Source organism: Mustelus asterias, chromosome 1 (assembly GCF_964213995.1).
Source record: "Mustelus asterias chromosome 1, sMusAst1.hap1.1, whole genome shotgun sequence".
Classification (NCBI taxonomy): domain Eukaryota; kingdom Metazoa; phylum Chordata; class Chondrichthyes; order Carcharhiniformes; family Triakidae; genus Mustelus; species Mustelus asterias.
In genome coordinates this window covers 38,757,836-38,829,924 of record NC_135801.1, presented here as the reverse complement: position 1 = coordinate 38,829,924, position 72,089 = coordinate 38,757,836, and the positions used below count along the sequence as shown (strand labels likewise).

Genomic DNA, 72,089 nt, shown 5'->3' with positions numbered 1-72,089 from the left:
TAGGGCTCCAACTCAGCAACTGACCCGCCGAATCGCCCCCGACCACCCTTCGCGGACCGCCCCCGCAAACCACCCCGGCAGCCTACACCCCCCCGCCCCCCCCCGATTGGACCACCCTGGGACGCAGGCCCCACCAGCAGCCCCAAACCCCCCTCCCCCCCCGCACCACAGGATCAGACCCCCCGGGCCCCTGACCTACCTTGATCGCTGGTGTCCGTCGAAAGCATCTTGCGATCCTGGATCCTGGCCTTGCTCCGGGGGTCCTGATGGGTAGGATGATGTCTCTTCACTGGCAGGGGGGCGGGGGGGGATGTGACATCTCTTCCCTGAGGGTTGGGGTTTGGGGGGGGGAATGTGATGTCTCTTCCCTGAGGGAGGGTAGGGGGGGGGATGTGACATCTCTTCCCTGAGGGTTGGGGTTTGGGGGGGGGAATGTGATGTCTCTTCCCTGAGGGGGGGTAGGGGGGGGGGATGTGACATCTCTTCCCTGAGGGTTGGGGTTTGGGGGGGGGAATGTGATGTCTCTTCCCTGACGGGGGGGTAGGGGGGGGGATGTGACATCTCTTCCCTGAGGGGGGGGGGAGGGAGGGGGATGTGACATCTCTTCCCTGAGGAGGGGGTGGGTATGGGTAGAGGGGGGGATGTGACGTCTCTGCCACTGGGGGGGCGGAGACATCACATCCCCCCCCTACCCCCCCCCCCCCTCAGGGAAGAGACGTCAGATCCCCCCCCGCCCCACCCCAGGGAAGAGACGTCACATCCCACCGCCCCCCCCCCATCCCCCCCTCCCCCCCAGCCAGGGAAAGCCAAAGGCAGCGCAGACAGCAGTGTTGTCAGCGCTGCCTTTGACTTCCACGCTCGGGCGTGCTGAGTGCTGTCGGCTTCGAACTGCGCATGCGCAGGTCGGTGCTCCGACAGATGCAAATATGCTAGGCCCCGCCCACTAGACCCGCGCCAAAAAAAGGTGAATGGGGGTGCTGGGGCACGGCTGCCGGGCGCGGGTCTGATTTACGACCGCACCCGGCACTTAGAGCCGATTTGGTAAAATCGGCCCCTTTGTAGTTTCTTGCGGTCTTGGTCAGGGGAGGAGCCATACCAAGCTGTGTTACAACCAGAAAGGATGCTTTCTATGGTGCATTTGTAAAAATTGGTGAGAGTCGTAGCTGACCTGCCAAATTTCCTTAACCTCTTTCGCTGGTAAGAATGAGAGTTTCCTGGTCAGCCATAGTGCAGAAGACAGCAGCAAATCACTGAAGTACTTTGCTAAGCATCATCACAGACCATCCAGTGGAAGTCCATGGTTGTCAACATCATTGTCGAGCAGGCTTGTCCATATTTCCATATTATCCTCACTCAAAGGCCAATGAGAACATTTCAGAAAGAGTTTGACAGAAAAATAAACTGATCTTCAAACTAAAATGTCTGAGTTTAAAGAAAGAAATGATTTCTGAACGAAAGTGATGTAATACAAGTGCAAATTGTTTAAAAAAAGAGTAAATCATTTTAAAATGTCCATTGTCTGAGAGGCTCTGTGTATGTGGGTGGGGACAGTAAGAAGTCTCACAACACCAGGTTAAATCTAACAGGTTTATTTGGTATCACGAGCTTTCGGAGCGTTGCTCCTTCATCAGGTGAGTAGAGAGTTGGGTTCACAAACGCGGCATATATAGACAAAGACTCAATTGCAAGATAATGGTTGGAATGCGAGTCTTAACAGGGAATCAAGTCTTTATACGTACAGACAATGTGAGTGGAGAGAGGGATAATCACAGGTTAAAGAGGTGTGAATTGTCTCAAGCCAGGACAGTTAGTAGGACTTTGCAAGCCCAGGCCAAATGGTGGGGGTTACACGTAGTGTGACAGATCCCGGTTGAGGCTGTCCTCATGTGTGCGGAACTTGGCTTTCAGTTTCTGCTTGGTGATTCTGCGTTGTCGTGTGTCTTGAAGGTCGCCTTGGATGGGGGGAGGGGGGGGGGGGGTGGGTGGGGGAGTGTGAGTGGGTGTATGTTGCTGTGCAGGGGTGAGACTGAGTGAGAAATCTGAGATAGGGCATAAAGCAGCCTTACACTCACCACCACACACTCACTCAGACATGCACTCTCACTCTCCCACTCACTCGTACACTCTCTCCCTCTCTCTCATACTCACTGTCACTTTCTCTCCTCACACACACACACACAATCTCCCACACACAGCAGTAAGCATTTCCACCGACAACTTCTCCCAGTGTGGGGCTACACAATGGGCCTGATTTTACCAACAATTTGCGCCCGTTTTCGGGCGCGTAATCGCGGTAAAATCGGGTGTGAGGCCTTTATCGCGATCTGCACCCGTGTCCGAGCAAATCGCGACTTTACCGACACCCCGATTGGGTAGCGGAACGGATCCGCGCCCCAATCGGGCGGCCCGGCGATTTAAATGCATTAACATGCATTTAAATTGATTTAATGAACCGCCCGCCCAACTCTATCATCAATTCCCATTTTACATTCTTCTGTTCTGTTCCGGATCCGCGCTTTTAGCGACCTGAAAAATAAAAATGCGAAGCCGATTTCTATTTTGCAGGGGAACCTCCGAAGCGGGTTCAGAGTCTGCAACGGCTCTCTGACCCAGATCATCCTCTGGGAGGGGGGCGGGGGAGGAGGGAGGCGGGTCAGAGTATCCTCTGGGGGGGGGGGGGGGGAGGAGGGAGGCGGGTCAGAGCATCCTCTGGGGGGGGGGGGGAGGAGGGAGGCGGGTCAGAGCATCCTCTGGCGGGGGGGGGGGCGGGGGGGGGAGGTCAGATCATCCTCTGGGAGGGGGGTGAGGAGGGAGGAAGGTCAGAGCATCCTCTGGGAGGGGGGGGAGGAGGGAGGCGGGTCAGATGTATCACTAGAGAGGGTGAGAGGGCTGATCGTTGTCTGGTGGTGGGCGGAGGCTCGATCGCTCACTGGTGGGGGGGGCGGATGGATCTCTGGTGGGGGAGGCATGGGGGTCTGCTGCCACTCTGCGGGTGATTGGTGGGGAGGGAGGGGGGCAGGTGTGCCCGCTGCCACTCTGCGGGTGATCCCTCCTCCCCACCAGAGGAACAAATCCCTCCTCTTGGAGTGGACGTGGCGGCCACTCCGGCAGCATGGATTCGTTCCTCCGGTGGGGAAGAGGGCTCGCCTGCAGACTGGCAGCGGACACCCCTGCCCCCCCACCAGCGATCCATCCACTCCCCCCCCCGCCCCCCCACCAGTGAGCGATCAGGCCTCCCCCCCACCACCAGACAACGATCAGCCCTCTCGCCCCCCCCACCCCCCAGGTATACATCTGACCCGCCTCCTCCTCCTTCCCCCCCGCCCCCCGCCCCTCCCAGAGATACATTTGACTGCAAGACCCCAGACTGATTAGAGCTCCGGGTTCAGTGAATTGCACTCGACAGGACAGCAATCAGATTATTAACTCTGCTTGAAAATACTCTCCACTGCCCAGGATTAGCATGATTTTTTTGATATAGATCGATAAGCAATCTCCTCTCTATGAGAAATGCCTGCAAGATTCTTTTGTCTGATCAAAGGTTTATATCAGTGACCTGAGACAGCTACCTATTGTTTTCCGCCTTCTTTACAGCAGAACCTCTCTAAAACTCCCAGGCTCTCTTTCACCTAATTGTGGAAGTCATCACAGGGTTACAAGATTCCATCTTCCTGTGACGACCAGAATAAAATTAGCACAGGAGCGACTTCCAGTGCAAGGCACATCAATGATCCGCATCACTGACCCGCCACCTCCTTCTCCCCCCGCCGCCAGAGATTCATCTGACCTGCTTCCCCACCCCCCCCCCCCCCGAGATTCATCTGACCTGCTTCCTCCCCGCAGAGATACATCTGACCTGCCTCCCTCCACCCCCCCCTCCGCCCCCCCCCCCTCCCCCAGAGGATGATCCGTGTCAGAGAGCCACTCTCTCCGCTTTCTGCTTTTTTTTTCCCGACCCGGGCGCGCTTTTTCAAATTTGTTTTGAACTGCGCATGCGCAGTTCAGAGCTCCGATCGTTCCGGCAGCGCTAAGCCCCGCCCACAGTGCGGATCGGACTGGAGCCGGCTGAAAGCGTATGGGCGCATCTGAAAGCGGATTTCAAGGTCGGATCTGGACTACGCCCAGATTCGTCACTTCGAATCAAAATGGTAAAATCGGGCCCAATGTCTCACACATGGGCCTCAGAGCCAGTGCCTCATCAAAGAGTTACACTGACACCCGCCGGGCTCTGGGTTCCTGCTCTCCCCCAAGCTCCATTCTCTGGATTCCTGCTCCCCTGGAGCCCTGCTCTCCGACTCCCTGTCTGTCCTCTCCGCCCTTGTACTCCTAAACTGCTTTCACGATGATCAACAGAAGTTCGACAAACGGCTCCTCATCATTCTGTCAAGCACTTTACATACCTTCTGAGTTCACCAATTTTAGATCAATCCCTGTTTCAGTTTGCAGAATAGCAGCTGTCCCATTATCACCACTTTCACTTTGCACCATCATCCCCGTTTGCTACTTGTTTGGCATATTAACCAGGCACTCAAGTTTGAAACACAGACACATTGGATACCAGGAAGTAGCTGTACAGATAGATTGTATTTACAGTGTGGGGACATAACTGAGATTATTTTACAATTCTTTACAGAGCAACTCTTAAAGTCGGGACAAAGATTTGTTTGAATCCTGAAGCCCAATGGGTGAAGAAATTGCTTGAAAGGATTTTGGAGCAAAATTGAGAGAACTTTCTGAGTAAGTTTGTATTTTTGTGTGTCAGTGAAGAGCAGGGATAAGGATCTTGTTTCACGAGTACACACATGGCACAGAGACAGGGATAGTGTAGAGGAATAGAGGACTAAATTCTCCCACAGACCCAGGATCCCAACACTTGGATCAAATGGGGATCCCAGGTCTGAATTTGCCAGAAACGAGACTTGCGCAGGGACATTCCTGCAGGCAGCTTCCTACTTGTCCATCTCTGAGACTGTTGTCTAATTAAGGACTGCGGGAGACCCCAATGCTGCAATTGTCCACCCCCCCCCCCCTCAATATCTTCTGGTAACTTTACCCAGGGCGGAATTCTCCCAAAAATATTCTAATTGTTGAATTTGTGAGAAAACTGGAGTAATTCACGTTGGTTTTTTCAGTGGAAGCCAGAAGGACGGGATGGTGAGGATTTGTCGGTAATGGCAGAAGCGGTGGTAAAGGGGGTTGGTGGGGACACGGAGGCAGTCACGGACCCTGGGGATGGGAGGGAGGAGGTCAGGGAGGTCAATGAGTTGTTTAGGGAGGTAGGGAACTTGTATGTTCACCTGGAAATCATTAAAGGAGGATGATTTGGGCTGAAGAGCAACGGAGGGAAAGTGGTAAGAGATGCCTGGGTTGGGGTTATGGTGATGAGAAAGGACATGGTAATGGGGGGAATTGAGGGGAAGCTGAGGGTTCGCACTCCAAAAACAAAGGAAATTGCAGCTATGTGTTGGCTGGACCAGGTGCTGCAAGGGGCACTGGTCAGCACAGTGGACAACTCCAAGAGTTGTTCAGTAAGCAGCATTGGAAAAGCTTGGACCCCAAAGATGCCTCTTCGAAGAGCTGTACTCAGAGAGCCGGGGAGCTTGGCTGATCCTGCCCTTCCTGCTGTGGATATGTGTCTGTGCGGTGACCACTCAAATGTGCAACCCAATCTGAATTACCACTCATACCCAGGGGGTAGCTCGGAGGCAGAGTTGGCTCCAGAGCCCTGGGTTCAATTCCCGGCTTGGGTCACAGTCTGTGCGGAGTCTGCACATTCTCCCCATGGTGAGAACATGCAGCAGGGGCTGGGGCTGGGGCTGGGGCTGGAGCTGGAGCTGGGGCTGGTGCTGGGGATGGGACTGGGGCTGGAGCTGGGGCTGGGGCTGGAGCTGGAGCTGGAGCTGGGGCTGGAGCTGGTGCTGGGGCTGGAGCTGGGGCTGGGGATGGAGCTGGGGCTGGGGATGGGACTGGGGCTGGAGCTGGGGCTGGGGCTGGAGCTGGGGCTGGGGATGGAGCTGGAGCTGGGGCTGGTGCTGGGGATGGGACTGGGGCTGGAGCTGGGGCTGGGGCTGGAGCTGGAGCTGGAGCTGGGGCTGGAGCTGGTGCTGGGGCTGGAGCTGGGGCTGGGGATGGAGCTGGGGCTGCGGCTGGGGACGGGGACGGGGCTGCGGCTGGGATTGGGGACGGGGCTGAGGCTGGGGCTGGGGGTGCAGCTGGGGCTAGATGGGGATTCCTCCTCCTCCTCATTGGGCCTTGGTTGCTTCCTGGAGGCACCTGTCAGTGAGAAAGAAGAATGCAAGTGACAGCAGCAACTGCCTCCAACACAGAGGCTCACTCGACCCTCAGGTCTACATCGAATGGATGAGTCCTTACTCGCTGGGCTGCCAAGGCCGAGCTCCTCATCGCCAATGGCTCTTTCCCACTCAATTCCTGCGAGCACTGAAGCCCTCTCCTCGAACCTGGTTAGAGCCCTGAGATGTGGCCGACCCTCTCCTGTCTCCTCCTCTCGGTCGTGCTAAAGCGTCTCCTGCTCCAAGCAGAGGGCAGATGACAGGGGCTGCCTCTTACATCAGGTGCAGCATTGAATTTGCTTTCTTCACTGGAAAACAGAGCTCACCTGTGTGTGGCAAGTCAATACTGGTGTGATTTGGGTAGAGGTTGCGGAACAGCTCCCTCCAGGACCTAGAGCACATCCACACAGAAGGGGAAAGCTCAGATCTACATGTGAAGGCTGCTAGTTCCCTCTGCACCAAGCCTGGGTCCCCCATCTTCCCCACTACCTCCAGCCCCTGCAGTGTCTCATGTCTGCTGAAGGGTGCAGGAGCATAGTGGTTACACCACCGGAGTGTGAAATGGGGCTGTGGGGTGGGACATGCTGCTCGCTGCCAGTGGTCGCTGGACCCGGACACATTGCAATCTTTGTGGATTGTGCAACTGTGGATAAGAGTGGCCCAGATGGAGCGAATCAGGATGTCCATCCTCTTGCGACACTGGGTTGTTGTCCTCCTGTGTAGCCCCTGTGCACTTGCTGCATCAGCCACCTGCACCCATGCAACATTAGTTACCCGGCGCCTACCATCAGCCGGGTACAGGACATGCCTCCTGACCTCAACATGGTTGAGGAAGATGCACAGGGAGGCATCACTAAAAGCCAGGTGCTGAACCATCACCTCCCCACCCTCACATCTCTTCTCAGTAGGTAAGGATTCCGAGCACCTTTAAAATTTGGCGCCCAGATACAATGGCGGGATAGATACCATTAGACTCCGCCCAGCGCGGAAGACAGCGCAAAATACCCAGATACATAATTAATGAGGTTGGAGCTGGAGGATATGGTGTGGTTTCCCATCAGCCTCTGCAATGTGGAACATTCTCTGTCTCCACCCTGGGACATATAGTCCCAGACCGGAGAACTCCACCCACAATGATCGATGTCTTGGCATTAAATTCCTTTGTAGAATATGTTAAGACAATCTTAAAGACACTTTTAAAAAACATGGGTAAGATGTGAACCAGTACTCCAGCAGAAAATAATTCTCCACTTGTTTATTCTGAAATATTTCTGAACTGACGCACTTAAAATGTATTCTTTATGACTTTATTAATTCATATATTTTTCTGCAATTCAAAGTGAGGATGGCTACGGGAAAGTCCAACATCACAACTGGCAAGAATCAGAAAAGCAGCCTCCTGCATCCCCTCTGGAAGTTCACCTCAGTGTTTTACTGATCACTGCTCGTCACTGCCATCAGCAAGAGTAAAACACGGTCTGATAGATTTTCAGCTAAAGTCCATTAAACAGTGAAACCTCGCTCAAATTAGGGGGTCTCAGCATTTAAATTAACTCAACTATCTATACCCAGTACAACAGTAACCTGATCAAGAACAAGGAGGAATTGGGTGGGAAATACCCAATCAGAAAGCTGGACTGGACTATTGAATTTGATATTAGAATTGGAAGTCTGAAATCACTCACACACTCACTGCCAGGGTTCCTTAACACATGATCCACAAAGAGGACAAATTACTTAACAGAAAAAGTGATTATTGCATTATCCATTCTTATTCTAACCATTATTATTTTGAACAATACTGTAATTCATCACATGTTTCTACAAGGTCTGTGTGTGCTGCATTTTAATTTCTAAATTCTGATATCTTGACTGCAATCCTTGAAATGCCCACTCTGAATGATTTATACTCTCTGTAAGACTTGTAAACAGGAGGTCTCACACCCAGGACACTTCATGTGGAAAACCATTATTAACTCACTACACAATAGCAAAAACAGTGGAGCCTCGATTTAACGCGCCCCGATTTAGCGCAAATTCGGACACAATGGTGTCATTGGACCCATTTTTTTCCGCTAATATTTGGCAAATTTTGCGTGACCCCGATTTAGCGCGACCCTGCTTTTTTCACAACCCCGCTTTTATGGACCCCAACCATCGTGTTATAACGGGGCTCCACTGTACTCATAACACCAGTGCAGGAGCTCAGTGCCAGGTGGTCAGTCTGTTGAACAAATTTTGTAAGAAGTCTCACAACACCAGGTTAAAGTCCAACAGGTTTATTTGGTAGCAAAAGCCACTAGCTTTCGGAGCACTGCTCCTTCGTCAGGTAAGTGGGAGTTCTGTTCACACTGTGAACTGTGAACAGAACTCCCACTTACCAGACGAAGGAGCAGTGCTCCGAAAGCTAGTGGCTTTTGCTACCAAATAAACCTGTTGGACTTAACCTGGTGTTGTGAGACTTCTTACTGTGTTTACCCCAGTCCAATGCCGGCATCTCCACATCAGAACAAATTTTTCCCATGATTTGTTCCCTGGCTGCAGCCATGATATCCTTGTGGGCTGTGTCTTATCCCCATTTCTGCCCCTGGTCCCATGACATATAGGGTAATCCCTTGAATCAGATCACCTGGGTTTCAATGTCTTAGCAATCCTGCCAATCTTGCCTTCTTCCAAATCGTTTAAATACATTAACGATTTGGAAGAAGGAACTGAAGGCACTGTTGCTAAGTTTGCAGATGATACAAAGTTATATAGAGGGATATTGTGGAAGCAGGGGGGCTGCAGAAGGACTTGGACAGGTTAGGAGAGTGGGTAAAGAAGTGGCAGATAGAATACAATGTGGAAAAGTGTGAGGTTTTGCACTTTGGAAGGAGGAATGGAGGCATAGGCTACTTTCTAAATGGGGAAATGCTTAGGAAATCAGAAATACAAAGGGACTTGGGTGTCCTTGTTCAAGATTCGCTTAAGGTTAATGTGCAGGTTCAGTCAGCAGTTAAGAAGGCAAATGCAATGTTAGCATTCATGTCGCGAGGGCTAGAATACAAAAGCAGGGATATACTTCTGAGGCTGTATAAGGCTCTGGTTAAACCCCATTTGGAGTATTGTGAGCAGTTTTGGACCCCATATCTAAGGAAGGATGCGCTGGCCTTGGAAAGGGTCCAGAGGAGGTTCACAAAAATGATCCCTGGAATGCAGAACTTGTCGTATGAGAAACAGTTGAGGACTCTGGGTCTGTACTCGTTGGAGTTTAGAAGGATGAGAGGGGATCTTATTGAAACTGACGGGATACTGTGAGGCCTGGATAGAGTGGACGTGGAGAGGGTGTTTCCACTAGTAGGAAAAACTAGAACTAGAGGGCACAACTTCAGGCTAAAGGGACGATCCTTTAAAACAGAGGTAAGGAGGAATTTCTTCAGCCAGAGAATGGTGAATCTGAGGAACTCTTTGCTGCAGCAGGCTGTGGAGGCCAAGTCATTGAGTGTCTTTAAGACAGAGATAGGTAGGTTCTTGATTAATAAGGGGATCAGGCATTATGGGGAAAAGGCAGGAGAATGGGGATGAGAAAAATATCAGCCATGATTGAATGGCGGAGCAAACTCAATGGCCACAGAGTGGCCTAAATTCTGCTCCTATGTCTAATGGTCTTATGGTCTGCCATGTACAAATATACCTGTATATTTCATTTCCTGCATTTCACAGGGGTCTGCCTCCAGATACATACCAACAATCTACATCTTGATAAGGCATTGAGTTAGCCATTTACACATAATCAGCAGGCCCTTGCCTCTGAGAGTTGTTGTCGACATGGGTGTCTGCGTGCAATTGATAAGATGGCTGCCACGAGTGTGCGTGTCGATGTGTGTGTGTGAGTGTGCCTGTGTCTGAGTGTGTGTGTGCACGTGTGTGTGTGCCTGTGTTTGAGTGTATGTATGTTTGTGCGTGTGCATCCGTGTGTGCATGTGTGTGAGCCCGAGTGTGTGTGTGTGTGTGTGGGGCTGCCTCTGTTCAGTTCAATTGTCTTTATTTTTAAAAAGTCCAATGTGATCGCCAGTGATGACGTCTTCATTCAGAATTCTTCTCCCTTTGTCCTGATTTCCCGCTCACTCCATCTTCCTCCCAGTGTTGAGCTCCACACACTGGCCCAGTTCATTAATTCAATTTAAATGCATGCAAATACATTTAAATCGCCGTTGCGCCCGTTTTGGGCGCGAATTGAATCGCCGCCATTCCCGGGTTTCAGTAAAGTGGCAATCTGCGCGGACGCGAGTGCAGATCGCGTTAATGGCCTCACACCCGACTTTACAGAAGCTTCCTGTCTGCACTGGGGATCTTGTCATCAAGTATATATCGAAGGGAGTGGAGATCATGTATCAATTCCAACTTCCTCATCCAAATCTCCCAGATATTGATGCACACACAGAATGATGAAGAGACTCTGCGCCAGTTCTTATCTCTACCTGTTATCATAGAACATAGAACATAGAACAGTACAGCACAGAACAGGCCCTTCGGCCCACGATGTTGTGCCGACCTTCATCTGAAACCAAGATCAAGCTATCCCACTCCCTACCATCCTGGTGTGCTCCATGTGCCTATCCAATAACCGCTTAAATGTTCCTAAAGTGTCTGACTCCACTATCACTGCAGGCAGTCCATTCCACACCCCAACCACTCTCTGCGTGAAGAACCTACCTCTGATATCCTTCCTATATCTCCCACCATGAACCCTATAGTTATGCCCCCTTGTAATAGCTCCATCCACCCGAGGAAATAGTCTTTGAACGTTCACTCGATCTATCCCCTTCATCATTTTATAAACCTCTATTAAGTCTCCCCTCAATCTCCTCCGCTCCAGAGAGAACAGCCCCAGCTCCCTCAACCTTTCCTCATAAGACCGACCCTCCAAACCAGGCAGCATCCTGGTAAATCTCCTCTGCACTCTTTCCAGCGCTTCCACATCCTTCTTATAGTGAGGTGACCAGAACTGCACGCAATATTCCAAATGCGGTCTCACCAAGGTCCTGTACAGTTGCAAATCATTGTGAATCATGTGTTAAACAACTTGTGATTGTTGACAAATCATTGTGAATCATGTGTTAAACAACTTGTGATTGTTGACAAAGCCGTGTAATTGCATTGTAGACCAGCAGTAAAACCAATAACTTCCAATATTGGAAACGTTTGCTTCAATTATTTAGAAATTGATCCTTCTTTAACAATGTGAATGAATAATGTTGTTGTGTGGACAGCTTGTAAAATTATGTAAAGTCATCAGTTGTATTTATCACACAATCTATTCCATGCTAATGTGACTGAATTCACAAGACAATATTTTATTAAATATACTGAAGACATGTTAAGAATTGTACCAGAAAACTACTTTGCAATCTGACCCATAATAATGTTAAATTATTTATCACAGTAAAGTTAACACAGTACAATGATCAAATACAGTAATAAGTCTCGCAACACCAGGTTAAAGTCCAACAGGTTTATTTGGTAGCATGAGCTTTCGGAGTACTGCTCCTTCATCAGGTGAGTGGAGGATTTGGTTCACAAACAGGGCATATAGAGACACAAACTCAATTACAAGATAATGATTGGAATGCGAGTCTCAACAGATAATCAAGTCTTTACAGTCCAGACAATGCGAGTGGAGAGGGGAGATTCCAAATACATTTGGAATCCATCACTGCATTGCGGTTAGTCTCCGAGAATAAACAAATGAAGAAGTCCTTGGAACGATTAATGTTTATCTGATTGTTTGTTTAAAATGAGATTAATGTTTTTCAGGGGCAAACATTATTGAAGTCCAATAACAAATTGTGTGGCTGAAATTCTGAATCCCCACACCCCTCAACTGGCTGGCAGGGGCATAGAATCAGGTCACATGGCGAGGGCACCATGCCCATCAAGAACCAACTCTGCTAGGATTTTACTACACCGTGTGGTGAGGCTGCAGGCTTGTGGGCTGTCCAGCCATGCCCCTGTGCCCAATGGAGCTCCTCCACTAGCAGGAAGTACCAATACCCTTGTTAGCCTCCCATAGTCTACAGCCCACATGGCCACCTCACACCAGTGCCTGCCTAACTTACCTTCCAGTCTGAGCTTGTCCATAGCTCCTTGTCAGCGACTGATTGCAATTCCAACAGTGGCCAACACTTCTGATGGTGCTGCTGGAACTGGAGAGCTGCTGGCTTTCTGATTGGCCAGCAGGTTTTGGAAGCAGGGCATGGTGCACAGAAACCACAACTTCAGGCAATTCATTGCCCGGTGACCAGAAAATTCAGTCTTAGCTTCCTGGGCCGGTGGAGACGGACACATCCATCTTTTCAGCTGGTGACAGAGTCACCTCCACCATGAACAATTCTGGTCTATATGTGCATCAGTAAAACAGAGTAAAGGTGCATTTAAAGCAATTATTTTCCAGAAACCCTGTTATCACCATATAAATAAAGACAAATGTAAAGTGTGATTGGCGGAACTATGGGACTATTTGTGTATATTGATAGAATATACATTTGTTTCTGGAATCTAAATGCAACCAAGCTCCAGGAAACATGACTTGTCACAATCAAACTGTTTTTGGGTTAAGATGGATATGGACAGCAAGTTCTTCAATATAGAACTTAATCGAGGTACAATAAATAACCCACAGACAGTACCCACTGACCCAAATGTAAAGAAGTTTGAATAAAGTAAAGATTGAAGAATTGGATAAAATAAAGATTAAATAATCTTGGATAAAATAATGTTAAAGAATTGGATAAAAGGCTATTGATAAACAAGCAACTGCCTGGAGGGTTTGGATATAGCAACAAGGTAAACAGATATTTATTTCAGTAAAGTGGAGAACAACAGTGTAGAATTGTAAGTGCTAAAACTACAGAAGATATAAGTTCAAAGTGGAGGTATAAGAATGCACGTCAGATTTCCACACTAAAAGCATGGTCTCTAAGGCACGTTGTTCATTTAGAATGAGATTAAAAGGGAAATACGGTATATCAAAAGCAGGGTTAGCGCTGTACTAGAATTATGGAATCATGGAATCATAGAATCCCTTCAGTACAGAAGGAGGCCATTCAGCCCATTGAGACTGCATTAACTCTCTGACAGAACATCTTGCCCAGACCCAGCCCCCTGTCCTATCCCTGTAATCCCACACATCCCACACTTGCTAATTCCCTGAACCTACACATCTTGGGACACTAAGGGGCAATTTAACATGGTCAATCCACCTAACCTGCACATCTTTGGACTGTGGGAGGAAATCAGAGCATCTGGAGGAAACCAACGCAGGCACGGGGAGAATGTGCAAATTCCACACAGTAAGAAGTTTAACAACACCAGGTTAAAGTCCAACAGGTTTATTTGGTAGCAAAAGCCACACAAGCTTTCGGAGCTGCAAGCCCCTTCTTCAGGTGAGTGGGAATTCTGTTCACAAACAGGGCATATAAAGACACAGACTCAATTTACATGAATAATGGTTGGAATGCAAATACTTACAGCTAATCAAGTCTTTAAGATACAAACAACGTGAGTGGAGATAGCATCACGACAGGCTAAAAAGATGTGTATTGGCTCCAGACAGGACAGCTAGTGAAACTCTGCAGGTCGACACACATGGAGCAGTTGAAACAGGAGCACTCCTCGTCACAATGGATGTCTCGGCACTCTACACCAGCATCCCCCACGACGATGGCATTGCTGCAACTGCCTCAGTACTCAACGCCAACAACTGCCAGTTTCCAGATGCAATTTTACATCTCATCCGCTTCATCCTGGACCACAATGTCTTCACCTTCAACAACCAGTTCTTCATCCAGACACACGGAACAGCCATGGGGACCAAATTTGCACCTCAATATGCCAACATCTTCATGCACAGGTTCGAACAAGACTTCTTCACCGCACGGGACCTTCAACCAATGCTATACACTAGATACATCGATGACATTTTCTTCCTTTGGACTCATGGTGAACAATCACTGAAACAACTATATGATGACATCAACAAGTTCCATCCCACCATCAGACTCACCATAGACTACTCTCCGGAATCGGTTGCATTCTTGGACACACGCATCTCCATTAAGGACGGTCACCTCAGCACCTCACTGTACCGCAAGCCCACGGATAACCTCACGATGCTCCACTTCTCCAGCTTCCATCCTAAACACGTTAAAGAAGCCATCCCCTACGGACAAGCCCTCCGAATACACAGGATCTGCTCGGATGAGGAGGATCGCAACAGACACCTCCAGACGCTGAAAGATGCCCTCATAAGAACAGGATATAGCGCTCGACTCATCGATCAACAGTTCCGACGTGCCACAGCGAAAAACCGCACCGACCTCCTCAGAAGACAAACACGGGACACGGTGGACAGAGTACCCTTCATCGTCCAGTACTTCCCCGGAGTGGAGAAGCTACAGCATCTCCTCCGGAGACTTCAACATGTCATTGATGAAGACGAACATCTCGCCAAGGCCATCCCCACACCCCAACTTCTTGCCTTCAAACAACCACACAACCTCAAACAGACCATTGTCAGCAGCAAACTACCCAGCCTTCAGGAGAACAGTGACCACGACACCACACAATCCTGCCACAGCAACCTCTGCAAGACGTGCCGGATCATCGACACAGATGCCATCATCTCACGTGAGAACACCATCCACCAGGTACACAGTACATACTCTTGCAACTCGGCCAACGTTGTCTACCTGATACGCTGCAGGAAAGGATGTCCCGAGGCATGGTACATTGGGGAAACTATGCAGACGCTGCGACAATGGATGAATGAACACCGCTCGACAATCACCAGACAAGACTGTTCTCTTCCTGTTGGGGAGCACTTCAGCGGTCACGGGCATTCGGCCTCTGATATTCGGGTAAGCGTTCTCCAAGGCGGCCTTCGCGACACACGACGGCGCAGAGTCGCTGAGCAGAAACTGATAGCCAAGTTCCGCACACATGAGGACGGCCTCAACTGGGATCTTGGGTTCATGTCACACTATTTGTAATCCCCACAGCCTGCCTGGACCTGCAGAGTTCCACTGGCTGTCTTGTCTGGAGACAATACACATCTTTTTAGCCTGTCTTGATGCTATCTCCACTCACGTTGTTTGTATCTTAAAGACTTGATTAGCTGTAAGTATTCGCATTCCAACCATTATTCATGTAAATTGAGTCTGTGTCGTTATATGCCCTGTTTGTGAACAGAATTCCCACTCACCTGAAGAAGGAGCTTGGAGCTCCGAAAGCTTGTGTGGCTTTTGCTAACAAATAAGCCTGTTGGACTTTAACCTGGTGTTGTTAAACTTCTTACTATGTTTACCCCAGTCCAACGCCGGCATCTCTACATCACAAATTCCACACAGACAGTGACTCAAGCTGGAAATCAAACCCGGGACAGTGCTAACCACTGTGCCACCGTGCCGTCGGAGAAACACCGAGTGAGCAGTAACGATGATAGCTACGCCCAGCTGGAAAAGGAAGTTCTCCCAGAAAGCAGGATTTTATGCATGAAGCTGCTGTTTGAAAACCACCGAAAATCTATGCTGAATCAGTCAGTGTTGAACCAGGTTAGATAGCGTACAATTTAAAATAAGGTGACTAATGATAGCAAAGACTCATTTGGGATTAGAACATATAGCTTTGGAGAGTTTGAAAAGTGTAACTAAAGTGAAATTGATGGAATTGGCAGATGTGTTACAATTTGGATTACTTGCCGGGACTAAGAAAGCTGACGTAATTGCAAGCATAGCAAAGCATTCAAATATACAAATGTTGTCTGAGAGACCAAGTCCTTCAAAAGGTGAGGCAATTGAATTTGCAGAAACTGAATTACAAATGAAAACATTTGACTTGGAGGCAGAGGAAAAAGAAAAGGAGAGAGCATTCCAAATGGAGTCAGCAGAGAGGCAAGAGAGAGAAAGACAGGACAGGGAAATGGAACTGAGAAAGGTTGAATTGGAAACGGAGAAGTTAAAAAAGAAAGAACAAGAAAGGTGAGAGAGAGAGAGAGACAGAGAATTTCCCCTTAAAAAATCTGATGGTTAAAACAGAGACACTAGAGCAGGTTGACGAAGGATGTAGTTCTAGACAAGAGCCTAGTGGAAAGGTATTTAGATTTGTACAGGCACTTCCAAAATTTGATGAAAAGGATGTGGAGCCATTTTTCAATTCATTTGAAAAAATAGCTGAACAACTGAAATGGTTGCAAGAGATTTGAACGTTGCTCTTACAGAGTAAACCCATGGGTAGGGCTAGTGAAGTCTATATGTCTCTGTCAGAAGAAACACCTGGAGAGCATGATACAATGAAGAAAGCTATATTGAGAGCTTGTGGGTTAGTACCAGAGGCTGATAGACACAAGATTCGAAATGTAAGAAAACAGTCTGGACAGACTTATATTGAATGCAAAAGGGTTAAACAGAATAACTTTGATGGGCGGGTAAGAGCATTAAAGATAGATGGAACCTATGAGACTCTTAGACAAGTAATTCTTTTGGACAAATTCATTATCTGCAGTGATAAGGACTCATGTGAAGGAACAAAGGGTTAAATCTGTCAGCAGGCCACTGAACTTGCTGATGCCTATGAATTAGTTCATAGATGAACATCCTTTCAACAACCTATTAGATCTGAGAGGAATAGAAAATGGGACAATGAGAAAAAAGGTTAATTGGCTAAAAGGAGGAGTAGTGGAAAGCTCCAAGGAGATTTCACCTCAGAATAAAAAGGAAGGTGCTGGAGGTACAGGGGATATTATGGAAGTTAATGCTTTCATTGTAATAAACTGGGCCATTCAAAGTCAGTATGCTGGGGTTTAGCAGGCAGACTGGTTGGAATTATGGGACTTATGAAAGGAAATCTTAAGTCAGAGATTGAGGAACAAAAAAAGTTGTTAGGACTTTTACGTAAGGAAGAAGAAATAAGACTGAATGAAGGTGTGAGAATTGGTGCACAACTTGCTCTGGGGAAGCCTGTCATCTGTGATGCCTTTCCATTTTGCAGCAGGTAAGTCTGCACTATCTGACTCCTGTCTGTCAGCCCCTGAACCTAAACAGAATCCTTGACATCGTTCTCATTTCCAAAGAAGACCATAGACAGCAGTAACCTTCACAAATCACTCCAGCCCTGACCTACCTAGTGTTACGTAAATCATCCCCAATGTGCCCCACCCCATAATCTGCAGTCAATGTACATCCTCTTCCAATAATACACGCCCTTCCTTAGACCCACTAGTATGTGAGCTTTTCGTGCAGCCTTGCCTGGATCTAGCTTCCCTCCCCTCAATATTCCCTCTGCTGCCCATTGTTCATCCTCTTCATTCACTTCCTTGTCGCTCTGTGTGCCATCGTGAACCCTCACCCTCCTCCCTGCTCCATGCGCAGGCCTCCTTCCATATTGCCCCCTCTAGTCTTTGCTCATCTTCGTCATGCCAAACTGCACATCCCACTGGTCTCACCTCGCACTCCATTCCCAGTCAAACTTCAAACATTTGTTGTGGAGGCTGCAAGGGCCCTCCAGCTGTCCAGAAGTACTGGTGTATTGCACTAAGGGAAAGGAGACCCTTGTACTCCCCAACCTCAGGCACTGTACTGATCTGACTCAGTGACACAGGAGGGTCCTTGAGTCCAGCAGCACGGTGCTGTCCATGAAGACCAGCTCGGCATGGAGATGGAGGCAGGAATCAGTCTGTCGGAGCAGAGTGATGTACAGCATATCAGGAGCAGCACAGCACTGTGGCAGAAAGGCTTTCTTGCACTCCAGAGTCTCTGGTGAACTGAGGACCATCTTGTGCACGCCACTCTTTATGAACCGGTGTTGATGGTGATGTGATTTCCCTTTGGCATGACACAAGATTGAAAGGCCTGATGGGATGTTTGAATGAACATTCATGAGATGCAAATGAATGCAAATGGCGGCCACGCTACAGCCAGCGGGAGGATTGTAACATAATTTTATGCTGGTGGGTTTCCTGCCAGATTCTCCGTTCCCTCCTGACACAAAACCCATCCCGGACAGGTTGGGAGAATTCTGCCCTTTGTGTCCAATTGTGGACACCACTCTTTTAGTAAGGATATAAAGACTTGAGAGATGGTGCAAAATTTATGAGAATGGTTCCGGTGATGAGGAACCTCAGTTCTGTGGATAGATTGGAGAAGCCAAGGTTGTGAGGAGATTTGATGGACATGTTCAAAATGGTATGGAGTCCAAAGTAAACGGGGAGAAACTGTTCCCCATTGGTGGAAGCATTGAAAAACGTAGGAGACTGAGTTCACACGTTTGTGAAAAGAACCAACAGCAACATCAAAATTCCTGTTACACAGCAAATATTTAGGGTGTGAAAGACACTGCCTGGAAATGTGGTGGTTTCAAATACAATTGGAAGTTTGAAAAATAAATTGGATAAATAACAGAAAATAAAAGATTTGCAGAGCTGCAGAAAAAGGTTCAGGGGGATTAGCTGAGTTGCTCTGATGTGGATACAACAGGCCAAATGGCTGTAGTCACTCTGTAAGTTCATGTTTCAGCAGCAAAATACAGCAGATTGTATTATTTACTTTGAGAAAGCATCTAATAGCGACATAGTTGTGGTCATGTTTTGTTTGAGTTTTATCATGATTGGCTGAGCACCAAGATGAATTGTTAATTATGGCAATTTTCGCAATTAGCTAATTGTAATGACGTGAGGTAAAATGTGACAAAGATTGACTCAATTTGCAGCACAGATGTCTCGAAGAAATATTTTTAACATGCCATTAAAATGAAAGATATATTCATGAAAGATATCAGCACAAGTCAGGCACAAATAATGCAACAAAGTAGATTACCAATGCATATCTAAGCTGGGGAAAGTAAGTCCAATAGATAAAGGTGCCTTCAATAGAACTGGTTTAAATTGGTGAGACAAAATGCTTAATCATAAGAAGCCATTTTTTGGGAGAGCTTCCGCAAAACAGACTGACGAATAACAGAGTTATATTTGAAGGTGTCAGAGAATTATTGATTGAAAGACATGTTATCAGTAGATTGACAGATCAGTGAATGAATAAAATAGTTGTTAATTAAGTGCTGGGAAGATTAATCTGATTTTAAAAAGTATAACTATTCTACTTTTTTGGCATGAAGTGGGAGATCTTTTGTGAAAGCTGCTAGCGCATTAGCTGTGTAGGTGGAACCATTGATCTCCCATTTTGGCCAAAATGAGATTTGTCTTGTCCTAATTGTATGTTTGTTTGCATATTGTTAATGTGTAATGTTTTTGATTCTAACATTTCAATGTTTTAATAAAACTAGTTTAACTGAAGAATTTCATTAAACTGAATAAACTTTTTTTGCCTTTGTGTATGAAATATTTAATGAAAAGATTCAGTCTTTAAATTAATCAGGCCATCTAAAAGAATTTCCTACAACACCCAGGAGCCATCCTGTGATTTTCCACCACCGTTAGAATAGAGCTAGAACACTCAAGTACTGCGGGAGGGATGTCCGCCACCCTTTGTGGGAGCTCCAAATGACCAAGAGACAATGTTGACGATTGTATATTAATGCAGTTTTGCAATTGTAATTCCTCCCCATTAATGCCATTGGCATATGAGGCATAGATTGCCACATGTACGTAACCAGGGCAAAATCCTGCAGCTTCACAAAGGCTTATCCATCATTCATCTGTTTAGTTCTAGGCAAAGCTCTGGGCAAAGACCCACAGACAAGATCACCAATCCCACATGAGAGGTGGTGGCAGTGGCACTCAGTGCCAATGTCCTGCAGAGGAAGATGGGCATCGGTTCAGGAAGAGGATGAGTGATTTCCTCCAATCTGCCAGAGTAACTCACTCTTCTCATCACTTCCAACTCTCACACTCACAAACCCATCAGATATCCACGAGGAGGTCACTCACTCACTGCCCGCTCAAGGAAAACTACCACTCACCTTCCAACACATATCCTCATCTTCCCAGTGCGTCATCTCCTCATCACCTCCCCTGCTCCTATTCACCATCCACACATATCAGGCATCATTACCATCAGGCCTGTCGGGCAGTGTGCTTCACTCTCTCCATCTGTCTTCATGCAGGGAAAAGCTGGCATGTACCGAAAGGGGAAGTCGCAGACTGGTGAAGAAATGGCCAAACTCACGGTCCTGGCAGACACTGAAAACAGAGCGATCCAGCTGGCCAGCGAGGATGTGGACATTTCTGTGCTGATGGAGAGGTCGCGACACTCAACTAAGTGAGGATCCTGCAGTTTAACATCCATCACAACCATGCTGTGAGTGATGCTTCCTGTTTCTCAGGCCTTAGACTCATGTCTCTCATTTCTTTCACAAGTACATCTGGGAAGAAGGCACGAAGGTCCACGAGCCAGAGCCTCGACTCCAGCCACAACACCAATACAGAGGAGAAATTCACAGACCCCTGCCATTGAAGAGCCGTCACAGCATTCACCCTGTACCATCAGACAGACACACAGCTCGGTGTTTCAGGGTCACAATTTGATGAGCACAGCACACTATCTGACCCCCAGCAGGTGGAGGCAGGGACATCACAGAGTGTCGCCACTCGGAGTAATGCTGGAGGCCAGCTAAGTCCCAGTCAGATGAGGAGCCTCGGGACTCGGTCATACCTCAGTTGCTGGAGCTACAAGGACAAGGTCAGGGAAATCAGGATGAGATGTCTGGTGCATTCCTCAGATTGCAAGGCTCCATGGAGGACCACTCTGAGGTGATAGTATGGGCATGCCACCACACCGAGGTCATCACTGATAGGGTGGCAGCCACAGTAGAAACCTTGGTCCAGGGCATTGGTGCTGCACTGCTGCAGGAGATGCACTCCATGCTGAGGCACTTGCTGGTATCATCGGTGTCAATGCTGGAGGGGAGCCGGGCTTCTCAAGCCCACTCCAGCTACCCGTTCCTCTCAAGGAGGCATCAGGAGGCACCCACAGGGAGGAGGATCAGTTGGTGCACACCCTGGACCCATCCACCCAGGTGATTCTGGGAGTGTCCCGTCTATCCGACACCCTTCTTCCTGTGGCTGCCTTAGCTCCAGCTCCACAGGCCGAGGAGAATGGCACTGCCACACAGCAGCATTCCGAGAGCAGGCTGGGACTCCTTCAGGTCCTTGATCCTCCAGAGGGTAACTGCCAAGGTAATCACAGACAACAGAGCATGGCAGTAAGCATGCTGCCTCCACCTCCACTGTGGATGTCGGGGACACACCAAGACATGGTGGCAGGGTGAGAAAGGTTAAGAAGTTCTAGTTGCACAGTGTGGGTACGGGTGTTAATAACTTGGACATAACATTTACCTCTGTAAATACACTCCCACTAATTTTCCCATTTCTGTGGCTCCTTGTTCTGATAATCATCATAGAAATCATAGAAACCCTACAGTACAGAAAGAGGCCATTCGGCCCATCGAGTCTACACCGACCACAATCCCACCCAGGCCCTACCCCCATATCCCTACATATTTACCCACTAATCCCTCTAACCTACGCATCTCAGGACACTAAGGGGCAATTTTTACCCTGGCCAATCAACCTCACCCGCACATCTTTGGACTGTTGGAGGAAACCGGAGCACCCGGAGGAAACCCACGCAGACACGATGAGAATGTGCAAACTCCACACAGACAGTGACCCAAGCCGGGAATCGAACCCAGGTCCCTGGAGCTGTGAAGCAGCAGTGCTAACCACTTGTGCTACCGTGCCGTGTTCCTATTAAGCTGTGTTCCTATGAGTCTACAGTAAAAACCTGATTCTTACACAAGATAAAGGCAGTACAGGGCTTCCTCTGTGCTGTGTGCAACCTTCCCAGCACATTGATAGCATTCCTTTACAGTGACTGAACACATCCGTCACATCTGTATCTCGATGGGAATTAGAATGTCTGCCAGAATGTACTGGGCTGTGTTCACACATTCCAGTTAATCTCCGCATGTGCTTTCTGAACCGTTAAGCTGCGGCTGCCCCCCCCCCCACCCCCCGCACCCCCAGCCGCACCCCCCCCCCCCCCCCCCCATCCATCCCATCTGCCTCAGCCGACACTGAACCTCAAGGCTGCAGTTTATGAGGAATGCCATAGGACCAGGAGAAGTGAATCTTTCCCATTGCATCGCCATGATATAACCCTAGTGAGCTGCCATCGGCCAGACAGGAGTCAGCCATTCATAGAAGCTCTGACGATCGACACACTGTCCCCATTGCAAATCGTCTTCATCCTCTTGGAATGTGAGGACTATGGGCACCCCCATGGCAGGAGCCTTATCACAGAGAGAGTGCGCGCTGCCATCAGTCAGACATGGCAGCAATGCCCACAGAGCCATGTGAAGATAATACAATGTCCTCATCACCCTGTAGTTGCAATGAGTGAGTCCCGAGCTTAGTTGCCTCATCTGGATATTGCCATTGCCTCATGGCTGACATTCCCTTCGAAGGTTCCCTCAGCCTCGTCCCCTTTGACGTCCTCCTCATTGGAGGAAACATGCCACTTCCCCCATCCTCCTCAGGCAGTTCCCTCCCACGTTGCAATGCCAGGTTGTTCAGGGCACAGTAAGTGACCACAATGTGTGACACACTTTGTGGATTGTACTGCAGGGCTCCACCACAACGTTTCAGGCATCGGAAACTCATCTTCAGCATCCCTATGGTCCGCTCCTCCAAAGTGTGAGTGGCAGCATGAGCTTCATTGTACCTTATCACTGTGACCTCCGCACAGGCATCATCAGCAACGTCCTCAGCAGGTAGCCTTTGTCCCCGAGGAGACAACCCTGTGGCCTCGGTGGACTCTGAAACACAGCGGGGATCTGAAAGGGCTCAGAGTGTAGGAGTCAAGCACACTCCCTGGAAGTTGAGCAGAAACCCGCGGGATGTGTTTGATGTGGTCACAATCCAGCTGAACGTCAGCGTGTGGAAGCCCTTGTGATTCACAAAGTTCCGAGCTTGATGCCCTGGAGATCTGAGCGCCACGTGAGTGCAGTCAAAGAACAAAGAACAAAGAACAAAGAACAATACAGCACAGGAACAGGCCCTTCGGCCCTCCAAGCCCGCGCCGCTCCCCGGTCCAGGATTGAATCCTGAATCCAGGATCCCCGCCCAATTTTCCAGCCTATCTACATCCTAATATCCTATTCACCGAGCTGTCCCTCACAGCTACGATGCTTTGTTCATCACAACCTATTAACTCACCCCCACCCCCCCATTCCAGACCATGTGATCTCCAGGGAGAGGCGAAAACCCAGAGTGAAAACCCCAGGGCCAATATGGGGAAAAAAAATCTGGGAAATTCCTCTCCGACCCCCTGAGGCGATCGAAACGAGTCCAGGAGATCACACACCCTGCACCTGTGGAAAGCCGGAGATCTGTGCAAATCCCAGCGCTCCTGCTTATTGGCTTGGCTGATCCCATCAAAATGGACAAAGTTGTGTGCCCTCACGAAGATTGCATCCATAACCTCCTGGACACACTTGTGTGCGGACACCTGCAAAATCCCACGAGGCCACCTGTGGAGCCCTAGATGGATCCACTAGTGTACAAATTGAGCGTCGCAGTCATTTTCACTGAAAGTGGATGCCCTCCAAGTCCCTGTGGTACCAAATCCTCCAGCAGGTGGCAGATGTGTCTAACCAGTTCCCTGGATGTGCGTAGTTTTTGGTGACACTGGTTCTCGGACATCTGCAGCTTTATCAGGTGCTGCCTATAGGCCCTGGGTCCAGCGAGGTGCCTTTGAGCAATGGCTCTATGTGATTAATCCTCTGCATGCAGAGTGGGCCCTGTCACCCTTTCCTCTTCACAGTTCTGCTCCTGCCTTTGCGAGCCCAGCGTTTCTATCAAGGTCTTCTTCTTCTCTGCTGCCTATGAGTGCAGAGAATGACAGTGAGATCACCAGGCTCCATGTTCCTGATGCTCTCCCCACTGCAGTACCAAAGAGAGGGACTTGATGGTCAGCATTTGTCTCCTAAGGACTCGCTTTCTCCATTCATCATCTGCAACTGCCCCTCAAAGCCCATTGACTCATGTCCTGGCTACAACATTGATGCTCAGTCCTTAGCTCGTATGCTGGTTGGGCAAGACCCCACACTGCCCCAACCCACATCACATGACTGAGTGGCAACAGCTTTTGGCCACTCTACATCCTGAGATTTCATCCCAGGTGCGGGCATTGTCCAAAGCTTCATTCCAAAGGCAACTTGGCCCTGGGTGATACTTCACAATAGACACATCAACACAGCGCCGAGGATTAGGATTAGAAGCACTATCCTCAAGCAGTGTTCAATGGCTTCCTTTCTAAGGGGATATATTTGCTTCCCCAGTAAGGCAATGGTACAACAACACCATGGCAGTCATTGATTTTGGGAGTCCATGTGCGAAGGGTTAAATACTAAGCAGCAATTATTGACACTCTCACTCATAAGTGATGCTTTAGTGGAATAACTACGTGACTAGCCTGACTCCAAGCATGGCAATTGAGCTCAAGCTGAATTGTCTCAGTTGCAATGGGGTACGACTGATCATTGACATGTTTTCTCATTAGCCTTCCCCTTGTTTGCCTCCATAACCTCCATAAGCCCCCATTCCCCCAATGATAGTGTGGAATCTTCAGTCCGTGCTGTCTCCCTGCCTCCCCTTCCAACTGCACACAAGCCTGGGCCCCAGGCTTCCTCCCCCTTCAGTCTGCACAGCCCTTCCAAGAAGCCAGTGTCCAGGCACCTGAATGCAGCCTCAAAAAAATGTTGCTGTTGAGGTTTACCTGTGAAGTCTCACACCCCTTCACTCAACCCATCCCCTCCTGCTCCCTCCAACTCACCCCATCGTCCCCCGCACACAACCCCCATCCTCCCAACTTAGCTCCTGTCACTCCTACTGGACCCCTGCTCCCCCCTCACTCACCTCCCGTTCCCCTGCACTCATTCCCATTCCCCTCCACCCCTCCCCGTGAAGACATGGAGCTGCTCCGTGAGTAATGGGCCAGATAGAGTGCATGTATCTCTGAGCTCCCCTCAGAATTCTGCTCGCCAGGTGCACTCCTTTTGAAACCAGTCATACACAGCGCCATTCTGACATCACACCACCCTGGAGTCTTTATTTTATATGTGGCTATGATTCCAGTGTATGGGCCCAATAATGAGGTGCTAATGAGATTCTCAATGTTGAACGGAGGAAAGTCCAACCCGCCATGATGGGGGGAGCGGATAATTGTGTCCTACATTTCTCTCAACAGGAAACATGTCTAAGGCCTTCTCACAATGTTTTTCACTCTCACCACCAAACCAGCCCAACGCAAATGGTAGCACAAATGCCGGCCTCTATTGCAATCATTTCACCTCTTACTCTTCTAAGCTCCAGCGACTACAAGCCTGAACTACCCAACCTTTCCTCATAAGACAACCCACCCATTCCAAGTATTAGTCTGGTAAACCTTCTCTGAACTGCTTCCAATGCATTTACATCCTTCCTTAAATAAGGTGACCTATACTGCGCCCTGGACAACTGAAGCATGTCCTCCTTACTTTTGTATTCAATTCCATGTGCAGTAAACAATAACATTCTGTTAGCTTTCCTGCATACTAGCCTTTTGTGATTCAAGCACTAAGACACCCAAATCCCTCTGTACCTCCGAGCTTTGCAATCTCTCACCATTTAGATAATATGTTTCTTTTTTATTCTTCCTGCCAAAATGGACAATTTCACATTTTCCCACATTATACTCCATTTGCCAGTTTTGCCTATTCACTTAACCGTTCGATGCTCCCTTGTAGTGTCCTTATGTCCTCTTCACAACTTATTTTCCTACCTACCTTTGTGTCATTGGCAAATTTGACAACCAGACCATCAGTCCTTTCATCCAAATCATTTATATAAACTGATCCCTGTGGCACACCACTCATTACATCTCGCCAACCAGAAAAAGACCCATGTGTGCCTATTCTCTGCTTCCTGTTAGTCAGCCAATTTTCTATTCATGCCAATATGTTACCCACTACCCCATGAGCTTTTATCTTCTGCAATAACCTTTGATGTGGCACTTTATCAAATGCCTTTTGGAAATCTCAGTACATCCACCAGTTCCCCTTTATCCACAACACATGTTACTTCCTCAAAAACTCCAAAAATGTGAGGGATGGGGTGGCACGGTGGCACAGTGGTTAGCACTGCTGCCTCACAGCGCCAGGTACCTGGGTTCAATTCCCAGCTTGGGTCACTGTCTGCGTGGAGTCTGCACGTTTTCCCCGTGTCTGCGTAGAATTCCTCCGGGTGCTTTGGTTTCCTTCCACAGCCTGAAAGACATTGGCCATGCTAAATTCTCCCTCAGTGCAGGTGCCAGAGTGTGGCAACTAGGGGATTTTCACAGTAACTTCATTGCAATGTTAATGTAAGCCTACTTGTGATGCTAATAAATAAATAGGAATCCATTTCGGTAGAAGGAACAGCTGTGCAGAGTACCTCCTAAATAGTTTTTAAAAATCATAAAGTGTAGATGTACGAAGGGTATCCTTGGCCATAAGTCACTAAAGGCTAGCATCCAGGTGCAGCAAGTTATTAGGAAGGCTAATGGAACGTTAGCTTTTATTGCTAGAAGATTAGAGAACAATAGTGAAATCATGCTTCAGTTGTGTAAAAGCTTTGTTAGACCACACCTGGAGTAGTGTGTGCACTTCTGGTACCCTCACCTCAAAAAGGATATTATTGTCATAGTGAGAGTATAATGAAGATTCACCAGACTTGTTTCAGGAATGATGGGACTGTCTTATGAAGAGAGATTGGGGTCTGCGTTTCAAAGAATGAGAGGTGATCTCACTGAAATCTACAAAGGCTTACAGGAATCGACAGGGTAGATGCTGGTAAGATGTTTCCCTTGGTTGGGGAGTCTAGAACCAGGGGGCACAATTTCAAAAAAAGAGGATGTCACTTAGGACCGAGATGAGGAGAAATTTCTTTATACAGAGGCTGATGACTCTTTGGAGTTCTCTACCCTAGAGGTCTGCGGAAGCTCAGTGATTGTCTATGATTAAAGCAGAAATTAATAGATTTCTAATTAACAATAACATAAAAGGTTATGGGGAATAAAGGGTGTAAAAGGCATTGAAGTGTCTGATCAGCCATGATCATATTAAATGGTGGAGCAGGCTTGTAGCAGCGGATGCTGAAATCCCTGCTTATTAACGGGCTTTTAAAACAAAGTGGACTAGTCTAAAATAGGGACTATAATGTGCTTTATATATACCAAAGGTATCACGATGTGCCTCCTACATATATTATACGAAGATATTGCCTTAACCACATAAATAACCCATAGTATTGAATTTTTAACAAGTATTGTAACTTTGAAATGTAATTTTAAAGGTGTGAAGTCGGGAATGGGTTAATAAACCTCAAAACTCAAAGTGTCAAAGTGACCTCTGTGATATTTAGAGCTTGTATGAGAAGTGCTGTAGAATTCATTGTTTTGGTTAGAATTCATTGTTTCTTACATTCGGACCAGATAAGGGAAAACCGTTGTCTCCTGAATGTATATCAGATTAACTTGTTTGTGCAAAACCTGTAATATTGTTTCAAGGCAATGACGAACGATCGCGGCCTTGGAGATTGCTCATACAGCGGGAATCTGTATACCGAGAGGTATAAAACTCTGTTCTTAACTTATATTCGATGAGAAGGCTGGGGGTCCACTGTTAGGAACCTCACTTCTCCCACAATTGTGAAAATAAACCTGCGCTTTGATCCACTAATAGTGTCAGAGGTTTTCTTACCTACAACAATTGGGGGCTCGTCCGGGATAATCTGTTTATGGTCCGGTTGGATGGCCACCGCCGGGACACCGGAATAGATTACCGAACTTTAAATGGAGTGGATCAAAATGCAGTGGGTAATCATCTGTGATAAGTGTGTGTGATGTTCAGACGTGAGTGAGATAGAGACTGTGAGTGATCGCCGGAATTTGAAGGAAAAGCCTTCATGTGTAAGAGTTAGAAGGAAAAGCCTTCTGAGGAGAAGCCGGCTTAAACAAATATATAGTATATGCGGTGGTACGGAGGGATCTGATCAACCCTTTTACAGGTATCACCAGACTCCGATAAGAGCGACCTAGGAGGGGGAGAGCGAGAAAGAAGAATAAATCACTCCAGGTGGTGAGTATAAACTTATCAGTGTTATGGCGGGACAAAGACAGTGGGGACCCCCTGGGTCCCTAATAAATGAATTTATGATTAAGAGGGACAAACTCATAAAACAGATGATAAAAGGGGGATGGGATTTAGACCACCCACTAGACCAACAACGAAAATGGTTGGAAAAGAAAAACAAAACGAAGAAAATTGGAGTTCTCTTAGTTCATCAATTGGCCGGATTAATTGAACAGGTTTCAGTCTCGGGTAAGAAATGGGCTGATGTCAAAGAAAAAATTAAAATGTTGGAAGCACGCAATAAAGAATTGGAAAAGAGAAAACAACGTTTAGAGGACCCCGGCTGGGGATCCTTGCCTCCCTATGGGCCGGCCGTACAATCCACGGCACCAGTGGGAGACCCCGATGAGGAAGAGGTCCATGATCTCGCTCCCATAACTCAGGGTGGGACATTACAGAGTCCCACCCGATATAAACCCTTTACCCCAGAAGAAAGACAACAGGTTTTGGCATCCCTGGGAAGGCTTCAGTTGGTATGGGCCACTTGCCCACAGGATACGTGGAGACTAATGAGTGACAGAGCGGGGCCAATCAATTGGTCCAGAATTACCAATGTTAAACAGCAAAGGGGTGAAAGAGCCTCCGAATTTGGGGAGCAACTCTTTAGAGTATACCAAGAATGTTGGGGAATACGCGAAACTGCCCGAACAGATAGAGCCTTTTTACAAGCATTTAAAGATGGGCTGTCACCAGCTCACCAAAAAATCCCTAAAATGGGAGTTCTCAATACCCAGACTTATGATGAATTAGTGGAATGGGCATCTGGAATTAGAGATGGACCAGATGAGAAACCATACCTACAAATAAAACAGGAAAATGCTAGTGCAAACGGCGGAGGAGCTAAACCAAAGGGTGCGTGCCATAATTGTGGGAAACTGGGTCACTTCATCAAAAACTGTAGAGCTCCAAAGAGGGGTAGTGGGAAGGCCCCTACCTGTCTGTTTTGCAATAGGGTTGGCCACACTGAGGCCACCTGTTGGAGCAAACATGGCAGACCGAGCTAACTTCCCCTTCCCCCTCCCCCCGTGGAGGAAGGGAACTGACGGGAGGCAGCCCCCGCAAGCCTGGGTAGAAAGGAGGGTAGAATCTACGTGTCTGCACTAGGAGGGGGCAGATCATGCGAAATGCTGGTGGACACGGGAGCCTCCATATCTATCACTGATCTACCCTTGCCCACCACGAATAAAATGATTTATATAAGGTGTGTTAACGGACAGAAGACCCCTGCCTACTTAAGTGAAACCACCCTAGTAGAAATTAATAACTTGTATATACCTATGCAACTGCCCGAGTCCATCATTACCGGAGGGGCAGATGTAGGCCCATTACGGGACAGGATTAGACGATATGTATTAGAGTTAAGCTCCCAATTAAAAGATATGCGGAAAACAGTACGGGACAAACAAATAGTGATAGATGAGCACAATGAACTAGAACAGACCCCGCAGGTACCCCCGGCGGGCAGCAAGGTTATGGTAAAAACACTACCAGGAAAACCTGGATTTGCCCCCAAATGGAAAGGCCCCCTATGAGGTCATTATCAGTGGAGACACCTGTGCCTGCATAGATATGCAAGGTAGGGGTGTCTGGAAGCATTGGACTCAGTTAAAGGAATACACCAATTACCGCAACAAAACAGTTAAAAGGGGAGTAAAGGGTTAAAAGAAAACAAGCAGGCTCATGTGGTAGAATGGGGTATAGCAGATCAATGCGAGTTTAATAAATTACGTTCCCCAGTAAATTTTACGATAGGGGCATCGGACAGAGATTTGGGGAATGTGGGAATAATAGCATTAGATTACATCTGGAGAGTCGTAAGGAGAGTTAACCATTTAAGCACACAGTAGATTCGATCTTGCATCTGCCTGTGTAAAAATAATTAATTAATTTAGTAGGGATATTTAAAAGTGATAAAATAAATGGATTATTTGGATCAGGCTTTTGTTAAATTTGAAAATGTATTTTTGATAGAACGACAATGAAAAGATAAATAGAAAGAATTATTCCTGCGTATTTGAAATGATGATTATTCACTTGTTTATATTCCTCTGAGTTATAAGACTTGCGGTAATTTTAAGATATAGTCAAAATTTAACAGAGAAGGGAGTTACATAAGGTAGAATGGGAGTGCGTGTGTCATACTGGGAATTATTATACTGCCAGGATGCATTCTAATTAAAATGTGTTACATGGATCAACCATGAAACTGTATTAAATGACAGACGGGCTGAAAGGGAGTGCCCGCCTATAATACCAAATTGACAAATCAATATAATTAGAGATGACGGAAATAATTCAGTGGAATAAGTGAGATAAGAAAATGCTGGGGAAGTATTTGTTACAAACGGTTAAAGATTAAAGTGATAAGATTTCTTGAATTTACTTCTGTTTTGAGTTGAATTACAGCTTGGAAGGCAGCAGCATAAAAGTGACTGTTAATCAACGGTCTGTGTTCTTAAATGTTTTACTTCCATCCCAGTTTAAGATGTTAAGTCTGAATAAATGTTGGAAGCTTCCATGTGTATCTGTGTGTTTAACAACGTGATTGCGTGAATGTTTTGTTGTTGTTCGTTTTAATGTTGAGAAAGGAGTTAAACCTTGGAAGGACCATGTGCTCTTTCCTTGTCTTGAAGTTGAAATTATAAGAGTGTAGTTGAGAAGTTAAAAAATAAGTAATTTTGTGAAAAATAGAAAAGCAGGAACAAATGAATAAGGTGAATATACTGTCTCTGAGTCAGTTTAAAGTCTTTAAATCGTAGTTCTGATTATCCCAAGTTACAGCAGGAGATTAATCAATTAAAACCTCGGTTGTTAATACAAATAAAGATGTTATCCTTGAGTATTTTTAATTTGCATTTGATGCCAACCATTGAACATCATGAATTATTAGAACTTGTGTTGCCAGTTAGTTACCAATATGAAATTCAAGACTTGTGTGATGTTCTGATAACATGTAACAAATTACATCATTTAAATCATCTAATATTGATGATAGTTCTGATAGTGTAACTAGTTAAAATTATATACTGCCATTGGAATTGTGCCATCTATTGTTCAAGGTTTTCCAAATCTAAGAACACTGCAAAGCTTAAAACCGAGTCAGCTAGGAAGCGAACCAAAACATTTCTAATCAAGTAACTCTTGTTATTGTTATATGTATTGTGCTTGTTATCGTTCTGAAAATGAAGGAATTCTGATCTGGAGCTCAGTCTAAAAATGAAAATGGCTTAAATTAAGGGGGTTTGGATATACCCGAAAAAATCAAATCCTGAAGAGCCTTAACCAATTTTATAAAATATATTGTGTATTGTTAAAAACATAATTCTGTGGGGAAAAATGGCTAGTTATTCCAAACAGGTAACCATTCTTTGCCATAATTTGTAATAACTTGCACAATTAATATTAACATGACAGGAAGTGAAACCGGATTACTTAAGAGAGAGAGAGAGAGAAAGAGTTGCAGCCAGACTCAGAAATCTTGCATCATTTCGGTTATCTGTGTTTTTAAAGAGCTGTGTCTGGCAGCATAAACTATTGGCATCTGTGAGACCTCATGAGACAATCTGTCTAGAGAAGGATCATTTCTACTTAAACATTGCACTTTCAAATGTGGACAAACAAATGATCAAATTAGATATAATGTAAGAATACATCATATGAAGATCGGAGCTGTGTGGTATGTGACTTAAATGAGAAAAGCGATGTCTTTTGATAGAATTAGCCAGCTGCAGCCAGTGCAAAGTGTTGTTTGATTCGCACTAAGCCAACTGAAGGGTCTGTTTATTTCTTCAGAATAAACTCGACTGATAGAACCATAGAAAATTACAGCTCAGAAACAGGCCTTTTGGCCCTTCTTGTCTGTGTCAAACCATTTTTTGCCTAGTCCCACTGACCTGCACTTGGACCATATCCCTCCACACCCCTCTCATCCATGAACCCGTCCAAGTTTTCCTTAAATGTTAAAAGTGACCCCGCATTTACCACTTTATCCGGCAGCTCATTCCACACTCCCACCACTCTCTGCGTGAAGAAGCCCCCCCTAATATTCCCTTTAAACTTTTCTCCTTTCACCCTTAACCCATGCCCTCTGGTTTTTTTCTCCCCCAGCCTCAGCGGAAAAAGCCTGCTTGCATTCACTCTATCTATACCCATCAAAATCTTATACACCTCTATCAAATCTCCCTTCAATCTTCTACGCTCCAGAGAATAAAGTCCCAACCTATTCAATCTCTCTCTCTAACTCAGCTTCTCAAGTCCCGGCAACATCCTTGTGAACCTTCTCTGCACTCTTTCAACCTTATTTACATCCTTCCTGTAACTAGGTGACCAAAACTGTACACAATACTCCAAATTCGGCCTCACCAATGCCTTATATAACCTTACCATAACACTCCAACTTTTATACTCGATACTCCGATTTATAAAGGCCAATGTACCAAAGGCACTCTTTACGACCCTATCCACCTGTGACGTCACTTTTAGGGAATTCTGTACCTGTATTCCCAGATCCCCCTGTTCAACTGCACTCTTCAGAGTCCTACCATTTACCCTGTACGTTCTACTTTGATTTCTCCTTCCAATGTGCAATAGCTCACACTTGTCTGCGTTAAATTCCCGTTAAATGATCTGAAGTAAATATTCCTTTCTTTAAGCATTGTTTTCGAAATAACGGTTATTTTAGAGAAAGGAGAGAGAGAGAGAGCAGCCAAAAACCAGCGCTGAGATTGAACAAAACAAAACATCTGTTTCTAAAGCATAACTAAATTAGATATTATTATTACATACAAGCAGTCTCCAGCTACATCAACAACTTGGCCATGAGAAAGTTTGTTTACCTTACATTGTACTATCAGAGAATGCAGCTAAGTTTCTAAGTTGGACTCAGAATTCCAAGCTGATGAGGCCAAATTAGCTTAAATTAACTTAAAGCATAGCACAATTAATTACATTGGGCAAAAATACTTTGCACTGGCGAAAGCCATACAGACATCGGGAAAAAAAAACGTGGATAAACGTATTGCCCACCATACTAAATGAGATTAAGTGTTGCTACAAACCGAACAACCGGATTAACCCCTTATGAGCTAATGACAGGACGGACGATGCAATTACCAGAAAGCATCATAACAGGTGGGATCGATGTAGGTCCACTAAAAGATAAAATCAGGAGATATGTTTTGGAACTAAGCACCCAACTAAAAGGGATGCATAAATCGGTAAAAGACAATCAAGAAATAAGAGATGCAGAGAGAGCTTGAAATGCTCCCTGACAGTCCCAACAGTGGGATGTCCCAGTAAAAATATTACCTAACAAATCAGAGCTTGTACAAAAATGAAATGAGCTGTATGAAGTTATAATTAGTGGAGATATCTGTGCCTGTATAGACTCAGTTGAATATGCTGAAATTAATTGGAAAATATGTGTCAAAGACTACTTTCCTGGAGTCTATTTTCACTTCTTTATTTCCTAGTTTATAAGCAGTAACCAGTTTCTCATCCTCCAATGCCATGCCAAAGTAATCCTTGGAAGTATCTTTGTTACCCAGGTACAAAACAAACAGATCCAATTGCAAACATTGACCTACAAGCAAGCTGAATGGGTTCGCGGGTTCACAGTGTCGCGCGCGGGAGATATAGCCTTTGGACCATTGTATAACGGTCGCGCGGGTTATTAGTAAATGATAAGATGCTTTTCATTCTGCTTCTCACGACCCTGGCCCTGTTAGCCATAGCGGGAAAGGATAACTGGAATTATGAGGAGTTAGGGATGAAGCACAATGATCATCTCTGTAACGATGACTCTGTCTATTGTATGAACACCTTTGTGTATATGTCTTATCTGTATGCATCACAATCGAATTTGAGCAAGTGTTGGGTCTGTTCACACATTCCCATGCACGGAGGAAAGGGAGGAATTCCCTTATTTCCTATCCCTTTATCAGCTCCAGAAGTAATTGAATGGGTTTTAAATCAGAATGGAACCCAGAAAGGGTCAAGGAAACTGACATTTAAAACCCCATCGGGTACCAATATGCAGGGTATCAGCAACAGTGATGTTGTTTCAAGGCTAGGGGGCGGAGGGTGCACTTTATCGTCCTTTAAGAAGAATTACCAGCCCAGCTACGACAGATCAGATTCCCCACCCTACTTCATTGTGAAAAATCAACAAAGGGGAGTTATCAGCCTGACAAGAAATGGAACCATACCTGTTGGCTGTAGCTACTGTATACAGCAGATTGATATCACTGATGACACTGAGGCCATGATACAGGTCACAATCCAGTGCCCCATAGCCACCGTCCCGGTTAGCCTCTCCTCTGCTTATGTGAGCGAGGTGACTGCATATAATAGTACCTATTTTGTCTGTGGAAACAATGCCTATCCGTGGCTTCCCTGGAATTGGACAGGATTGTGTTATGTGGCATATGTGGTGCCTTATATTCACTTACTGACTTACGGGACCACCCCGAGATACACCTGCTTAGGGCTAAGCGAGCCATTAGTGAGACAGAACGATTCTTCATGATAGCCTACCCATTTTTTGGGACAGCAAAGGCAGCACAGGAACTTATATGGATGGCCTCAATCCTGGACAAAATTGCAAATGAGGCTAAAAATGGGTTCGAAGAAGTGAGCACAGCCGTCTCTGAAATATCAGCAGAGGTCGTAGCTATTCGGACTGTGGCGTTACAGAACTGATTGGCACTCAATTATGTGCTAGCCTCCCAAGGTGGAACATGTGCCATAGTTGGCTCGAAATGCTGTACGTATATTCCCGATGCTTCGGAGAATATAACTCGCTTAGCAGATCATATTAAACAAGTAGCAAAGGCAATACAGGAAGAAGGGAACCAATATCACGATTATAACCCTCCAGGCTGGCTGGAGCAATGGTTTGGGTCGTGGGGTTCATACCTGATGCATGGATTGATTGTATTAATTGTAATTGCAATTACTTGCTGTGTTTGTATGGCATTATTGAACGCCTGTTGCAAAACAGTAACAGCGCGAATTATGATGGTCGCAAGTATACAGGCGGAGGGGGCAGACTTCCCGACTAAGGAGCTAGGCCCATTCCCCGATAACATGTGGTTCTGAGTTGGTCATAGGGGCCATGTGTAGACCACCTGGCACCCGACCAAAAAGGGGGGAGTGAAGTCGGGAATGGGTTAATAAACTTCAAAACTCAAAGTGTCAAAGTGACCTCTGTGATATTTAGAGCTTGTGTGAGAAGTGCTGTAGAATTCATTGTTTTGGTTAGAATTCATTGTTTTGGTTAGAATTCATTGTTTTGGTTAGAATTCATTGTTTCTTACATTCGGACCAGATAAGGGAAAACCGTTGTCTCCTGAATGTATATCAGATTAACTTGTTTGTGCAAAACCTGTGATATTGTTTCAAGGCAATGACGAACGATCGCGGCCTTGGAGGTTGCTCATACAGCGGGAATCTGTATACCGAGAGGTATAAAACTCTGTTCTTAACTCATATTCGATGAGAAGGCTGGGGGTCCACTGTTAGGAACCTCACTTCTCCCACAATTGTGAAAATAAACCTGCGCTTTGATCCACTAATAGTGTCAGAGGTTTTTTTTTACCTACAACAGGTGTTTGTGAACTTTGGCCAAAAGCAACTGCCCAACATCATAATGGGAAAAAGTAGAACTAGACAGGCCACATTCAAATGGAACAATGAAGTATAGAACTTAACTAGTGAAAGGCTTTGGCAGACCTTGAAGCTGTGAGGCACTGGACAATGGAATGAATGGAAGGATTCAATGGCTAATTAAAATGAATAGGAGCATTCCAGTCCTCACTTGGTCTGATAAGGTATAGCCAGTTAGATAGGATAACTCCCTTAGTTCACACAGTATGCAGGTGGCGAGAGTGAACCTTGAACCTGTCAGACGTGCTGTAAGCAGGTTCCTAAGCAATGGAGGAAAGACTTTTGGGCCCAAGTAGTCAATGAATTCCTAATTATGCCAGGGGGTAGAATGTTGTTGGCCAAGGTAGATAATGTGTATTAATATAATTGAACCATCCAGACAGATTGGGCAAAGTATACGAATCTTTGAAAATAGTATATCAGATGTGTTCATGTGATGTAATTTTAGAAAGAATGCGTATTGGTCAAATAAAGAACATCTTTGACTGCATACTGTCTCTCGCAGGTTTTGTATTAACTTCGGCTGAATGCAGGTCCCCCGAAGGAAAGCCCCAGAGAATTCCCTGAACAAGGCTTGACAGGCTGAATGGCCTACTCCTGTTCTGATGTTGCCATCTTCCTAAGTAGGTTAAACCTGATTTCCCTTTCACAAAACCATGTTGACTCTGCCCGATTACCTTGAGCTTATCCAGGTGCCCTGCCGCAACTTCTCTAATAATGGCTTCTAACATTTTCCTGAGGCTAACGGGCCTTTGGTATTCCTCTCTCGGTCTCCATCCTTTTTTAATAGCTGAGCTACATTTGATATCTTCCAATTCAATGTGACCCTCCCCAAATCTCAGGAGTTTTGAGAAACTAAAATTGAAAATTGAAGCCAATACATCATCTATCTCACTCGCCACTTCTTTTAAAAAGAGCTGAATTCCTGTTTTAAATTGGTCAATGATGATCAGGGTAGAAACTGAAAAGTAAGCTTATTCTGCTTGAGAAAAATTCAGACATTGTAGCTGAGGAACAGGAGTAGCAACAAGTCCTCCTCCAACTCTACCAGACTCATGATCAAAACCCCTGCCCTATCCATAGCCCCCTCCCAACCTCACCTCTCTGCTAGTGAGGTAACCAGTCAAGACCTTCATCTGTAGAAATGGGAGGCACAACAATTACCAAATGATCAATTTGTGACGAACTAAATTCAGTTCTGCTTTTGGGTCTCCTCGTTGGGGGTAGGTCAACAAAAGATGTCCTAGTTGGGGTATGTGTGATCAGCACACTGTGTGCCAGTAAAACCAGTTTCTGCCACTCAATATTAAAATGGAAAACATTCCCAGATCCTGCTGAAAGCTGCTAGCACTGAATTCAGTGATCCTCGCCGGCTAGGAGTTACCTTTGCCTGTTTAATGTAACTGCTCATTTGTAAAGCAAATGGCTCCAAGCTCAAACATTTCACAACTAAGAGTTTTATGCAAGCATGTCGATGATCATGTTTGATTCACGAGTAACCTTTCCTCTCATCTGTACAGTTTCCTTTGTTTCAGAGTGAACGTGCAAGTTGTGTGGAATTTTTTTTACATGATGAAGGAATCTGATTACACTAATTAAACTATTTATCTATTCCATCGAGGAGTCTGTCTCAACTAGTAAATTCCCTGTGTTGTAAGTCTGTAATTGCTCAGAAATTGGCTTGTATTCAGCAGCATTGGGTGTGTCACCTCAGGAAATGGAAATGCGGGAGCAAGGTAAAAGCAGGAAGTTACACATGTGTGGTTTTTGGTCTGCTTCTTAAAGGCGATTAGTGGGAGAGGGATAAAGTCAGTCACAACACATGTTTTATAGTGGACGATAAAGTGATAAAATAACACTTAAGATTAAGGCACCAGTGTAATTATGGCATGTGTTGGCACCGTCTAGCACCCACTCAGGTGTGATGGGCAACACAATGGTGGCATGTTCAAATGCCTGCAGCTCAATGCTACAGAAGGTTTAAGTTTTAAGTTTTATTTATTCGCGTCACAAATAGGCTTACATTAATACTGCAATGAAGTTACTATGAAAATCCCCTAGTCAGCACACTTTGGCACCTGTTCGAGTACACTGAGAGAAAATTTAGCATCGCAAATTGCCTAACCAGCAAGTCTTTCGGACTGTGGGAGGAAACTGGAGCACCCGGAGGAAACCCACGCAGACACGGGGAGAACGTGTAGACTCCACACAGATACTGACCCAAGCCGGGAATTGAACCTGAGTCCCTGGCGCTGTGAGGCAGCAATGCTAACCACTGTGCCACCGTGCTGCCCACTGGTTAGTCAGAACCTAGACATTTGGCTACATATTCAGCCCTTTCACATGGAGGAAATAAAACAAGCAGCACCCCCATAAAGGTAGACAAGGACCCCCGCCATATTGCTGCTGTTACTGTGGTCACTGTACCAATGTTCACTAAGATGGACAGCAGAGTCAGGCACTTGTAGACCCATTATCAATGTAAAACAGGGTGCAGAAGCCTCAGTAAGACCCTGAATTGTCATTTTTCAACTGAACTGGCATGTACACTTTGGTCATTGTCAGTGAGGGCTGATGGTGGAAAGAACGGCAGTTGAAGGGTGGCACGGTAGCACAGTGGTTAGCACTACTGCTTCACAGCTCCAGGGACCTGGGTTCGATTCCCAGCTCGGGTCACTGTCTGTGTGGAGTTTGCACATTCTCCTCGTGTCTGCATGGGTTTCCTCCGGGTGCTCCGGTTTCCTCTCACAGCCCAAAGATGTACGGGTTAGGTTGATTGGCCATGCTAAAATTGCCCCTTAGTGTCCTGAGATGCGTAGAGTAGAGGGATTAGCGGGTCAAATATGTAGGGATATGGGGGTAGGGCCTGGGTGGGATTGTGGTCGGTGCAGACTCGATGGGCCTGATGGCCTCTTTCTGCACTGTAGGGTTTCTATGATTCTATGAAGTGAATCCTAAAGAGGTTTTATCTTCATTATTTTGGGAGCAGGAGTAGACCTTCTCGATATATAAACCCAGCCTGGGCCCCTCTATCTGGGTTTGCCTGAAATTGGTTCCTCCTTATCTGACTGAAGGGGTTCTAGCCCAAATCAATGGGAAGGAAGTCAGGTGACCGTTGGAATCCATTTTAAAAACGGTCATTAAACTCAGCCCAAGATGTAAGAGTCTTCCACAATTTTGGAATATCACAACTGCGCGCCCTGACAGAACGTTTGGCCGCAGCCTCATTGAAAATGGAGCAGTCCTCTCAGCAGGGACACTGTGCAGTGGGGACTAGTGGAATACTCATACTGGGGTTGCACTGAGATACCACTCTGTGAAAAATGTCTGATGTTTGCTCTTTCCAGCAACACACTTAAAAGATTCTCCAAAAACACTTATCATAGGTCAGGAATGCTCAAAGGAAATATTTTACTCAATGTAGATTAAACCTGGGCTGAACCCGTCTAAATTCCAGTCATTACGGCTCAGGAGTATCCATTAGGATAAGCAGAGCAGCAACTTCATAACCAGTTCATCAAATCGAGGAGGTTTAGAAATCTCTGATGAACAATTTCTCTGAAGAAAGCTGCCTTCACAATTATTTTCAAAACTTTCAAACTATTCAGAGCTTTTTTAGAAGTATTTAATTACTTGCTTTTGTTCAAAACGCTCACCAACTGAAATTCTAACTTAAGTAATATTTTTGACCATTATCCATGCGACAAAGGGTCATTTTCTTCAGTACTATATATAATAACATGTTTAATGTATTTAAATTGTTTTTTGTATTATGCACGTGTGTTAAATTTAAAACAAAATCAGTATACCATCAATTTTACGATTAATCCCATTTAGGGACCGTAGCAGTTCAAGAAAGCAGCTCACCACCACCTTCTGAGGGGCAATTAGAGATGGGCAATAAATGCTGTCTTAGCCAGCATCACCCACATCCTGTAAATTAATTTAAAAACATATATTTTATATGATAATTACTTGTATTAAACATGAATCATCTTCCCCTCAGCCAGGGCCAACCCACAGCTTCATTCAGATGCCAGATGTTTAGCTGACACATCAAAGAGAGAAAGAAAGCTCCTGCATTTGGATAGCACCTTATTCACAGGGTGTCCCAAAGTACCCCACTGTCAGTGGGCTACTATTGAAATGTTTTCAATACAACTTTGAAAAGATTTAACAAATAATCTTTTACTTCAAACAAAAATTGTTTTGCTTGCATATTTAATTGATGTAGTTGGTGCAGCAATGGGTGGAATCTTTACCTCTCAATGCCAGCCGGAACGACTGGCTCTGTTGCTGGGGGAATGGGCATGGGCGTGGCTGCTTAAACTCATTAGCAACCCACCTCCAGCTTTCCCAACCAATCAGAGAGGGCGGGCAGTGTCACATGCCAGATCTGGCCATAAAAATTCTCTCTTTAAAAGGACCCTGACAGGAAATGGCTGCAGGAAGCTTTGCTACTGAAGCACCTGATTGGAAGGAAAATGTGGGAAGGCTATCCTGAAGTTTGACATCACCTCTTTGGAGGGGAGTCTTCTTTCTTAAGGACAGTTAAGGTCAACCAACCTAACAAAACAGGCATGGCTGGAGTTAACAGCAGGAGTAGAGTGCTCAGAGCCTGGATACATGACCTTATTAGGCCTGTCCAGGTGAGTGTGATACCAATCTCGGAGAGCAGCCAATACTCACTCACTTCCCTCACACTCTCCTGTACAGCTATCCTCTGAAAGACACATCTTGCTGTCACACACATTCCTTTCTCTCCGGCCTCCTTGTACATTTCCATCTCAAGCGACAGCATTCACACTCACCTTCGTCCTCTTGTCCTCTCTCTCACCTCATATTCCTCAGATGTGTTCCATCAACACACATTGCCACTTCTCACACTCCTCACTCTCTGCTCCCTCTCATAGCCGAAGAAGTGAGCACACATCTCCAGGGAGAGGCAGAGGACCAGGAGTGGAGCTGCAGCAATATAAACCCCCATATGGTCCCCCACTCTGGATTCAATAGAGGGGGAAACCCTGGAGATTGGCAGAGTCGCAGCTGTACAGGATATTGGCAATGGACAGATGGGGATGATTCAGGGACCTGGAGCGAGATGTTAAACTCCCCGACCCGCAGGTCTGAAGATGGGGTAGGGAGAGTCGTAAAATCCAGTGGATAGCTTTCCCACTTCCTGCCCTTGGCCGGAATGAAATTTTACTCAGGGTAAGGCATCGGGAGGCCTGTCCTCCTCTAAGCCATTTAAGAACCATCAGTGGCCAATTAATGGCCTCATCCTGCCCTGGTCACATTTTTCCATGATACGGGGGGTGGGGGACGGGGGGTGGGGTGGGGTGGGGGGGGGGCGGCACAGTGCCCATGCCATTCAGCACCTTTACAAGGGCGGAGAACATCTTTGCAGGTCCTCTGTGCCCATAGGAGATGCCCCTGACCCCCAGGATCACACTTTCCTTTGCTGATCTTCCCCCATCCCCAAGCTTCTAAAATCTCACCTCCTTCTCCGCTTCCCCCCCCCCCCCCCCCCCCCCCCCCCCCACTGCCCCCCTTCACCAATTTCTGAGGCCGAGGGCCTGCCAGTCTGATCCTGGCAAACTCCCTCACTCACCACGGTGCTCAGCTCCGGCAACACTCTCCACTGGGGGCTGCCTGGTGCACCAGCTGCGGCCACCACTTCAGCCTGCTGCTGTTGGGAGTGCAAAGCAACCATCCACCTGATTGGCTGCGGTGGGGCATCCCGTCCCCGAGGGGTAGAAATCCCACCACTGGCCTGCTACCCAGAAGGAAAAGACAGTCCGGACCGGTTCAAATCTGAACTGGAACACACTGGTGTGGAGCAGGTGGATTTTACTGGAAGCGACAGGCAAACTGGCAATGCTGCAGGACACATTGAAGCTCCCAGTTTCCGAGCAGGCATCAGTACTTCTCACTGAAGCTGGCATTAGATGGCACCCTGCTGTCAATTTTACTAAACCAAATACCAGTCAATGCCTCCGACTATTATTCATTTTAATTCCATTAATCTTCAGCTCTGGGTTTACCCTTGTACCTGCCAGCTGAATTTCCTTGGAGTTGCATGCAGCCTTACCAGCCAGATGCTGCAATTTCCTCACTACCCCATGTATAAGCTGCACATTACCGCTCTCCACCCACCTCAGAAAATGTAGCAACTGTTTCCCCCTCTCTGTCCCCTCACACCCCAGCTGTCTCCACCCACCCCACCCTTCCCATCTGTCATCTCTCACCTTCTGTCTCCCACTCCCCCAATCTTTACCCTACCCACTCTCTCAGCCCACATGCCTTATATTGGCTCATGATTGTTTTGTTTTAATGAAGTTACACCCGAAGGATATGTTGATCATCCCTTTTTTTATTACAGAAGGGAAATTGCCAAAGATTGGTAAGTCCCAATTTCAATGGAGATTTTCATATGTGAAAATATCTGTACATTTTATCCCTTTATTTATCTTTGTACATTTACATGCAGACTGGGGATTTATGTGAAGTGATGTATTACTATTTTGTTGGTGTTATTCCATCACAAAGTCAATAAACAATATACCAATCGCATGCTTTTTCTTTACTCCAATACAATTTCTTGTCATTGCGTTCACTTTTGCACCAACGAGGTGTTTTGAGAATATGGGATTGCACAACCTGGCCCTTCTAACCGACGCATTTCTATAACACAATTATAAGTGTGAAGTGCTGGCCCTGAAATGGCCAAACAGCTTGGTTACAGTTTCAAAATGTTCAAATCAGCAGAGGTCATCGGCAGGTAATTTGGAAACTGCGCAATGTAGCATATTGTGCGGCAAATATCGCTGAGCCCCATTTGAACACAGACAGTCACCGCTTCAGCCAGCTGACTGCTTGCACGTCAGGAGAAATGTTTGTGCAGATCCTCGGAATTACAGCACATCCTGTTTCCAGCTCCTGGGATGGGCCAGTGTTTTGGATCAATAGTTCTTTGATAATCGTAAGACAATGACCTTAAAATGCCAAGATGATTTGTAGCTGTCCAATTTGTTGTTCCAAATAAAACAAGAATTATTTCTTTGCGTAGTTTCAGCTCTTGTTCTGGAGTGTGCACAAGAATGTCCTATCCTCATGCAATCTAAAGTTTATTTAGTATCATGAGTAGGCTTACATTAACATTGCAATGAAGTTACTGTGAAAATTCCCTAGTCGCCACACTCCGTCACCTGTTCGGGTACACTGAGGGAGAATTTAGCATAGCCAATGCACCCTAACCAGCACGTCTTTTGAACCGTGGGAGGAACCTGGAGGACCCGGAGGAAGCCCACGCATACTAGGGAGAACGCGCAGACCCCACACAGACAGTGACCCAAGCCGGGAGTTGAACCCGGGTCCCTGGTGCTGTAAGGCAGCAGAGCTAACTACTGTGCCACCATGCCACACATCTATCTATGGCATCCATGAGCTGTTTCATCTCTGGGAATGGGTACAGCTCCTCCCAGCTAAAGCTGTTACTTCCTGAGGAATAAAGGTGAACATGTCACCTTTGCCAATTGGATCCATCCTTCCCAGGGTTCCTTGGGCACAGCCCACTCGCTCCTTTGGGTTTGACATTGCACAACAGAATCTTCTAATTAACAGTGAGCTGGCAAACACCCCCATCATGAGTGGCAGATTTTGCATAAGGAGAAGACAAAGGTACCGCTGGGGAAATAATTCCCTATACCCTCTAGAGTTGCTGCTTCATCGGCCAATAGAATGTCTCAAAGGAGAAGCTTGAAGAAGTCCACATGGGGCCCCACTAACTAGACACTTTTTGGGAGATTTGTCAGCAAGTGCACATTGAAGGTCATAGCCGGTCACATCCCTGCCGACAAATGAATGCATCAACACACCACACTCGCTAACTCATCAGGAGAAATTATTCTTGTAGCGGGCGCATGACCACCATCCAATGATTTAAATAAATATCTGAAAGTATCCTGCTTAAACATAGCAGGCTGCAGAACAAGAGTCACATGTACCATTCGGAGGCCTTTCCAGTGTTTTCTCTCAGCCAGTGGTCTCAGGGGCATTGCTACGTAACTTGGCAGCGGAATAGATAATAGCTGCTCATGCAGCACAGCTGTACACCATGGAAACCCCACATAGAATTCCTCATTTGCTAGAAAGAGCCACAATTCAGTTAACTAGCTGACAACCAGAATGCAGTACATGAGGTCCAGGAAAAATCCCTAAATAATGCAAAATGTAGCAAGTTCATAAAGGCATTGGCTCCCTTAACACCTCAAACTGTCCTTCCCTCCTCCAGTATCTTTGACATTTCATAAGGTATTCATTATACATCTTGTCCTCATACTCACATTGGGTATTTCACAACCAGGTTGGGAGCACAAGCCACGTCAATAATATCCATTACATTTGATGGTATTCGGCATTGCAGTTCATGTGGGAGAATCCACACAGTGGCAATGTGGAAACACCTACCAGTCACATTCCATTCAACCCCTTTTCCTCTGACAGTCATCTCACCTCATTGACAGGAGAATCCAGGAATCAGTCCATTTTGGTTTGTATTTTCCACACCATAATCCAACGGGAATCAGTTATAAGATTGGGGGAGCTCATATATCGAGAGTTGGAAGCAAAAGAGAACAGGAAGTAGAAGAGAGCAGGAATCAGGTACGAGGAGAGAGCAGGAAGGAGAAAGGTAGAGAGAGCAGGAAGTAGGAAGGGAGAGAGAGCAGGAAGTAGGAAGGGAGAGAGAGCAGGAAGGAGAAAGGTAGAGAGAGCAGGAAGGAGGGAGTAAGAGAGGAATCAGGAAGTAGGGGAGAGCAGGAAGGAGAAGAGAACAGGAAGCAGGAGACAGCAGGAATCAGTACGGATTCAGTACTGGCAGGACTTGCAGATAGTGAGGAACATTGTCAGAGGCTACAGAAGGATATAGATAGGCTGGAAATTTGGGCAAGGAAATGGCAGATGGAGTTCAATCCTGATAAATGCGAAGTGATGCATTTTGGTGGGAATAATGTAGGGAGGAGCTACACGATAAATGGAAGAACCATAAAGGGTGTAGAGACACAGAGGGACCTGGGTGTGCAAGTCCACAGATCTTTGAAGGTGACGTCACAGGTGGAGAAGGTGGTGAAGAAGGCATATGGCATGCTTGCCTTTATAGGACGGGGCATAGAGTATAAAAGTTGGGGTCTGATGTTGCAGATGTATAGAACGTTGGTTCGGCCGCATTTGGAATACTGCGTCCAGTTCTGGTCGCCACACTACCAGAAGGATGTGGAGGCTTTGGAGAGAGTACAGAGGAGGTTTACCAGGATGTTGCCTGGTATGGAGGGGCTTGGTTATGAGGAGAGATTGGGGAAACTGGGGTTGTTCTCCTTGGAAAGACGGAGCATGAGGGGAGACTTAATAGAGGTGTATAAAATTATGAAAGGCATAGATAGGGTGAACGGTGGGAAGCTTTTCCCCGGGTCGGTGGTGACGTTCACGAGGGGTCATAGGTTCAAGGTGAAGGGGGGGAGGTTTAACACAGATATCAGAAGGACATATTTTACACAGAGGGTCGTGGGGACCTGGAATGTGTTGCCGGGCAAGGTGGTGGAGGCGGACAGCTATATGAACGGCACAGCACTATATGGGCGGCACGGTAGCACAGTGGTTAGCACTGCTGCTTCACAGCTCCAGGGTCCCGGGTTCGATTCCCGGCTCGGGTCACTGTCTGTGTGGAGTTTGCACATTCTCCTCGTGTCTGCGTGGGTTTCCTCCGGGTGCTCCGGTTTCCTCCCACAGTCCAAAGATGTGCGGGTTAGGTTGATTGGCCAGGTTAAAAATTGTCCCTTAGAGTCCTGAGATACATAGGTTAGAGGGATTAGTGGGTAAATATGTGGGGGTAGGGCCTGGGTGGGATTGTGGTCGGTGCAGACTCGATGGGCCGAATGGCCTCCTTCTGCACTGTAGGGTTTCTATGATTCTATGATGATTCTATGAACGGAGTGGGAATGGAGGGATACAAAAGAGTGGTCTAGTTTGGACCAGGGAGCGGCGCGGGCTAATTGTTCTTTGTTTCTCGTTTCAAGGCTTCATTCTATGATCATCTTGCTGGTGCCAGTACAGAGCGAGACTGCGGATAGTTGGGAACCTGTCTCGGGGGCAGGGAATTCAGATGGTGTTCGTGGAAGTGGAAATGAATAGGGTTGGGAAGCATTTTCCGATCAGGGCCAGTGTGATCTCCTGGACTCGTTTCGATCGCCTCAGGGGGTCGGAGAGGAATTTCCCAGATTTTTTTTCCCCATATTGGCCCTGGGGTTTTCACTCTGGGTTTTCGCCTCTCCCTGGAGATCACATGGTCTGGAATGGGGGGGTGGGGGTGAGTTAATAGGTTGTGATGAACAAAGCATCGTAGCTGTGAGGGACAGCTCGGTGGATAGGATATTAGGATGTAGATAGGCTGGAAAATTGGGCGGGGATCCTGGATTCAGGATTCAATCCTGGACCGGGGAGCGGTGCGGGCCGAAGGGCCTGTTCCTGTGCTGTATTGTTCTTTGTTCTTTGGAGCTGGAATCAGGAATAGGAGAAAGCAGGAAGCAGGATGTTGGAGAGCACAAGAAGTAGGCGAGAGCAGGAAGTATGAATTAGAAGAGAGCCGCAAACAGGAAGTCGGAGAGTGCGGGAAGTAGGAGAGAGAATTCATCAAGCTTCCTGTCTGATTCTTGAGAATGGTTCAGCCTCATCTAAAAACACCTGCAACAAGGCCTGGGGTTCCATCTCTGCCCCATTGTCCCTCACATAGGATTACATAGAATATACAGCACAGAGACAGACCATTCAGCCCATCAAGGCTATGCCAGTGTTTTTGTACCAGTTCAGCCTTTTCCTCCTTTTCTAATCTAAATATGTCTCTTTTCCCTTCTTCCTCATTGTTTCCCCTTGAAAGCATCTACTATTTGCTTCAACCATTCCCTGAGGTAGCAAGTTCCATATTCTCATTGCTTTTTGGGTGAAGTTGTTTCTTATTTTACCACACTAATGTCCAGAGTGAAACTTCACCAGCTGTATTTGTTCCTTGTTCATATTTTTCAGCAAGAAACAAAGAAGGGTGAATTTTACCATCCCGCCGGCCACGGGAATCGGAGCGGGCGAGAGGCGGACAATGGAAAGGTCCGTTGACCTTGGGCGGGATTATCTGGTTTTGGGACGAGTGAGGCTGGAAAATCCTGCCCTAACTTAATTTTTACTTTAACATCAGTTACATCGTACATGGCAATATGTTCATTACAAGGCATTGTGAAATTCTTCCATTCATTCCAGTTGGAATTAGAGTTTATTTTGACCACCTGGCACTGGGAAAAGAAGAGATTCTGCAATAGTAAAAATTCTCATTAAAGTGCTGAGATACACGTAATTATCAAACCGGTTTCCCGATTCATTATGCTCTACCTTGTTTCATCAATGATTATCTTTGTTACAATTCCTCATATCCGGAGAAATTCCAGAATGAGCCAACTCTTTCTGGTGAGTCACAGAATTCTGGCTATAAATACAGCAAGGGAGCAGCAACAGATCAGTCGGAAACTGAAAGAGCACAACAGCAAGAAGATAAAGATCACCAAACAAGTAAACCACAATGAACAGCAAAGATACTCTCACCGTTCTTACTGTCCTGGCACTATGTGTGTTATACACACAAGGTAAGAAATATCTAGTTTCATGCTGCGTTTATACAGCTATATAATCAAATGGTTCTTTATCTCATCTCTTTATCACTATTTAGTGAAATATATCAGTATTGTTCAATACTGAACACTACCTGTTATGACTCTTTAGCCAGCAGAGTTCAGGGGAGTTGGGAGGATATGTAATTTGAATTAATGGCATAAATTTTACCCCAGGCTTTGGGACACAAATATCAGGTTGAACGGCAGATCCCAAGCCAGCATTTGCAAGCAGTGGGACAGGCTTGGCGATTCTACTTCAAACTGGCCTCTCAATTAGTCCAATGGATAGCCAGCAGCTCTGAAGACATAGGAGTGCCATCAGGAAAGGTGGGCACTGCTGACTCAAGCAGGAGACCTTGAGGTCCTGTAAAATAGGTGTGCCCCTGGGGGCAGGTGTGTCAAATTTAAAATTGAGGGGAGGGGGCTGGTGCGAGGGCAATAAGCCCTGTGGCATAAAGGAGAACCACTCTTAGGGGGGCCATTAGATCTGCAGGGGCTGCCATTCATGCCCACAATCCCCTCTTCAGCCATCGTGCCCTGACTCACACGGCTCCCTGAGCAGCCACAGGGAGACTGCCTCCATGAATCAGATGACCACCTCCCCATTGGAAAAATGCCAGCAGCTGTAAAATGGCCCATAATTGGACAATTATTATGCCAATTGGCATTTCGGCTCACTGGAGCAGATAGATGATTTGCCTCGCAAGCGCACCACTTGCCAGCTGCTGGGAAACATCCCCAGTGACCAAATAGTGACAGTGGGCCATTCTGGCCTGACTCACTGCTATCTCACCAATCACTGCCTCTGTTTCCTCTACCAGGACTGGCAAAATTCAGCCCAATGTGTGAGCATCAAAAGAATTTGAAAATTGATGAAAATTACTCAGATAATTTTGATGATGGATAAATTCAAAACTCTTTATTCTTTCTTCAATTAATTTGAGTGTCACCAACTATTACAACAGGAATGCAAGCTCTCCTATCACCCCGCAATATTGTTGCTTGCTGAGGTGACTGTCAGGGAAATGATTATAGGGGACAGTTTGTAGTTTCATCCCAATAGAAAATGTCGGATGCAAGAAAAAAAGAGTCACCAACTACACATCTGGAAATCAATCCATTTGTTTCATTTTCAGGTGCTTCGATTGGAGAAACAAGAATGAACCTCCGCTGTCAGTGTATCAAAACACATTCAAAATTCATCCACCATAAGTTCATAAACAATGTCGAAATTATACCAAAAGGACCTCACTGTGCGAACATCGAAATTATGTAAGTGTTTAGATCCTCTTCAGTTTTCTGTATTGAAGAAATTCAGCAATTATCCCAGATTTAAACAGGGGTTGAAACCTCTCACAGAGAGGGTATATGGCTAACAATTCAAAATAAATGTAATTCTTCATCTCTTTTAGCATCACCGTCAAAAACGCAAAACGGGTGTGTCTGCAGCCTGAAGCTCTTTGGGTGAAGAAACTCATTGGCAAGATGATCAAAAAGTAAGTTTCATTCTGAGCGTTTCATTTAGATTCCTACATTATGTCCGATCACAATATGTAATTCTGTCCAGTCAGGTGTGGTATATGTCAGGCACATTAACGGCCTTCTCTGTGTTTACTCTAACACAACCTCTTGACGTTCTTGTCAAACTGATGAACTGAAAAACTAGGCCCCCCAATATCTCAGTGAGTCAGTACACCTTGTGACTTGGCGTTGAGCAGGAAGACGCCAGAGATTATCTTAGGCCTCTGCTGGGTTAGGTATGAAGAGCTGGAAGCTCCCGGTATTGGGTACATACACCCAAATCTTGTCAAGGAAAGAAATCTGCATACTTCCTGCTCCTTATCACTATCCAGTGATAGCCTCGGCTACTGCGAGTGATTTTGAAATGGGCTAAAGATAGATTCAGGATGGGAAATAACAGCTTCACAGTCAAACAGCTCACAAACACTCCAAACATGGCCACTGAAAGGAGATGCATTTGAAACTGTAGCCCCCACAGAACAAGATTGTAAACACACTGCTGAGCTGAGACTGCAGTTGTTGAATATGTTGGGAGAAGACAGGTCCCTTCAGGATGGTCTTTGATCTAAATGTTTAATATTCTGATTTTATTAAATATCTAATACTTCATTTAACTTCAAGTCAATGCTGTAAATATATTCAACCAATTTCAGACATGATATAATGACTTTTAAAGCATTTTGTCTTTCATAAATATCCGTGTCTGACGTAAACATTAATTTAATTTCTTCATTCTCGCATTTTCCATAGTTCCAAGATGATGAATTGATCCCACCGAAGAGAAGCTCAATTCTGGAGACCAGAAAGCACGAGGAGAAAGTTGGGATTTTACACCTCCCTGTGTGGCTTGGTGCAGAACCACCAGAGTCACTGCGGCTTAACTTCACATTCACTGTTGAAAACGTTTCTGTTTATTTAACTACTTAGTAGCTGGAACATTGAAGCATGAACACTTCCTTATTTAATTAGCCTACAGCCCAGGTGCTTATGTAACCTGTCAATGAGTATGAACCATCAGAGAGCTTGCTTCTAAGCTCTTTTGAATCATTATTATAAATTGTTGTTCAACCAAATTCTTAACATTTGCTGCCGTGTAGCAGTGTTACAGGATGTAGTTACTCAATGGTATATTGTTTGGTATGACAAATTGTCAATAATGTGTTTGTTATTTGAACACAATGCTATTTCTATTTTACTATCCGGAAATCTCTTAGAATAGTTGATTTTATTTATTATTTCCAAGAATTCTATTGCATTAATAATTATTGCATTAACAATTGATTCGTAAATGTTTTACTAATAAGAATTGGTCTGAAGCTTTTTTCTTTAATTTATTATTATAACTCTGTATATTGGAAAGCTTGTGGCTGACCTTGTTTGATTGATTAAAATAAATATTTTAAAATATATTTTGAATTGTTTTGCTGTTGTCAGATTGTTCTATATTTATTAAGTAATGTGAGAGTATTGCATCAAGCATAAAACATGTAGCTGCCATGATTATTGCTGCACTGGCATCAAGCTTTCTTTAAATGACCTTTACCTGTGGTGCCTTTAAAAAGATAAGTGTTGTATCCACTGGTGGTCTATAGGGGGCAGGACACACAAGTATTGCCCATTGGCATTCCCAGTGGTAGCTTTGACTGATTTGAGGAGATGATCTACTCTGGAACTTCTGTGTAGGGCGGCACAGTGGCACAGTGGATAGCACTGCTGCCTCACAGCACCAAGAACCTGGGTTCGATCCCCGGCTTGGATGCTGTCTGTGTGGAGTTTGCACGATCCCCCCATGTCTGTGTGCGTTTCCTCCCACAGTCCAGAAATGTGCGGGTTAGGCTGATTGGCCATGCTAAATTTACATTTACTGTAGGGGAATTAGCAGGGTAAATATGTGGGGTTATGGGGATAGGGCCTGGGTAGGATTGTGGTCAGTGCAGACTAAATAGGCTGAATGGCCTCTTTCTGCACTGTAGGGATTCTATGATTCTATGAAAAATGCAGCAGGACAAATTTCCTCTGCCTTTTCCGAATATGATGTGGAGATGCCAGCGTTGGACTGGGGTAAACACAGTAAGAAGTTTAACAACACCAGGTTAAAGTCCAACAGCCACACAAGCTTTCGGAGCTGCAAGCCCCTTCTTCAGGTGAGTGGGAATTCTGTTCACAAACAGAGCATATAAAGACACAAACTCAATTTACATGAATAATGGTTGGAATGCGAATACTTACAACGAATCAAGTCTTTAAGAAACAAAACAATGTGAGTGGGGAAGAAAATGTCATCGATGTATCTAGTGTATAGCATCGGTTGAAGGTCCCGTGTGGTGAAGAAGTCTTGTTCGAACCTGTGCATGAAGATGTTGGCATATTGAGGTGCGAATTTGGTCCCCATGGCTGTTCCGTGTGTCTGGATGAAGAACTGGTTGTTGAAGGTGAAGATGTTGTGGTCCAGGATGAAGCGGATGAGATGTAAAATTGCATCTGGAAACTGGCAGTTGTTGGCGCTGAGCACTGAGGCCGTTGCAGCAATGCCATCGTCATGGGGGATGCTGGTGTAGAGTGCCAAGACATCCATTGTGACGAGGAGCGCTCCTGGTTCAACTGCTCCATGCGTGCCGAGTTTCTGTAGGAAGTCCGTCGTGTCGCGACAAAAGCTGGGGGTTCTTTGTACAACTTTTCCGAATATTGGCAGGGATCTTCATTCAGAAAGGAAATTTGGGTCGAAGTGGTTTCTGCCACTTCTGTGCCTATACAACAACAACTTGCATTTATATAACACCTTTAACGTAGTTTTTAAAAGTCTCAAGGCACTTTCACAGTAGTAAAATGTGGACACTGAGCCACATCAGGAGAGAGTAGGGCAGATGACCAAATGTTTTGTCACAAAGCTGGTTTTAAGGAGGGTCTTCAGAGACAGGAGAAAAATGGAGAGGTTTAGGGAGGAAAAGTTTAGGTCCTCAGGCCATCAGTAATGTAGAGTCTAGAACAAGGTCTGCTAGTTAGCACAGAGAAGAAAAAATGTCCCCACTCAAATGGTTGTGAATCTTTGGAATTCTTATCCCCAGAAAGCTCAGTCATTGACTGTTATTGGAGCATAAGCAAGTTGGAGGTCAGATTTTTGGGCACTAAGTGAATTAAGGGATATGGGGAGAAAGCAGGAAGGTGGGAGTTGAGGCTGAAGGGATCAGTCATATATAAACCTGGTCATTGATACAGTGGACTAGCTCATTTATTTCCCTTTGACATCACGGTGAGGAAGGAGCAGCGCTCCGAAAGCTCGTGATTCCAAATAAACCTGTTGGACTTTAACCTGCTGTTGTTAGACTTCTTACTGTGCCCACCCCAATCCAACGCCGGCATCTCCACATCATGACATCTCGGTGAAGCATCAGAGAGACATTTTATTGGGTTTTCCCCTTTCCCAAGCTCCAAGAAAACATTGATAATGCAAGTCATAATGAAGGCAACACTACAGCACCATCTCACCTACCAGAATAGGAATAGAACATAGAACATTACAGCGCAGTACAGGCCCTTCGGCCCTCGATGTTGCGCCGACCAGTGGAACCAATCTAAAACCTCTCTAATCTACACTATTCCAATATCATCCATATGTTTATCCAATAACCACTTGAACGCTCTCAACGTTGACGAGTCCACCACTGCTGCAGGCAGGGCATTCCACGCCCTTACTACTCTCTGAGTAAAGAACCTACCTCTAACATCTGTCCTATATCTCTCACCCCTCAATTTAAAGCTATGTCCCCTCGTGCTAGCCAACACCATCCGAGGAAAAAGGCTCTCACTATCCACCCTATCTAATCCTCTGATCATCTTGTATGCCTCTATTAAGTCACCTCTTAACCTTCTTCTCTCTAACGAAAACAACCTCAAGCCCCTCAGCCTTTCCTCATACGATTTTCCCACCATACCAGGCAACATCCTGGTAAATCTCCTCTGCACCCTTTCCAACACTTCCACATCTTTCCTATAATACGGCGACCAGAACTGTACGCAATACTCCAAATGCGGCCGCACCAGAGTTTTGTACAGTTGCAGCATGACCTCCTGGCTCCGAAATTCAATCCCTCTACCAATAAAAGCTAACACGCCTTCTTAACAACCCTCTCAACCTGGGTGCCAACTTTCAGGGATCTATGCACATGGACACCCAGATCCCTCTGTTCATCCACACTCCCAAGTATCTTACCATTAGCCCAGTACTCTGTATTCCTGTTACTCCTTCCAAAGTGAATCACCTCACACTTTTCCGCATTAAACTCCATTTGCCACCTCTCAGCCCAGCTCTGCAGATTATCTATGTCCCTCTGTAACCTACCACTTCCCTCCGCACTGTCTACAACTCCACCGACTTTAGTGTCATCCGCAAATTTACCAATCCATCCTTCCACGCCCTCATCTAAGTCATTAATAAAAATGACAAACAGCAGTGGCCCCAACACAGATCCTTGCGGTACACCACTAGTAACTGAACTCCAGGATGAACATTTCCCATCAACCACCACCCTTTGTTTTCTTACAGCTAGCCAATTCCTGATCCAAACCACTAAATCACCCTCAATCCCATGTGTCCGTATTTTCTGCAAAAGCTTACCATGGGGAACCTCATCAAATGCTTTGCTGAAATCCATATACACCACATCAACCGCTTTACCCTCATCCACCTCTTTGGTCACCTTCTCAAAGAACTCAATAAGGTTTGTGAGGCACGACCTACCCTTCACAAAACCGTGCTGACTATCTCTAATCAAATTATTCCTTTCTAGGTGATTATAAATCCTATCTCTTATAATCCTTTCCAATACTTTGCCCAAAACAGAAGTAAGGCTCACCGGTCTATAATTACCAGGGTTGTCCCTACTCCCCTTCTTGAACAAGGGGACAACATTTGTTATCCTCCAGTCTTCTGGCATTGTTCCTGTAGACAATGACGACACAAAGATCAAAGCCAAAGGCTCTGCAATCTCCTTTCTAGCCTCCCAGAGAATCCTAGGATAAATCCCATCCGGCCCAGGGGACTTATCTATTTTTACCCTTTCCAGAATTGCTAACACCTCCTCCTTATGAACTTCAATACCATCCAGTCCAACAGCCTGCATCTCAGTACTCCCCTCAACAACACTGTCCCTCTCCAGTGTGAATACCGACGAAAAATATTCATTTAGTGCCTCTCCTATCTCTTCAGACTCCACGCACAACTTCCCACTACTGTCCTTGACTGGCCCTAATCTTACCCAAGTCATTCTTTTACTCCTGACATACCTATAGAAAGCTTTAGGGTTTTCCTTGATTCTACCCGCCAAAGACTTCTCATGTCCCCTCCTGGCTCTTCTTAACTCTTTCCTTTAGGTCCTTCCTGGCTAACTTGTAACTCTCAAGCGCCCTTACTGAGCCTTCACGTCTCATCTTAACATAAGTCTCTTTCTTCCTCTTCACAAGAGATTCAACCTCCTTAGTAAACCACGGTTCCCCCTCACGTCTGCTTCCTCCCTGCCTGCCAGGTACATATTTATCAAGGATGCGTAGTAGCTGTTCCTTGAACAAGCTCCACATTACAATTGTGCCCATCCCCTGCAGTTTCCTTCCCCAACCTATGCCAGCTAAATCTCGCCTAATCGCATCATAATTTCCTTTCCCCCAGCTATAACTCTTGCCCTTTGGTATAAACCTATCCTTTTCCATTGCTAAGGTAAACGTAATCGCATTGTGGTCACTGTCACCAAAGTGCTCACTTAGCTCCAAATCTAACACCTGGCCTGGTTCATTACCCAGTACCAAATCCAATGTGGCCTCGCCTCTTGTTGGTCTATCTACATACTGCGTCAGGAAGCCTTCCTGCACACACTGGACAAAAACCGACCCCTCTAAAGTACTCGAACTATAGCTTTTCCAGTCAATATTTGTAAAGTTAAAGTCCCCCAGGACAACTACCCTGTTACTTTCGCTCCTATCCAGAATCATCTTTGCAATCTTTTCCTCTACATCTCTGAAACTTTTCGGAGGTCTATAAAAAACTCCCAACAGGGTGACCACTCCTTTCCTGTTTCTAACCTCAGCCCAAACTACCTCAGTAGACGAGTCCTCATCAAATGTCCTTTCTGCCACCGTAATACTGTCCTTGACTAACAATGCCACACCTCCCCCTCTTTTACCACCTTCCCTGTACTTACTGAAACATCTAAACCCCGGAACCTGCAACAACCATTCCTGTCCCTGCTCTATCCATGTCTCCGAGATGGCCACAACATCGAAATCCCAGGTACCAACCCATGCTGCAAGCTCACCCACCTTATTCCGGATGCTCCTGGCATTGAAGTATACACACTTCAAACCGCCTTCCTGCCTGCCAGTACACTCCTGCGACTCTGAAACCTCATCCATGACCTCACTACTCTCAACCTCCTGAACACCGGAGCTACAATTCAGGTACCCACCCCCCTGCTGAATTAGTTTAAACCCTCCTGAAGAGCATTAGCAAATTTCCCCCCCAAGATATTGGTACCCCTCTGGTTCAAGTGCAGACCATCCTGTTTGTAGAGGTCCCACCTACCCCAGAAAGAGCCCCAATTGTCCAGGTATCTGAATCCCTCCCTCCTGCACCATCCCTGTAGCCACGTGTTCAACTGCTCTCTCTCCCTATTCCTCTCCTCACTATCACATGGCACGGGTAACAAACCAGAGATAACAACTTTGTTTGTTCTAACCCTAAGCTTCCACCCTAACTCCCTGAATTTCTGCCTTACATCCCCATCCCTTTTCCTACCCGTCTTGAGTGCCTATGTGAACCACAACTTGGGGCTGGTCCCCCTCCCCCTTAAGGATTTCGAAAACACGATCCGAGACATCGTGGACTCTGGCTCCTGGGAGGCAACACACCAACTGCAAGTCTCTCTCGTTCCCGCAGAATCTCCTATCTGTCCCTTTAACTATGGAGTCCCCAATGACTAATCCTGTACTCCTCTCCCCCCTTCCCTTCTGAGCCACAAGGACAGACTCTGAGCCAGTGACCTGTACACCATGGCTTATCCCTGCTAAGTCATACCCCCCAACAGCATCCAAAAGTGTACTATCCCACTCCATCAATATACAGATAGTTTATGACTGTACTCAGAGGGTCCTTCATGTCAATATTCCATATCCAAGATTGCTCCATCCTTTGACATTTGTCCCTTCCTGATCTCTTCAAGAATGAATACTATAGTCAAAAACTTCTGAGCTTCAAGGTGTGGTAACTGGTGTGACCCCAAAGACTTGGTGGGGACTCCCCCTCACCCCCACAACCCCTCAATGGTTACCAAGATAAAGTTAGAAGATAAAAACCACTTCTGGTTTCTGTGTATCTATCGTATAGACCCATACCAATCCCTCCTTCACTCCCCCCCATGGGATGCTCCCCCCCCCCCCATCATTCCATCCCCCCACTACAACCAAGATCCCAGCCACTCGCAAGCCCCTATGGGAACCCCCAATAGCCCGTCAGATATCTTCAACTTCTCACTGCCCTCCCGCCCCACCTACTGCAAAAACGTCCTAGATTATCGCCCCCCGCCCCCCATCCCCGGACAACCCCCAACCTACATGGCTCTTTCTGACTACATTCCCACCCCAACATTCCTATACTGATATCCTGCCGACTGCCTCTTGACAGATACCTTGCAATTGAGACCCCGACTGAGACCTCATGACTGACCACATGACTGATCTCCCACCGACTGACTCCCCCAATTCAGACCCCTGACTGAGACCCTGACTGACCGCCCTACTGACACCCCATGACTGATACCCCATGACTGACCCATAAAGAAAATCAGGTGGATTCATCTAAGCTGCAGGATCTGCATGTGTTGCAGTATGTAGTGGCAGAGTGGGAGACTCACTGCACAGCTGAATCTCAACCATTGTTCATCATCATTACTCATAAAGGTCTTTTGGAATAATATCCACACCGGCCCTATTCCGAAAATCGATAGATCAGATTTTAAGTGGTCTCTCTGGTGTATAACGTTAGCTGGATGATATTAAGTTTAAGTTTATTTATTAGTGTCACAAGTAGGCTGACATTAACCAAAAGAGAAAATGCTGGAAAATCTCAGCAGATTTGGCAGCATCTGTAAGGAGAGAAAAGAGTTGATGTTTCGAGTCCAAATGACCCTTTGTCAAAGCTAAAAGGCATAGAAAGTAGGAGGTATTTATACTGTAGGGTGATGGAATGAAAGATGAGTCATAGCCACAAAACCAAGGGGAAAGGCTGCTGATGGCAGTCCATAGAGACAATGGAAGGTGTGAATGGCCAAATGGCAAAGAAGCTGAAATCAGAGGGTAAGCTGTGACAGATGAAGATGTGGGGGCAGGGGGAGGAGATGGATGGGAAAGAGGTAAAATTGAGAAAAAGGGGGAAAAGGAAGCAAAGGGGGAGAAAAGGTAAGGAAAGGGGATAAAATAGGGGGAAAGATTGGAGGGGGAAGAAAAATAAAGAAAGATAATAAAAAAGTATAAGGCAGAGAACAGTTAAAAATTAAATAAAACAAAGGGGTCGAGGTGGGGTAGAATTAATCATCTGAAGTTGTTGAATTCGATGTTGAGACCAGAAGACTATAAAGTGTCTAGCCGGAAGATGAGATGCTGTTCCTCCAGTTTGCATTGAGCTTCACTGGAACATTGCAGCAGGCCAAGGATAGACATGTGAGCATGGGAGCAGGATCATATGTTAAAATGGCAAGCAACGGGAAGGTCAGGGTCCTGATTGCGCACAGACCGAAGGTGCTCAGCAAAGCGATCACCCAGTCTATGTTTGGTAGATAACTCCAAGAAAAATAGGGTGGTAATAGTAGGAGAATTTAACTTTCCCAACATTGAGTGGGACAGCCGTAGTGCTAGGGGCTTGGATGGAGAGAAATTTGTTGAGTGTATTCAGGAGGAACTTTTCATTCAGTATGTGGATGGCCCGACTAGAGAGAGGCAAAATTTAAGCTCCTCTTGGGAAATAAAGAAGGGCAGGTGACAGAAGTGTTAGTGAGGGGTCACTTTGGGACCAGTGACCATAATTCCATTAGTTTTAAGATAGCTATGGAGAATGATAGGTCTGACCCAAACATCAAAATTCTAAATTGGGACAAGGCCAATTTTGATTATATTAGACAGGAGCTTTCAAAAGTTGACTGGGGGAGTCTGTTGGCAGGCAAAGGGACATCTGGTAAGTGGGAGGCTTTCAAAAGAGTGTTAACCAGGATTGAGGGTAAGCACATTTCTTTTAGAGTGAAGGGCAAGGCTGGTAGAAGTAGGGAACCCTGGATGACTCAGGGTATTGAGGCCCTGGTCAAGAAGAAGAAGGAGGAGATATATAACATGCATAGGCAGCTGGGATCAAGTGGATCCCTTGAAGAGTATAGAGGGTATCGGAGTAGAGTTAGAAAGAAATCAGGAGGGCAAGATGGGGATACGAGATTGCTTTGGCGAATAAGGCAAAGGAGAATCCAAAGAGCTTCTACAAATATATAGAGAACAAAAGAGTAACTAGGGAGAGAATAGGGACTCTTAAGGATCAACAAGGTATTCTATGTGTGGATCCACAAGAGATGGGAGAGATCCTAAATGAATATTTCTCTTCAGTATTTTCTGTTGAGAAAGGCATGGATGTTAGGGAACTTGGGGAAATAAATAGTGATGTTTTGAAGAGTGTTCATATTACAGAGAAGGTGGTGCTGGAAGTCTTAAAGCACATCAAGGTAGATCAATCCCCAAGACCTAATGAAGTGCATCCCAGAACGTTGTGGGGGGTTAGGGAGGAAATTGCGAGTCCCTTAGCAGAGATATTTGAATCATCGACAGCCACAAGTGAGGTGCCCGAAGATTTGAGGGTGGCAAATGTTTACATTTTGTTTAAGAAGGGCTGTAGGGAAAAGCTTGGGAACTACAGGCCGGTGAGCCTAACGTTTGTAGTGGGTTAGTTGTTCGAAGATATTCTGAGAGACAGGATCTACAGGCATTTAGAGAGGTAAGGAATGGTTAGGGAAAGTCAACATGGTTTTGTGAGTGGAGAATCATGTCTCACGAATTTGATTGAGTTTTTTGAAGGGGTAACCAAGAAGGTAGATGAGGGCAGTACAGTCGACAATGTCTACATGGACTTTAGCAAGGCCTTTGACAAGGTGTCGCATGGTAGGTTGTTGCATAAGGTTAAATCTCACGGGATCCAGGGTGAGGCAGCCAATTTGATACAAAATTTGTCTTGACGACAGAACACAGAGGGTGGTTGTAGAAGGTTGTTTTTCAAACTGGAGGCCTGTGACCAGCGGTGTGTCTCAGGGATCAGTGCTGGGTCCACTGTTATTTGTCATTTATATTAATGATTTGGACGAGAATTTAGGAGGCATGGTTAGTACGTTTGCAGATGACATTAAGATTGGTGGCATAGTGGACAGTGAAGAAGGTTATCTAGGATTGCAACAGGATCTTCATAAATTGGGCCAGTGGGTTGATGGAGTTTAATTTAGATAAATGCAAGGTGAACAGTTTTGGTAGATCGAATCAGAGCAGGACTTCCTCAGTTGGTGGTAGGGAATTAAGGAAAGTTATAGAACAAAGAGAGCTAGGGGCACAGGTTCATAGCTCATTGAAAATGAAGTCACAGGTTGACAGGGTGGTGAAGAAGGTATTCGGCATGCTTAGTTTCATTGGTCAGAACACTGAATACAGGAGTTGGGACGTCTTGTTGAAGTTGTATAACACATTGGTAAGGCCACATTCGGAATACTGTGTACAGTTCTGGTCACCCTATTATAGAAAATATATTATTAAACCAGAAAGAGTGCAGAAAGGATTTACTCCGATGCTGCTGGGACTTGATACTTTGAGTTATAAGAAGAGGCTGGATAGACTGGGACTTTTTTCCCTGGAGCGTAGGAGGTTTATGGGTGATCTTATAGAGGGCTATAAATTAATGAGGGACACAGATAGGGATCGTCAAAATCTTTTTCCAAAGGTAGGGGATTCTAAAACTAGAGGGCATAGGTTTAAGGTGAGAGGGGAGAGATACAAAAGGTATCCAGAGGAGCAATTTTTTCACACAGAGAGTGGTGAGTGTCTGGAACAAGCTAACAGATGTAGGCAGAGAGGTGAGTACAATTTTGTCTTTTAAAAAGCAATTAGACAGTTATATGGGTAAGATTGATATAGTGGGATATGGGCCAAATGCTGGCAAATAGGACAAGCTTAATGGTTAAAAACTGGGCAGCACTGACAAGTTGGGCCATGGGGCCTGTTTCCTTGTTGTAAACCTCATTGTCTCCTTTACACCCATGGGAGTGGCCCAAAATGCCATGGCAATGATTGCATGTCGATTCTACTGGTCCATTTGAGGGATTTATGTTCTTAGTCATAATTAATGCACACTCAAAGTGCCCAGAAGTTGTTATGATGAGATCTACCACAACTGAATAAGCCATTGAAAAACTTGATGAAATTTTTGCAAGATTTGATAAACTAGAACAGATTGCTAGTGACAATGGTTCACCGTTTAACATCACGAGAGTTTGGGGATTATCTCAAAATAAATAGATTAGCCTGAAAGATTCGTACAATCCTTGAAACATTCTTTAAAAGCTTCAAGACAGAAAGGTTCATTATCACATTGTGTGAATAGCTTTTTGGAATCTTACAGAAGTATTACTCAGGCAACTACCCAAAGTTCACCTACATTGCTACTCTTAAAGAAAAAGTTAAGAACTAAGTTTGATTTATTATTGCCTCCAGAAACTTCAGGGATAGTAAGGCATCAACAACAATCTCAAGTTGCTGGGCAAGAAGTGCAGGCAAAACAATGCTCATTTTAACAAGGAGATTGAGTGTTAGTGTGCAATTATGCCACGTGTGAGAAATGGGAGCAGTTTCAAAAACAGCTCCAATTTCTTACACGTTTCAAACCAAAGATTAATTAAGTTGGCGACGCCATGCTGACCAATTGTTGTCATCTCAAAATGATTTCTCTGAATCATCTCCAGAAGTACCAGCTTCTTTAGGCCCTGGTATTGGAAATACTACTCCAGAAGACTTAGTTGAATCTGAGTTAACTGATCATTGTGTCTGTGCTATTATATCACATGAGAATGGTGCAGAATTAGTCCCAAGAGAAGTGTCTACTGAAGTTCCAAATGATACTTCTAGGGTCAAGGACAGCCAAATTCCAGAATGTCGTATACAACCAAAGAGGAATAGATATCCTCCTGATTGGCTTTCTTATTGACTGTGTATAATGATTAATGGTGCATAGTACAATGTCTAGAGTATTACTGATCCTATGTATAACATTGTAGTAATTTGTTGTCATGACCACAGAAATAAAAGGGGAGGGATGTTATATATTTAACTGGTTGCATGGTTGCTTGAAGAGCCAGTCATGTGATTCCATGGTGATGCCATTGGGCTGTTCCACAGGCTTGTGTTTAGTTCCATTTTCTACTCTGTACCAGCAGCAGCTCCCAGAATAAATCTGTTGTTGTTATTTTGAATCTACACCTTTTTACTTTTGTGTAAAATCCACAATCCCTAGAATAGTTAGGGTATTACACCCTCGCCCCCCACACTCACAGACCTCTCCTCCACCTTCCCACACACAGACACCTCCTCTATCCACAACACCCCCCACTCACAGACTTCCTTCCCAATTCACCCCCCCACCCACACACTCCTTCTCCACAACTGCCCTCCCCACCCCAGAGACCCCTTCCCCATCCCATCTCCCTACATACAGACCCCTTCTCTACCCACCCTCCATTCACATACTCCTTCACAACCCACACACCACTTCCCACACCTTCCCCACCCACATCACCCTCACTCATAGACTTCTTCCCCACCCTCCACACATACTCCTTCATCTCCACCCCCCCACTCACAGACCCCTTCCCCACCCACACCCCCACACCTCCCCCACCTCCTCACTCAAAGACCCCTTCCCCACCCACAGCCCCCTCACTCATAGATCTCTTCCCCACCCACAACCCCATCCCTCACTCACAGATCCCTTCCCCACCCACATCCCACACTCACAGATCCTTTCCCAACCCACACCCCCGATTCACAGACCCCTTCCCCACCCACACGTTGCAGTGGAATGTGTGGTGGGAGCAGATTCAATCATAGGGCGGCACGGTAGCACAGTGGTTAGCACTGCTGCTTCACAGCTCCAGGGACCTGGGTTCGATTCCCGGCTCGGGTCACTGTCTGTGTGGAGTTTGCACATTCTCCTCGTGTCTGCGTGGGTTTCCTCCGGGTGCTCCGGTTTCCTCCCACAGTCCAAAGATGTGCGGGTTAGGTTGATTGGCCATGCTAAAAAAAATTGCCCTTAGTGTCCTGGATGCGTAGGTTAGAGGGATTAGTGGGTAAAATATGCAGGGATTTGGGGGTAGGGTCTGGGTGGGATTGTGGTCGGTGCAGACTCGATGGGCCGAATGGCCTCTTTCTGTGCTGTAGGGTTTCTAAGATTTCTTTCTAAGATTTCTTCTAACTTTCGAAGAGAATTGGTGATATAATTGAAGTGGAAATACTTACAGGGCGATGTGGAGTGTTAGCACATGTTGGCTGTTTCCCCTTTTCAATGATTCTATGTCACGTGACTCAGCAAGTGTAACGGGAAATCTGAAACCCACACAAGTCATATCAGGTTTTCAGCTTCAATTCAATGTATTTCTGGAGGTTTCATCACATGACTTGCCCTAACAATCCAGCCATTAGCAAGTCAACACATCCATCCTTGTAACGTACTGCCTTCCTGTGCCAGTCGGAAACCAGGAAGACTTAACACCCAATTGGATGATAGAATCATAGAATCATAGAATCCCTACAGTCCAGAGAGAGGCCATTCGGCCCATCAAGTCTGCACCGACCACAATCCCACCCAGGCCCTATCCCCATATCCCTACATATTTTACCCACTAATCCCTCTAACCTATGCATCTCAGGGGCACTAAGGGGCAATTTTAGCATGGCCAATCAACCTAACCCGCACATCTTTGGACTGTGGGAGGAAACCGGAGCACCCGGAGGAAACCCACGCAGACACGAGGAGAATGTGCAAACTCCACACAGACAGTGACCTGAGCCAGGAATCGAACTCGGGACCCTGGAGCTGTGAAGCAGCAGTGCTAACCACTGTGCTACCGTGCCGCCCAATGATACTTTTACCAAATGATACTTTTACCATTTTTAATACTTTTATATCTGGTAAAGCGAAATGTTCAAAGAAAATGAAGAAAATAAACTTTTTTTTAAATGTCCCAGGATTGTATTCAGCAGAGTCATGGAGATTGATCTTCAATTCCTGCAGACTCCAGGCCAATCCTGAAGGTTGGCAACCCTCGGGCTACATAAAATATAGTCCATGGTTTGTATCCATCAAGCTCCTATTTATTGCGACTCTCTGTGTATTCCTTTCAGTGATATCTGTGCCAGAATGTAAGGCTCGATCTGTTGTGGTGACTTCTGCAGCATCCCTTACCAGTCGGGCATGGACACCCGACTGTTGATTCAGAAATTTGGTCATCTAAAAAATTCTACTGATTATAGAGGCTATGTCTAGAGATTGCACCTGCCTCGTTACAATTCTTAATTGCAATGATTTTTATGTAAATTGTCACATGATAATTTTCATGTTTTTTCCCCTCCCTAGTGCTTCTTACTATGTTTCTGTTGTGCAGTGAGGTAAGGTTCGAACTCTGGTCAGTGAATTTACAAAGGTTTATTTACAGAGCAACTATACACATTATACAGCTTCTTCCCCACTGCCTTCAGACTTTTGAATGGACCTACCTGACATTAAGTTGATCTTTCTCTGCACTCTAGCTATGACTGTAACACTACCTTCTGCACTCCCTCCTTTCCTTCTCTATGAACAGTACGTTTTGTCTGTATAGTGTGCAAGAAACAATACTTTTCACGGTATACTAATACACGTGACAATAATAAATCAAATCAATAAAGGTCTTAAATTCCACAGGCCCGAAACTCCAGCTGACAGGAACAGGTCAGGGCAAGTCTCAGTAAGCCCCCAACTTGGCTCCCGATTGGGCCAGTGGGTCACATGATCCTTTCCAGGAAACACCCTTTAAAGGGCTCTGACACCACACTTCCAATCTACCATTTTGTTTCTATTCTAGTCTCAGGATTTTGGGGTAGAAATTGGCATCCATTCCTCCACTTGTTTGAGTGTAGACTGGGTGCAGCAATGAGAAATGTCACACTGGGTTGGCCTGCGAGGTGCTCCGCGTAAATTTGCGAGCCCCTCTTTTTAGCATTTTTGTTAAAACCTGCATCATGCCTCTTCCATGACGAGGAGAGCCATGCTTGTGTTACGACCCCTCTGCCAACTGATGCTGCCCTGAATATGTGTCTGTTTTCATGGACATGTATTTACCTTTCCGCATCACATTGCATCTCAGGAAGCTACCACTTCAGCATAGTGAGAGTGAGGTTTTAAAACATCATAACTCTGAAGAAAGCTCCTGATATGTATTTATATACACTTTACACAGTATTGCCTTTTGTGTTACTTAGTCTGTACACAAAAATGCCGTGTCATTTCCCATGTTCATATGACAGGAAATGCTGCAATGAAATAGATGAGGAAAAGTGCATGTGCAGAATTAATCTAAGTGACAGCTTGGTTTATTTGATAGTGCTCATTCTGAGTCAGACATCTCTGCATTGAAGGCAGAGTATGGGCTTACGGACATCCCCTGGAATTGTTGTAGTCCTGGGATGGAATTTTACAGCCCCTTCCATCAGTGGCATTTTCCGGTCCTGCCAAAGTCAATTTACCATACCTTACAGCACCACCCTCGCTGTGGAGGAGCTGTAAAATTCCATTCCAATCTTTCACTGTCAGGAGATTGCTGGAAACCTTCCAGAAATGATTCAAAGTTCTGCAAATTGTTTCTTAGGCAAACCTCACTCCTCAAAATGACTGAAGGAAAGAAACTTGCAGGGCTCTGGCCAACAAGCAGAGAAGTGTGATTGAGTGGATTGCTCTGCGCAGAGCTAGTATATACTCAATGGGCGAATGGCCTCCTCCTGTGCTGTAATAGCGACTGCTTCTTCCACAGGCTGAATTGTGCGAGGAGTTGGATTTCCCGCTTCCCCCTCGCCAGCCAAGGGGAATACCAGCTGCCCCACAGTCATTTAACAGCCAATCGAAAGCTGCCTGGCTGGCCGCTTGGCAAGGGCCTCTCACACCACCGGTTACATGCCAGTGGTGGTGAAGTGAGGCCCCTAAGTGGGAGATAATTGCCTATTTAAGGGCCTCAATTGGCCCAAGAGTGGGTGGGCTGCCACTCCTACCGCTGCTTTAACTGTAGTGGGGACAGGGGTTGGCAGGTAGGCCACATGCAGGCTGCCCTCTGGATTGAACGAGAGTCCCCATATTGGGTGTAAATCCAAGCCCCACATGTTGATCACACTTTGTGTGAAGAATTTCCTAACATCTGTCCGAAAGCTGCCCTTCCTTCATGTGAACCAGTGTCCCTTAGTTACACTTGGCAGTAATTTATTCAAGGCTAGCTTTCTTTAAATCATAAACAAATAGTATTATATATATTGGAGTCTCTTTTTTGGTTGAAAAGCTAAAGTTTCTTCAGTTTTCTGCCAAACATGGACCCCTGACAATGGATAATTAGTGCGCGGCCTTCTGTATTTGAATGGCTCACCTGTTGCTTGGCAACCAGAACTGCACACCACAACCTAAAGAAATTTGATCTCTCAAGGATTGGACTGCGGGGGGTGGGGGCGGGGGGCGGGGGTGGGGTGCGTGGGGGGGAACTAAAGAATGAATTATAGGGACCATAAGAACCAGCTGACCTGCGAGTGGTCCACGCATGGAGAGACAAGCTTAATTGCCCCTTTCATTATTTCTTGTGTGTTAAGAGAAGCAGGGGTGCTCCCCTCAACCCCTCGAAGGTTGACGGGACATCCACGTCCTTGGCCTTGCCTTGTCTGGTCTCCCCTGCTCAAATACTTTGTTCAATGTGTTCTGTAATTTTTGAGTTGCCTTTTCAAATCGCGCTAATTCAGTATCACCCTCCGCTCACCAGTTTTTGGCTGCAAACCAGATGCCTGCTACCAGGGAGTCAGGTCCTAATTAAAAGGCCAGATTCCAATAATACCCCTGCAGCTCCTTTGAATTCAGACTCTCAGACCCCATGCCAGCAAAACTGAATAGTGTTAAGCGCTCCTGAAGCTACATAAAATGGGGCTGTCAGCTATAGCTCAAAATTACAGGGTCGTTTGGTGTCTGGATTGCCAGCAGAGAGTCCAGCCTCCAAATTACTACTTATATGCTTTTTCAGTGGGGAGTGGGAATCGGAGTGGGTGAGGGGTGGACAATGGGAAAGTCCGTTGACCTCGGGCGGGATTTTCCAGTCTCGGATCGAGCAAGGCCATAAAATTCCGTCCATTGTCTTTAACTGTTTCTAACTCTCTAAAATTTGCTATCTCATTGATCATTTCCCAGTCAGTTCCAGATACCACGCAGACAGAAGCTGGTGCTTTTGATGCACTATCAATCGAGCCGAGACTAGTTGTGAGCAAGACAAATAGGCTTTTATTGGCACAGCTTTTTCAGAAGGAATGAGGAACAGATGACTGAAGGGACTATGGGAACCACGGATGTCACAAGTTGAATCAGAACAGGGTTCTATTTCTAGTTTTGGGTGCAAATTGAGGACAGTTTTTCCCCTTGTAACTATAGAAGGAACTGTACTTTTCCTCATCAACTTAACTTCCAACACTGAATGGCCTTGATTAAAATCCAGAAAATGCTTTTTACAAAAAGAGAATCAATCCCATCAGTGAATCCCCCAATAGTTTGACAACAGCCTGTATTTCATTTGCAGTTTGGCCAACAGAACTTCTCGCAAAATCTTTTCCTTCTGACTTCTTGACTAAACAGAGTGAAGGATAGGGATCTAACACAAACCCCCCACAAACCTACCCAATTCTGTCTTGGTCAACACTGACGCACAAGCTTTAGGTGCTGGTTAAAACCTGGAACTAGATTCCAATGACTAATTGCAGTGATGAAAGCAACCTATTTCCAACTCTTCGAACTCATTGGTTTTTGATTCACCATGACAATGGTCTAATCTCCACACTTCTTTCAAACACTCCCTATAAACAGCTAGTGAGTCATGGGGTGGGGGGGAACAATTCGCGCCGGAGTCTGACAGCTCTGGAACTGTGCACATGCACAGTGACCCTGATCTGTCAGACTCCCCATTTGCTAGCCAGCTCGATTGCTGGCCAGCCCGGAACCCTCGCAGTGCTCACCCTCACAAAGCCCGAAAGTGACCTCCACAACAATTCTGGGCCAGCCCTGACCCCCGCTCCCCCGCCCCGCCCCGGAGCGCCCTGATGTCCAGCCCACCCCACCCCCCTCACCCCGACAGACCTCCCCTGGGGTCAGACACAGCCACGGGAGGTAGGACCCCCCCGGCAGACCACCCCCCCCAGCCTGCCCCAATTGCTGCCTTCCCTCCATTCCAGACTGATCACCATGCAGAGTGGCAGTGGGACCTCCCACCCCCACCGATCACCCCTCGGCCCTGCCCACAATAGGCCCTGCCCCCTTGACATTGCCCGATGGGCAGTGCCAAGGTGCCTCCTGGGCATGGGCACTTTGCCCCTTGGGCAGTGCCAGGGGCCCGATTGTCCCCTCTTCATTCCGGCGGGGTCTCTCGTTAGTCCCCTGAACGTGGGGAACTACTCTGAACCCCCCCCGGAATGAAGTACTCCTGGCGGGGTGGGAGATTCAATTGGAACCGGTAAGTTCCCGATAATGAAACGTAAAAGACATTTGAAACATATTAAAAACAGATTCAAATTACCTATCTGCCTTTCCGTCGGTTTCCAGTGTGGTTTGACCAGCGGCTGTTCGCCGGCACTGGGAGATGTGCATGCGTTCCCGGCGCATCTGCAAATCCTGGAACAAGGCCGGTGACGCACATCTTCCATCCCGACCCGCCAGAAAAGTTGTGGGTCGAGATGGGAGAATCACGACTATAATTTCTTTCAATGTTTGAGTGTGTCCCTGTTTCAAATTTTTTGTTTTAATGGCTATTTCATGAGCAGAAGCAATGATACAACCCCAATGATGTGACAAAACTGATGTGCAAACAGCCTCATGTTCCAGATCACAAATCTAGAATTGAGAAGCACATAAACTTTGTTCTTGCTGCTTATTAATGGCCTCTACTTGTTTTGAATGGGGTTATTTTTTTATGTTCTACTTGCCTTGAATGGAGTTCTCTCTCATGTTCCAATCCTTGCCTGATTACTTCAGACAGCACCACAATATGCTTCATGAACTACCAAGGCCCTATAAGGATAGATTGCTATCCTAAATGGGGTTGGGGGAGGGGGCGCCATCCTTGTTCAAAGGCATTCAGTGTCTGATCGAGGGTCCTGGCATTGGGAAGAGGGGGTGCTGCAGAGAACCACTAACCCGCCCTAGCTGCCAACTCCCTCCATGGTGACCCCTCCCCCATGACCTCCTCTGACCATCACACACCCTGGGATCCAATGACAATCTGAGACCTCAGTTGCGTGTCATACCAGCAGCAGCCATCGCTTCCCCTGTGGATGTATCATCAAATAAAGCTGCCAATCTCCAATTGACTGGCCGCTTTCAGCAAGTGGGATTTGCACCACAGGGTTCTTGATCCCAGGGGAAGGCCCATTGCTGGTCTGTCAGTGCTTGGGCAGAAGTGGCCTTCCCCAAATAAAGGGGCTCTCACCTCCTCCCCAGCTGGCAGCTGAGACCCCTTTCACCTCGAAAACTGATGGTACAGAAGGATGTCTTTTGCACCACCTTGCCTATACTGGCCGAGAAAGGACTTTCCAGTATGGAGGTGTTGCAAAAGCAGCAGCGATAAGGAGATATAATGAACATTGCTGCTCTTATTAAACAAATCCAGTTGATTCCAGGTCCTGGGGTGATGCTGCTGGCAAGGACCCTATCACTGACTTTACTTGACTCTAGCCTTGGGAACGTATCTGCTGATTCTGGGAACAGTAGTTCACTTTGTTCTTTCTCTGCTTGAAAGCCCAGGCGTGCAGCAGTAAAGTGGGGGGAAGAGACACAAACTCCTGCTGCTAACCTCCACAGTGACTCTGAAACTTCTTGTTTCCTGCTGCAGGCTTCTTCTTCATGTCAGCAAGGGACAGAATCTCCCTGTGAGCTCTAAAGTCCATGGCATGATCTCTCGAGAGGCAATGGAGAAGCGTGGAGCTGCTTTGTAATGTTCTGCATCTGTTACAGATTCTGACTCTGAACACATCCACACTGCTTTAAGAACTGGCTGTCTTCAGCACTCCCTGACACTCAGGCCAAACATACAGACTCACAATCTCACCCTCACAAACCTACCAACACTGCAAGCTTCACACCCACCTCTCTCAGTCTCCACATATCTCAGCTGTGGCAGACACATCACCCCCGAACACACTGTGGCACAGTCACTGACATTTTACCCCCTCTCTCTTACAGGACATGATGGCATACAAGTTGAATTGAGGGGGAGAGAATGTCTGTATCTCCCGAGCTCTGTGGAAGAGATTGTTTATCACACCATGGAGGCCTATGACCTCACTGAGGATATTAAAGATGGTGGCCATTCCTGCCTTATGCTCCCACCCGTCTTCCGGCTCACCCTCATCCTCCCATCTGACAGGATGGGCAAGCTGCTGATGGTGTGACCATTGGCCTTTTGCCACCTCTTGGGGAGATAATGGTAATGTCACAGGACTGGAAATCCAGCAATGCCCTGGGGACTGGATTCAAATCACATCGTGGCAGCTGGTAGAATTTAACTTCAATGAATATAAAATCTGGAATATAAAGTCAGCCTCAATAATTGTGACCATGAAACTATAATGATTGTTGTAAAAGTCCATCAGATTCAGTCGTGCACTTTAGGGAAGGAAATCCGCTGTCATTACTTGGTCTGGACTACATGTGACTCCACACCCACAGCAATATGGTTGACTCTTACCTGCCCTCCGAAATATTCAGTTCAAGAGCAATTAGTGATATGCAACAAATACTGGCCTCACCGTTGATGCTCAGGTGTCCTGTCAAAGAATAAAAGAAACACCCCAAGGGGGTGTTACAGAGATAGGGTAGAGGGAGGGTCTGGGTGGGATGCTCTTTTGGAGAGTCAGTGCAGATTCGATGGGCTGGATGGCCTCATTCTGCACTGTAGGGATCCTATGGTTTTATGTTCCTATCCCACACCCTTCCTTCACCCCTTTGGTTTTGTGCGTTCAGACACACAGGAACCGCAGCCTGCCTCATCACAGACTCAGGTGGAAGAGGGACACCAGGAGCAGAGCACCGATGAAGAGGCCCCATACTTGATCAGAGTCGTATGGCTAGCAGCTCAGACACTGCTATCTTAGAGATCAGTATAAAGCTGAGATCAGCACCTTGTAGGTCACCAAGCACCAGTAGACCACACTCAAGCCTGGGATAAAGGAAAGTTAATTTGGAAGGCAAGGTCACAGATTAATTCTGCTGTAGAGCTCATAGATTTAAATTTGATGGAGTGGCATACAGAAAAGTACTGACATTTATGCTCAACCAGGAATCAGTGTAAGATAATGAGCTGAGAGGTGAATGATGAACAAGATTTGGTGCAAGTAAGTATACAGAGAACAGGGTTTTCCACCCCCTCCCCCACACGCAGAATGCTTTGTAATGGTAGAGCCGGCCCACCATTGGCAGGCGGTGGCATCTTCCAGCTCTGTGCCGCTGTCAATGCGCTTTCCTGTTATTCACATCTTCTGCCACTGGTTTTGCCACCAGGGAACCCGTACCGGGGGGAGGTTGGGGGTGGGGGGGGGGGGGGGGGGGGGGGGCGGTGGGATTGTCACCATTGGCAGGACCAGAAAATCCCGCCAGCAGGAACAGCTGGAATATCCTGCCGTATGTTTATATAGGGTGGAAGATCTGGTGTGTTGGAATAGTCAAGTCTAGTGGTAACAGGCATGGTTGGATGTTTCAGCAACAAATCATCTGAAGCACATAGAAAACTGGACATTGGAATTCTTCCAAGGGGTCCACAAGTAAAATCACTGAAGTGTTACCAATAAATATTACACATAATCAGCTTGCTTTTCGAATATTGTTGGTTAGATATTCAGTTGAGTGGAGAAGAATGAGAGATGACTTTGTAATTCTTCACTTCTTTCCATGTCACTGGTTGTTGTTGTCAGTGTATCTTCACACCCATACTGCCTTTTACCCTATGGGGAATAGTGGGGCAGTGGTGGAAAGATTTCTGAGCTGATTATCATAAACCATGTTGAACACTCCTTCTGTGGCCTGGCATTGGACTCAAACTCAAATTGGCAAGGGGACACTACCACAGCACCACAAGGCCTCCTAGCGTCACTGGTAAAGGCATTCATCGAGTCTGTCAGAATGCTAATTCTTCTTGGGTGAGGAAAGTCACTGACAGGATAATTACTATGAACTTTGTCGTGTAGGGCAGAAGACAAAAACATCAGGGACAAAAATACAAGCACAAAGAACATTATTGCTATTATTTGTTTTTCATTTCCATTTGGTATTTTACCAGAGCGTCAAACCTTCCTTTGTCAGATATAACACGTCAATGATGATATGTGGCTTACC

At 46.2% G+C, this 72,089-nt stretch overlaps 2 protein-coding genes across 2 annotated transcripts in view; both read left to right on the top strand.

Moving 5' to 3' along the window:
* LOC144492917 (interleukin-8-like) overlaps positions 1-8,237 on the top strand; it is a 14,540-nt gene extending 6,303 nt beyond the window's left edge. Inside the window, exons 3-4 of the mRNA XM_078211545.1 lie at positions 4,634-4,737; positions 7,631-8,237. Coding sequence (XP_078067671.1) covers positions 4,634-4,724 — 91 coding nt within the window. The 3' untranslated portion in view covers positions 4,725-4,737; positions 7,631-8,237. The remainder of the gene's footprint in view (positions 1-4,633; positions 4,738-7,630) is intronic.
* Positions 8,238-47,714: 39,477 nt separating this feature from the next.
* LOC144491365 (interleukin-8-like) lies at positions 47,715-50,788 on the top strand. Its single transcript, XM_078209119.1, has 4 exons — positions 47,715-47,839; positions 49,003-49,138; positions 49,279-49,362; positions 50,138-50,788. The coding sequence occupies exons 1-4, from the start codon at positions 47,776-47,778 to the stop codon at positions 50,154-50,156; spliced, it is 303 nt and encodes a 100-aa protein (XP_078065245.1). The 5' UTR covers positions 47,715-47,775; the 3' UTR covers positions 50,157-50,788.
* The last annotated feature ends 21,301 nt before the right edge of the window (positions 50,789-72,089 follow it).

Bases quoted from the DNA above. Each gene is read 5' to 3' on its own strand.
- LOC144491365 (XM_078209119.1), top strand. From the start codon at position 47,776: ATGAACAGCAAAGATACTCTCACCGTTCTTACTGTCCTGGCACTATGT. The intron at 47,840-49,002 runs GTAAGAAATATC...TTTCATTTTCAG, and splicing joins ATGTGTGTTATACACACAAG to GTGCTTCGATTGGAGAAACA. The intron at 49,139-49,278 runs GTAAGTGTTTAG...CATCTCTTTTAG, and splicing joins TGTGCGAACATCGAAATTAT to CATCACCGTCAAAAACGCAA.